The sequence below is a fragment of the Pelmatolapia mariae genome, linkage group LG22, assembly GCF_036321145.2.
Source record: "Pelmatolapia mariae isolate MD_Pm_ZW linkage group LG22, Pm_UMD_F_2, whole genome shotgun sequence".
NCBI lineage: Eukaryota > Metazoa > Chordata > Actinopteri > Cichliformes > Cichlidae > Pelmatolapia > Pelmatolapia mariae.
Genome location: NC_086245.2, coordinates 21,708 through 93,796, shown reverse-complemented (window position 1 = coordinate 93,796; position 72,089 = coordinate 21,708). Strand labels below are relative to the sequence as shown.

Sequence of the window (72,089 nt, the reverse complement as noted above, 5' to 3'; positions counted from 1 at the left end):
TAAGAGAAATACATTTTTTGTGTAACTGGAGCCCATTTGGAGTTTGAATCCCAGAGATCTGAAATGTTTTCATAAAGCTTAAAAAATAAATTTTGCCAACACCTGCTCTGGAGTTTATAGCTTTTGTAACGTGTTCAGACAGAAAAATGTTCTGGATTTTTCTGGATTGATAATACATGGCCAACTTTTTTTTTCTAATAATAAATAGATTGATTAATCTGTCTTGGTGTCCCCCTGGAGCAGCTGAAGGAGGTGGAGGTGATATAGGAGGTGATATAGGGTACAAATCTGGTGGAGGAGTGCTGCTCCCACAACCCAGATCGAGATAAAAAGCAGATGGATGGTCAATATAGAATACATCTATTATTTTTATAATACTTGAAAAATAGTTTTAAACATAGAGAAATCCTGTTGTTTGTTTTCATGCAGTGAGCTCACTGATACCAGTCTTGTGTTCTTTTGTTAGGTAAAGCTGTATCAGTTAAAGTGAAATTGGTGGTTTGCTATTGTGTAGCTGTCTGATACCAGATGTGTTTGAGAAAACAGTTGGCTGTAGTAATTTACCCGAGGGAGAAATGCCACGGTGAATTTGAAGGGGAAAAATGTTTCTCCTGTGAAGCCTGAAGTGGTGGAGCACAATAATAACTCAAATAATTATTAATTATCATCCAGAGGCGACTCTCTGTGTCGTTGGAAAATGTCTGATGCTAGTTTATGATTCTTATAAACATGACGATTCTGCTACAGGAGCTTATCGCACAGTGAACGATGTTTTCTTTGTTACCAGGCAACCTGTGGCCATAGTTGTATTTATTGTAGGGTTTTTACCTTGAAATGTTAAGTGCATTAAGGTGACTGTTGCTGTGATTTGTGGCTAAAAAGATAAAATTGAACTGAATGGAAACTGAATGGTAATGGTACTGAAAATGTCCCTGTGCACAGTAATGTTAGAAAAATCACTTCTGCAAATAATGACTTTGAGTTTAAGAAGGAAAACAAAACAAAAAAACATCAAGTTGACAAGGCTAAGTATTTTCTTTAGTTTATAACCAGATCAGACTTTTACAAACAGGCAGAAAAAAAGAAAAAGAGAGAGTAGTGATGGAGCTCGGATTCAGTTTGAACACGGCTGTTGTGTAGCAAACAACTGAAAAACTTGATTGTTTTTCCCTTTTGGGTTCACCAGGATCATGAGGTGGGGAAAAAGTACAGACTTTAAAGTGTTGTTAGGTTGGGCATAATGATTAGTTGCACAAATTTGAGCCAAGTGCCTAAATGTGTGCCCAGGAGGCCCAAATATAGGTCATCCAGCTAATGCTGTGAAGCTGGAGGTGTTTAATAAACTCACATCAGTGGGAATTCTCACTAAAGCCTAATTTTCATATTACTGGTGTTACCTGGAGACTTCTACTAATTTGCAATAATTTCCAAAATTGCCTGTAATATTAATCTTGGGTGAATCTGCCATTTCAGTCATTTGCGGAATAAAAATTCCACTTCGACTAACCAACCATAATCTACCAAACAGAGAGTTTACTGATGATTTTAGTCCAGTGTGAATCAGCAGCTCTCAGAGTTTGGTCTCATTTTCTTTACTTTTTATATTTTTTGTGTTATTTGCAGCTTTTTCTGTCTCTTTCCTGTTTAATATCTTCCTCCTTCCTGATTTCTTTCTTCTTATTCTTCTTTTTGTGCATATTATAACCTGAGAAAATACAAAATGCAGTTTTTTAAATGATGATTTAATTTATAAAGAGGGAAAAAAAAGCTATCCCAACCCACCTGGCCCTCAGTGGAAAAAAAATAATTGTTATCCACTAATTTAGAAAACTGCCCAGTGTGGCTGGCATATTAAAATTTGTCCAGAGCTCATCAAAAATAGAAGAACCCAGACCAACATCTAAAGAACTGCGGACCTCACCGTCATCATTATGATTTTATAATTCATGCAAGAAAAACCTCTTTGCAGCTGATAGCTAGCAGGTTGCTGACCTGGAAGATGTTGACTTGCTACTAAACGTCAGATTGTGTATCGCGTAAGTTTCTGCTCGGCAAGTTGTTGACAAATATTTGCAGATAAGTTGGCGTCTTTCATGAAAACTATGGGCGTCTGTGGCAATCTGGTGATGACCAAAGCAACCACACAGAGGGTTTTGATGCAGGACCCTGTGACCTAGCAATAGCCAGCAACCACTTGCCAACTGGTTGGGGAATAATGGAAGTGGTTGCCACTGAGTCACCAACCACTCTCTAGGCCTGCATGACTGAGGCCTAAGAAGACCTACTGCATAAATTTGAACAGGGTTTCAGGGAGTAAATCTCAGAGGATTTTTCTTTACTGTTTTTTTTAATGTAAATTCACATTTTATGAGACTACAATGTTCAATTACATAATAAAAATACAAATTAAAAAATGTGCCGCATTAGATGTACCAGCTATAGTGACATATGGTTGCATGCACACAGCTCACCACTCATATTATGTTCCTCACACACACACGACTGCTTGCACACACTCAAATCCTTTCACACACAAGCTTCAGAAAAAAAAAAGCACTCGAGACATCACAACTTGTAAAGAGAAACGTTCAAAAAAACAGGAAACACATCTGCAGGCTTTGACCTCGGTTAAGTCGTGTTAAATTGTAGCGCACATGGGGCCAAGGAAGAAGAAGGAGATAGCGAGTCTCTGCAGCCGTCACGCTGGCAAACTGCAAAACACAGACATATGGAGGCACATCTCCATATGTCGTGCTGCGGTTTGCACCGTGTGAGGAGTAAACAAACATCGCTCAGGCACATGAAAGCACAGAGAGTGTAAATAAGTGGGGCAGCGGTTGCCCAGAGGTGACGGACAGGATGGGGGCAATGGGTGTGGGTGGGTGGGTGTATGTGTGGGTGGAACCAACGTACTGCCGAGGTGCACTTTAGGAACACTCTACGTACCTGTGTAGGGTTTGCCTTACAATGTAAAGTGTCTTGAGGCGACTGTTGTTGTGATTTAGCGCTGTACAAATAAAACTGAATTGAATTAATTAATGAATTTGATGAAAAACGACAGCTTTATACATTTTTGGACACATATTTAAAAAAGAGAGAGAAGCTTTAGATGGGGAAGAAAACACAGCAAAGATCCTGAGTCACATTTGGAAATGAGAATGTTTGGTGTTATTGTCTTGACTTCTCAAACACCAGGATGTCACGTCGTTGGGCCTTTTCAGTTTTATGTCTTCTAACTTGTTTGAGCTTCAGAAATGACAGATTTGAATGTGCAGTAAAGGTTCTTGAGGAATCGGGGTGTGTTAGGATGTGTTTAAATGTTTAACAGTTAAATGTTGAAGAAAAGAATCAGATATTTTAATCACCCAGCAGTTTAACGAAGTAACAGGATAATTTTGTGGGGTAAAATTGAATGATTTTAAATTTAATCTTTGCTGTTTTTTTCTTGTTTTCTATCTGGCTCTTAAATGACTTTATCTCATTGTCTTTATGAGTTAACGTTTTCAGCATTTTATAATATCATTGTCAATCACTTCCTGTTTTATTTTGACGGATGGTTTATAATTGTTGTTTGTGTTTGTACTTATTCTCCTCTTTCCCCTTTCCTCTCCTCCTGACTGAGTTCGCTTGTTCCTTATTATCGTTCCCTCCCTGACGTGTATTTAATCAGTGTCTGTGCTGGTCATCATTTCTCCCTCCAGTTCCTGTTCCTCTTTTGTTGGCTTCCTGCTTGTATTTGTCCTGTTTGCCCTTTTTAGATTTTTCCTGTCATCAATGTGCAGCGCCTAATGCACTTTAGTGACTAAAGTGCCCTTTGAAGTCCGACCTGGTTTTTGTCTGCATTTGGGTTTTCCCTTTGAACATTATTCTCAGTGTGGGATCAAATGCTTCATTACTTTGGCCAGTCTAAAACCAGTTCCATGTGTTTCCACTGATAATAGATCAGGACCACATAAATCTATCGTTACTTTCCTCACATGGAAATGAATTTAAACTAGTCACACTTCATAATGTTTGGCACTCAAACTGTTTAAACGTGTACTTGTTGTTGTTTTTTTAAAAAACAACAACAAAAAAAACATCATGGATGCCATCATCAGTCCACCAGTCAGAGGACACAAGGCAGCTTGTGCTCATTAAGTAGAGAATTAGGCATATTTATAATAACAGTTTAAATGCTGCAGAGTTGGTTCTCAAAAGTTTGGGGACCCACTGGTTTCCACCACACAATGACTAGTGGTCACCCAGTCACCCAGGTAGAGACTGGTTGGTGACGAACAGATAACCAGTGGATTCTAGAGAAAAATGTGAATTCCCTGATTGGTTAGAAGCAGTTGTTGAAGCCTGCGGACAGTTGCTTGGAAATTGATTGCTAACTTCCACTCATGCAACCCTAGAGACTGCTAAGTGAGCTCCCAGTTACAGCCAATTGCTAGGGAAAATTGTGTATTCCTTGATCAGTTGGCAAGTGGTTGTGAGGTTGCTGCCAGTTGCCAGGGGAAATAGCAGGGATATGATATGGGGTACAAATCTGCCTCTTCTGTGCAAATGCTGGTGACTCTTTCAATCGGCTAATGATCAAAGTGATGACAAGGAGACTCAAAATCAAATCAAATCAAATCACTTTTATTGTCACATCACATGTGCAGGTACACTGGTACAGTACATGAGAGTGAAATTCTTGTGTGCGAGCTTCACAAGCAACAGAGTTGTGCAAAAATACAATAACGTAAAAAAAGCAAAATATAAGAATGGCTAAATCTGAAAGTAATAAATATATGTACAATATATAAGAGTATATGCATTACTGGATGTGTATACTAAATATGTTTCTCTACGTGTGTGTGTGTGTATGTGAGTGTGTGTGTGTATGTGTGTGTGTATATACATATTTTACAAATGGAATAGAGTAAACAATAAAATAAGATATATAAAATATACAGAGGTTGGTAGTTGACATGTGCAAAACAGTGGCATTAATGTACAGTATGGAGTGCATAATGTTGAAGTTCCAGTAGTGAGGGTGAGGTGTCTATGAAGTGTTCAGCAGTCTGATGGCCTGATGGAAAAAGCTGTCTCTCAGTCTGCTGGTACGGGACCGGATGCTGCAGAACCTCCTTCCTGATGGAAGTAGTCTGAACAGTTTATGGCTGGGGTGACTGGAGTCCTTGATGATCCTCCCCGCTTTCCTCAGGCACCGCTTCCTGTAGATGTCTTGGAGGGAGGGAAGCTCACCTCCAATTATCCGTTCAGCACACCGCACTACTCTCTGGAGAGCTTTGCGGTTGTGAGCGGTGCTGTTGCCGTACCAGGTGGTGATGCATCCAGTGAGGATGCTCTCAATGGCACAGCGATAGAAGGTCCTGAGGATGCGGGGGCTCATGCCGAATCTTTTCAGTCTCCTGAGAAAGAAGAGGCGCTGCTGCGCCTTCTTCACTGTTTTTTTTATGTGTACTGACCACGTAAGATCCTCAGCCAGATGTACACCAAGGAAGCGGAAGCTGCTCACTCTCTCCACAGCAGCGCCGTTGATGGTGATGGGGGTGTGTACTCCTCTGCACCTCCGGAAGTCCACTATCAACTCCTTTGTCTTTGCGACGTTGAGGGTGAGATGGTTGTCTTGACACCAGTGGGTCAGGGCGCTGATCTCCTCCCTGTAGGCCGTCTCATCCCCGTTGGTAATAAGACCCACCACTGTAGTGTCGTCCGCAAACTTCACAATGATGTTGGAGTTTCTAGTGGCCGTGCAGTCGTAGGTGTAGAGTGAGTACAGGAGAGGGCTCAGTACACACCCCTGTGGAGCACCAGTGTTCAGTGTGATGGGGGATGAGGTGGTGCTGCCCAGTCTGACCACTTGGCGTCTGTCAGACAGGAAGTTAAGGATCCAGCTGCAGAGGGAGCTGCTCAGTCCTAGATCCTGCAGTTTCCTGTCCAGCTTCGAGGGAACGATGGTGTTGAATGCTGAGCTGTAATCTACAAACAGCATTCTCACATACGTGTCTCTCTTCTCCAGGTGTGACAGGGCAGCATGGAGTGTCAGGGCTATGGCATCATCAGTGGACCTGTTGTGGCGGTATGCGAACTGTAGAGGGTCCAGTGAGTCGGGTAGTGCAGAGCAGATGAAGTCCCTGACCAGCTTCTCGAAGCATTTGCTCACGATGGGGGTCAGGGCTACGGGTCGCCAGTCGTTCAATGAGGAGATGGTGGAGGATTTGGGTACAGGGACGATGGTGGCCATTTTGAAGCAGGCTGGGACTACAGACAGGGAGAGGGAAAGGTTGAAGATGTGTGTAAACACTCCAGCCAGCTGAGCCGCGCATGACTTGAGGACGCGGCCGGGAATCCCGTCCGGACCAGTAGCTTTGCGTGCGTTCACCCTCCTGAAGCACTTCCGCACATCCTCCTCAGACACAGTGTGCGCACTGACGTCATCCGCGGTGCGCGCACTGTCCGGTCTCATGGTGTTCGCTGTGTCGAATCTAGCGTAGAATACGTTTAGATCCTCACACAGAGAGGCCGTGGTCTGCGGTGTGCTGGTTTTCCCTTCAAAGTCTGTGATTGTGTTTAGTCCCTGCCACATACTCCGAGGGTTGTCAAACTGTTGCTCCACCCTGTCCCTGTACTCACGTACTCAGGAACCAGTCAGGAAATATACATTTTTCCTGCATGTCCAGACTTTGCCAGGGTGTGGCCAATCTAGATGGTCTCTATGTGACTGAAGGCAGAAACATGACTGAAGCGGTCCTGGCTTATGGACAGCTTTGGAGAGCATTTTTTACATATTGTCACCAGGGGGCAGTGTCGCAAGCAGCCAGTGTATGGGCTACTGCTGTGTGTCCATTAACCAGCTGTGAAGAAGAACAAAGCGAAACTGGCTGTTAAAAACTATGAAAAGTGTCCACAGCAGTGACTGTCACAGATTTTTGATCTCTGAATTATTATTATTTTTGCATACTTTCAGTATCGAACTGCATACTGTGAGGTTTTGGAGGATAAGAAGTACGTTTGAGTCCGATGCTCATGGAAAAATATGAATATGATCAACAGTTCAGCTCAGTATTGAAAATAGTTAAGCCACAGCCACAGTTAGACTGTTATCTGAATCCAGACCCTTCCTATTCCCAGGATATCAAATGATGTGTCACTGCCGCTGGTATATGGCAGTTAAGCCAAAGGTGTCTTTTGGAGCATGGGGTTATGGGAATAGTGAGCTATTCATCACATATAAACCCATTACAGTTGTGCCAGGGTTACATTACCCATTACAATGCCCAGGGTTACTGTTGGAAAACGGTGCCATTAAATCCAAAACACAATTTTTTACCTAAAGCTAACCAAGTTAAAGAAGAAAGTGAATGAATCAACTCAGGAAGTGAAAAACCCAAAGGTCCAAATGGGACATCAAGGATAGTCTCCTGGTTGATAATCCTGTGACTCATGTTGCCTCCACCCCTCCAACCTCTATGACTCTCTTTGATCTGCAGGACCATTATTTGCTGGCGTCACCTTGTCACAGAGTGTCACCAAAGGGTGCTTTGTGCATACTGGTGAGGTGTAGATGACATCTGACGAATCCACAGCGTTTCACACTTTATAATAAGAACGTGTTGAAGCATCAGTAAAATAAAATGAACCCAAAGATGTGAGGACTTATAGCTGAGCTCCTGTTAAACTCTGAGTGTCTAGTTCATGAAGTTCGGTTTTATATTTTGTAGAAATGAGCTGTTGCTAGCATGAAGTAGTGGTCATGGCTGCAGCTGGTGCACAATGTAAAAAGTCTCCATCACAAACGCTCGGGATGAGTCAGTTTCTTATTAAAGTGGTGGGTGATGATAATGATGAGGCTGCTTTAAGTGCAGATGATTCTGTTGAAGGATGATGGCTGGATGTGCTCCAGGTTTTATGTTCTGCACTCTTTGCGTGAACCCTGTTCCGTGTGAGCGTGTGTGGTAGGCTTTTGGATTTCTTTTGTATATTTCAAAACCAGATTTTTATACCTGTTATTCTGTTGAATATCCAGAGAAATTAAAGGAAAAACAACTGGAACAGAAGAGCAGGAAAACAATAAACACAGTTGCTTGTGGACAGCTGAGCAGCACGATACGATTCAACGGTAATAATCTGATCATGCTTGTAGGAAAAAACGCTGAGTGGTTTCTGATTTTGTACGAGGATGAAAAGAGGCAAAGATCTTAATGACTTTGAGGAGGAGGGCTTAATGTCTGAACACAGATGGTCTGTGCTCAGTCAGACTGCTCAGCTGGCTCAAGTCTGGAGAGGAACAGAGACTTCAGTGACATCTGCATTTGGATCTGTGGGGAAAATGTCAGTAAACAGAGTTGTAGAAACACAGTCAGCCTTCCTAACACAACTTCAAGAGGTCAAAACTCAGCAACACACAGTATAAACAAAAACCTTTATCGTTTTATTGCCTGCTACTTGTGTCCTTCGTCACCCCCCCCCCCCCCCCCCCCCAAAAAAAGCATAATAGTGTAGAGTAGAAAGTACAAAACAACCAATCAGATACATGTCAAGCATACCTACTAGTGAGGTACCTACAATGATGAGGTAGAGAGGAGCATCCAATAGAAAATATCTGGTCCCTGAAATGGACAAGGCGTGGTGTTATAATTATTTATTCTAAATTATAAAGCTGGTAATATATGCGGTTTTCTTTTTTTTTTATAGATAAAGCTCAGCAGCACTGTAGAAGTACATAAAATTATCTACAGCTGCAACATTAAAGTGACATATATGGCTCTACATACTAAGTAGTTCAGGTATTATTTTTTAATGCTAACTAACTAAGTATTACTATGTAGTATCGTTATATTACTTGCTTAAGGAATCTAAATACTTGTTTCATCACTTTACAAACTACTTCTTAAACTCCATGAACTCACAGAGTTCACATGAGATGATAAACACACAGTATTTATTTCTGATCAATATTCTGAGCAATATTTTAAAAAATCAGTTCACTAAGTTCACTAAAAGGTTTGTGCATAAACATGATGTGAATCATTGTAATCACCTTCAGATCCACCATATCTGAATCCTGCGGTCGAGTTTAACCAACGACAGTCAGCTCTCAGTCATCTTCATCAAAACACTGAAAGAAAGAAGATCATTTGGATGAATGTTGATGTCGCCAGATTTGATAGATTAAAGACCTGGCAGCACGTGGTAGCTCAGTGCATTACCAGCATATATTACAGTGGTTTTTTTTCCTTTAATCTGTCACCTGTTGGGAAGTTGACAAATTGCTGCTAAAAGATGAAAAACAAAACAGTGTAGCTCAATAACATACATAGAAAAACAGCAAAAAAACGAGAAGAGCTCAGATAAACAGATTTTAAATAGAAATATAGAAGCAGCTGCTGACTTTGTGTGGGCCTCAAGCTCGTCATGGCACACAAGAAGGCACTACAAAGGGTCATTAACATTGCCCAGAAAATGATTGGCCGCCCCCCTTCCCTCTCTGAAGGACCTCTACATCACCCGCTGTCTCAAAAGGGCACGCAGCATCTCAAGGGGCTGCACACACCCGGGACACCGGCTGTTTAAGCTGCCGCCGTCTGTCAGGGGACTCGGGGCGCTGAAGTCAGGGGCAAATCAAGGACGGCTCTTACAACAGGCAAAATGCCTAATCAGTGCAAATACCTGACTGCTCTTTTTTAAATATCTGTACATATGATTCACATTGTTTTCTTCTTTATGTTATCTGTGATTACTGCCTTTGTTTTAGGACTGATGTGGGAGAGTACTTTTGTACAAAGTATGACAATAAAGAGTTAAAGTTTTCACCTGGCTTCCAGGTGAAGCTGAAAGCGGTGGAGTCATGTGATGTTCGTGTTTGATATTCTACACTCAGTACTTCAAGAAAAATGAATTGACTTAATGCTAAAAAGAAATCCGAGTGTAAAACAGTCTTTAACATACAGCATCTGGAGATTTTAATGCTGCAGCAGGTCTGAGTGGAAGTGATTATAAATACTTTATACAGTATATAGTAGATACATTTTTTATGGATGCATCTATGAAATAAGCAGTGCCTACATCCATTTAACAAAGGGAACAAAGTAAAAGAACAGAACAGAATAATCCACATAAAAACCATCCATAAATGTAGAGAAATGCCATTTATGAGTAAAAGTGTTGCACAAAATGGAAAAAGCTTCTCCTAACTGTACATGAATGTAAATGAAAAAGTAAAGAGCTTTTTCCCCGTGCTGACAAAAGACCTCTGGGTGCAGAAACAGAACAATGAGCAACAAATAACATGAATAAAGGATTTTAACATCCTTGAAACAAATGCAGAGAACAAGCAGCACGTGCAGCTTTTTTATTCCATACAGCACCACATTATACAGTCACACTCAGAAATGGTAAAGCGTGATGCTCTTCTCACATAAGCCTGCCATGAAAGGTCCTGGCAGATGATGTGATGCACTGCCGTTTATCACCTGTCGGGTCCCAGAAGTAACAAGAGCACAGCTCTGGAGTGACAACGATGGAGTTGATTCCTGTTGTTCAGATTTGGTAGCTGCTCACAGGATCTGTCAATATGAGGTTCAAACAGATGCTGATGGAAGCAGAGGAGGCCAAAAACCAAAAACAAAACCAAAATGGAAACATAAAAGATGACTAACGTGCATGAGGACAGAATTACTTGCATGGTTCAAAGAAACAAGTTCACAGCATCAAACCAAGACAAGAACAGGTTTGAGGACATCTGGGTCTACAATCAAGAGATGCCTTCATGATTTGAAACGGGGTTTTCATCCAAATGCAAACCACTGGTTACAGTCAGGAAGACGACCAGATTAGATTTGCTTAAAGAGCCTGCCTGGAAGAAAAAACCCTAAAATCTTCAGACAGATGAAACCAAAATGAATGAAGAGAACAGTGGAGGAGAAAAGAAACCGCTCATGATCCAAAGCATGTACATTACCTCCACCATGTTTGACAGGTAATATGACACAGGGATGAGTGGCTGTCAGTGCAACAGAGCCACTAGTGTTTACTGATGTGACCACTGATAGAAGCAGCAAGATGGATTATACTGACTCAGATGAGCAGACTCATTGGACTGCAGTGAAAATGGACAATGACCCAAATCATACTACCAAAGTAACCTGAGACAGTTATCAGGTCAGTCTCCTGATCTCAACCTGCAAAATACTGGCTGCTACCCTCAGCCGCCTCGCAGATACACAGATGGTATCAATTTCAAAATCCTCAGCGACTTTGCTCCTCAGTTAACGCAGTCACACCTCATCCAAGTATTAGAAACATCCAGATAATTAAAATCTGTTAGATTATCCACTTTAATTAAAGCTTAGATGCTAAAACTTAAGAGTTTAAAATGTTTTTGCATTAACAGCCATTTTTATACATGGATCTGAAATCAAACTTTTGTTAGATTTAACACACACACACACACACACACACACACACGTTACTGTCCAAATACTTGTGGAGCTGACTGTCTGTTCACATCAGCTCTAATCACCCCCGTCATCAATCATGTTTGAAGCTTCAAATGTTCCCAAACTCCCAGAAAAACCAAAACACAAGTGCAGATTTCTGAAAAGTAATTCTTTTATTAATATTTTACAATCCTTTATTCATGGTTATGTCATTATTTACTTTTTCAGCGCCACTTTGCAAGTGTCATTATTCCATGCTGTCTGATGACAACAACTGAAGGAAAAAAAAAAAAAAAAAATAAGAGGAAGTTTGAAGGATGAGAAGTCTATACAACACTTTTTTGCCAAGGGGCAGAGAGAGATTCACATTTCAGCTCTCGGATTGACCTCTCATCCCTCCCGCTTGTCAAAAAACAAACAAACAAAAAAACGTAAACCCCCCAAAAAAGTTAAAAGCACGACTGTCAGTCAAGTGAATAAGTGTAGAGTTGTGTGTCTGGTTATAAAAACACTCCTTTTTGAGAAGTCGCTGATCTTTAAAAAGAACAGTCCCCGTTCTCCTCTGGCTTTTAAAATGATCTCCCCCATTTCTGGAACAAAAAAAGAAAAGAAAAAGCACAACCTATCACAAATAACTTGATACAAAATATAAAGATGGTCTCTCTTCCAGGTGCTGCTCCAAACATTGGAGGATATTTTTATAAAAAAAAGAAAAAAGAAAAGAAAAAAAAAGAAAAGTGAAATGAAAAGGGCCGCTGTGGTGTAAAGAGAAGAAAGGATGGAAATTAAACCTGCGGTGAGTCTGTCCTGGAGGGGAAGATATACTGTAGTTGTGCTGTGGCGATGGGAGCTGCTGGCGGATACATTTCCTCATAAAATGGTCTATCAAATACTTCCTGAGAAATAAAGGAAATATCTACCTGGCATGAAGAGGAGGAGGAGGAGGAGGAGGCGGCGGCTAAGAGAGAGAGGAAGAGACAGAAACTGAAGTGTTTTGTGTCAAAAACAGGAAAAACAAAAAACAAGAAAAAATGAGCTGCTGTCGAGTTTTGCTGGCAGCTGTGGAAGAAGCTCGGGCAGTGTGAGAACGAGTGTGTTTGTGTGTGTTTGGTGTGGGCCCAGTCGGCTCAGTCGAACCCTTCAGTGTGTAAACATGGAGCAGAGAGCTGGAGGACAGAGGAGATGTGGGCAGCAGTGCTGGTGTTGCTCTGTTTGTGCTCGAGCACAGAGAGGAGGAGGAGGACGAGGGAGGGAGGAAGGAAAAAAGGAAGGAAAGAAGAGGCTGGTGGTTGACGAACAAACTGTCCATCCAGCTGCCGGCAGCATCCAACACCCACCATGATAACTGCTGGAGCTGCTCTGTGTTAGAGGATCACGTCCCCTGGCTTTAACCTGCTGCTCAGTTTTAGACGTCCAGGGTGTGAGACGCTCCGAGAGTGTCCGGCTGTAGCATGAGCCCGGTCTCATACCGACGCAGTCAAAGAGAAATTTTGTCAAAGCTGCTGGTGTCACAGAGGCTGATTTCACAAACAGAGCAGGTCAGGAGCTTTTTGTTTTCTAACACTTGTCAGTTCTCACATGTGGCACAAAATAGGAAGTGGCCCACACGCCGTCCTGAAAATATTTGGCTTGGTTTATGTGAGGGAGCTGCGCTGATAGATCACCAATGCACCACACAGATTTTGCACTAAGGGGCTGGCAGATTAAAGACCGGCCAAGGTCTGAGCTGAATGCGGAGGACTCTAGCGTTCTCACATGTTAACTAAAAGTGTGCTTTACCCCCCCCTTGGGTGCAGCAACAGTAAGATTAATAGCGAGGTCCAGCTGTCATAAACAAGACAGAGCATGACACAAAGCTCCCAAACGGAGCTCTATGGCCTCTCTGATCTTTGTGTCCACTGTTGCTCTGGTCAGAGATGCAAAAACGACCCCGTCTGTACTGCTGAAAACAAAACGCCAGTATCTGACGTCTTGGGATGAAAACATTTTGGCGTATTTTCAGGCATAAAGCTTCAAACCTAAATAAAGTTGTAGCTTAGCTTGTTGAAAGCTATCAGAAGCACCTGGTTAGCATCTTTCTGCTGCGTGCAGAGACTGACATGAGCAGCTGATCGTCTATTTATCTGGCAGCTGGATGGGAAAACTTCTGCCGACAACCCAGTGCAGCAAAGGTGGACACAATTTGATCTGTGCACAAAGTATTAAAACAAACAAAAACTCTATAGAGCAACATCTGTGGACTAACTGAGCTTTCAGCAGGTATTCATAAGTGCCATTATTGTAGTCGTGAGAGGATCCCCGTGCACCTCTGCTGCGTTTGAGTGAACGCAGAAAAATTAAAACTGTGCATGACGAGAAAACTGGGAAAGGAGAAGATTTAATTACAACTTGAATTGTCCAAGCTTCTCCCAGTTTGAAGCCATTTTTGTGAAACTATGACATAACGCTGCCCACCAGGTAAAAGACAGTTACTACCAACACCTCGCCGGCTGCGTTGTCACACTCCTCCTCTGCGGATAGACGGGAGTAGGCAGGGCGGGATATTTTTAGACCAGCGGACAAAAAGCATGAACCACCTCACAAGTAAACAAACACCGACAACAACAATAACAACAAACGGGACCTCTGGAGTGCGAGCGAGGCCTGCGGTGCCACCTACGACCAGCGTTTACCTGTTCGGCTGCTTGTTTTCCCCAAACAGACCAGAAGAGAGAAGCTACCTCTGCTGAGCTCCGGCTTCACCTTCACAGAGCTGTAAAAGGACGCCTCATCGTCACAGCAGCAGGGCAGGTGACCTCATTAATCAGCTGTTTTACACAGAAATCAACACTTTTGCACCTCAGGAACTTGACACCTGTGATTCCAATGATAACCGCCACACTGGGGGAAGAGATGCTCGGTCTAAATATCAGCTTCTACTTCTTCTTGTTGAGGCGGATGAATTCATTCATTAATAGCCTCACCTACAGCATCTGATATCTGCTGCTCTATTTCAGCTCCTTCCCCGTCTGATGATATAACGAGTTAGAAAAATAGGTCAGAAAATGCAGAACAGCAAATAATTTTAAATCTCATGATTAGGTTTTCATTAGTTCTGCTTACTTTCTTTTTTTTTTTTTTTTTTACTTTAAATTTTTGTAGTTCATTTTTTAAAAACAGATTCATTCATTGTAAATGACTTCCTGTTACCCCGACAGGACCCCAATCAGCTCTTGTTGTTGTGGAGATGAGCTTTACTTTTACATATATAAGGGTGCAGGTGAGCCTGGTTAGCACCATCTCTAACCAATACTTCACTGTTAACACCTCAATAACGGAGACAACAACACTGATCATGAAGGTCGACTTTACGGAAGAGCAATTTGAGTGCACAGCTGTACCTAATAATCTGGTCACCAACTGCATTTCACTGTAGATTCAATGCGGCTGTTCAAGTTTTCCACCTAATTTTTACTGAAGCAGAAAGACTGACGCATTAACGGACACGAAAATCATGTGTGTCCACGGATATGAAGCCCTGCTATCATTTTATTCCACTACTCCAAATCCAAATTAATCTGGATTATAAACCAGTGGAAAACAAGGCAGAAGCTCAGCATCATTATGTCTCAGGTTATGTGAAGCGTCACATTAGCAGGTGTCAAGTTCATGAAGCAGAAAAGAGCTGGCTGCTCATCCTCTTTGACGCGTCCTCGTTTGCTTCTCACTTGATTTTAAAATTCATTTCTCTCAGCTGATTCCTGCCCTGATGCAAGTCTGAGAAGTGTTGCAGCACTGATGGAGTTCACATCTCCAGGTTTTCATTGGTCTGTTTAAAGAAGACAGAGCCTGCGCTGAGAGTATAACTGACCAATAATCTTTGGCCTTTAAAGGGCGGGGCTAACAGAAGCAACAGTTTTAAAGCCAAATTAACAGGATAACTCCGAGTGGAGGGCAGGGGATAGTCGGAATATTACACGCGTGATTATTTTGTGTGTGTGTGTTTGTGTGATTTGTCTAAGCCAGGAAATTTTTTTTTTTGAAAAATTCCTGCTGATGAAGGGATAGAAAGAAGAAAGGAGGAGATGATGGGAGTGGGAGGGGTTATCACTGCCGGGGTGAGGATGGTAAGGCGGGATTTGGAGGGTCAGGAGGAGGGACGAAACCCGCCCGCCCCCCTCCGGCCCGCATGTCTCCTTTCCCCAGCGAGCTGAGGTCAAATCCAGGAATGTCAGCAGGTGGATCAACCTTCATGCGTTTGTTTGTTCTGTCCATCTCTCACTTTCTCAGCTGTCCGTCCGTCCTGTTGCGTCTCTCTGCACGTCACTGGAGGTCTCGGTCTTCGAGGTACCGGTACTCAAACGTGAAGCCCTCCTTCTTCCGCTGGCCCCATTTCTCATAGTCGAAGTAAATGTATGTTCCCTAAAACAAGCAAAGAAAACACTTGAAGTTTGAAGACAAAGAGGAAGGCGGTCAACGCACGACTAAACGTTTGCAGAAACGTCCAGATCGTTAAAGTTTTTAAACTCTGCGGCTGAACACAGATGTGATTCTCACCTGCTCAAACTCATCAGTGATGGTCTTGGGTTCTTCGTGCCTCTGAAACCACATCATGTACTTGGTGTGGAACCTCCACGACTGCTTCTTCAGGGCTTTGGCTGCCAGATACTGGGCCTTAGTGCCCTGCAGAGAGGGGGAGAGGAGAAGACGAGTGCTGAGAAATGAGACTTAATTAGGAGCAAGTTTTGGCTCTGAGGAGAAAGAAATCCTCAATTTTACTTGTAATACGATTCATAAATGCCTCATGAGCCTAAATTAAATCCGACTTTAGTGTAATCAATTTAGTCTTGACCCTGGCCTCCCTAACAGGCCCTTCTTTCATTTAAACTAATCATCTTCATCCTTCAAATTCCGATTCAGCAGATCCAATTATAACCTACAACCGTCTCACAGAAAGTTTGCTGTAAACAACATTTAAGCAGAAACGGACAAACACAGCTTACCTCCAGGTAGTAAAAGATGAAGAAGAGGGTCTCTGTGGAAAGCCTCTGGTAAAACTCTACAGTGTCTGAGTGGGGCGGTGGCACCTGGTGGTGGAAAGGCAGGGTGGGGCAGGGGTTCCTCATCAGGTACTGCCTGTAATACACAGAGACAGAGGGAGGGGAGTTAATGGTTTATAAATGAAGAAAATGGCAAGAATTTAGCATAACTTTGTAGATAACACGCTGCATTCCTAAAGTCTTATCTTCAGTATGGAAGGGGGGAGAAAAAGAAGATGAAAAAATTTTTGTCTTGATCTCATTTTTTTATACATCTTTACCTAAAAATCAGTTTTTCATCTCAACTATATTAGATGTTTAAGAAAATCCACAGTTAAAACTTATGTGCTGTCAGAAAAAGGCCAGACAGCTGTAAGTACTGAAGCACCTCACTTTAAAACCTTCCATTTGTCAGGGGCAGCCAATCAGAAGACAGGTGGCTTAAAGAGAGGGTGGCCTTAAAAAGCAGATGAACTGATGGGCTGTACGAAAGCTCAGATGGATTTTTGTTGAGCCGTGAATCACGTTAAGCTACTCTAGTAGAGCTTGAGAATAAAAATATGGGTCGGAAAATAAGCAGAACAAAATAACCAATTAGGATTTCTTCCATAACCTAAACAACCCTCATCGACAGAGACTTCACCCATCGTCTCTGCACAGTTAAAAGTGAAGAAGTTCTGTTTTAAGGCTTTTTTAAAAATATATATAAAGAAATGCAAACACTAAGTGCAAAAATAAAGTAAACCAACAGGTCAAGATGGCCAATCAGAACCACTGACATCAGAAACTACAAACTGGTTGAAATGTAAGAAAAATCATAGCCTAACATTTATAATGTGTTTAATTGTGGGAATCAGAGTTATTCTCATGGCAGACTCGCATTTTACCAACATGTGATCTGAAGACCGAGATGTCACATGTTGAGGAACATGTGGGTCGTACGTACACAATGGATCTATATAAAGATTTTCCTTCCCTGATGGATTCACAGAAAGTAGGAAAATTCAGCAGTGGGTCACTCTCTCTACCTAAATGCACTTTTCCGAGTATTTTTAGAATGGTGACAAACCCAGTTTGTTTCCATGAAGCTGTGTGCACCGAGGGTGCGCCTAAAATAACAGAGTCCCACAAACGGGGCAGAACAGAAAGAGTGTGAGTGTCTGACTAATGTGAGCACTTCAACTCAAACGTGGAGGAAATTAGCTCTGTGCGCGTAGGAGAAACAAGTGTGTGCGTGTAAGCTGAAGGTAAATTATACTTTAAGAAACAGGTGGAACAAACACGTCTGTCACGCTTTTATTACAGAGTCATGTTTTAATCACGACAAGACAAATCCACGCTCTGCATGTGTGTGTATGTACTCTCATCTGTAAAGCACAACAGGTACTGTGGGACAAGAGGGTTTGAGTGTTTGATTTAAATGTCAATTGTATCTGTGTGGGCTGACTGCATTGTAGATACTGTACCAGTATAATCACTTCTGCAATTATGACTGTGTGTGTACAGGTGGGCTACATTACTGAACACTCCAGTATCAGACGGTACTACACACAAATCGAATAAAGTGGTGGGATTTTTATTCCCTGTGCTGCAGTTTCTCCCACTGACTTCAGTTGACTGAATTTTGCTCTTTTAAATATTTTTACTATTGTTTACACAAAGAGCTGAGGCGCTTTTGTCCAATCTGATCTGTAGATGTCTTGATAGATTCACTGTGAGGAGATCTTTTAACAACTGTAGTGTATAGTGCTGGTCAAAAGTCAAGTCACTTGTAAATGGGTAAATACGGAATAGATTTTTTGTTTGGAAAGTGTACACACACGAATTTCCACAGTTTTGTTGTGCATGTACAATAACAATAAAGGGTCATTTCATTCTATGCTATGAGTGGAAAACAGTATATGAGGGAAGAAAAATGCAGTACTAATGAGCCTGAAAGTCAGTATTTGGTATGACCACCTTTATTCAACACAGTCTGAACTGAATATACTGCACTAGGACTGTGTTTGGGATCATTGACATGCTGCAGAATTAAGACATTATCAGTGAGTAACCTTCCAGGTTATATTGCATAGTGGATGCAAATCTGACTTTCTGTATGTATGACTTCCTCAGTTTTGAGAAACATTTTAAACACCACTGGCTGAAGTGCAGCCAAAGGCATGACAGAGTCTCCACCATGTTTTACAGATGACTGTAGACACTCACTGTTGTACCGCAGTGAACTACTGAGTTTTCTTAGATTCAGCTAAAGAAATGGGAGCAAAAGTTTTTATTTTTTATTCTTTTACAGCTGACTGTGTCTGAATTTAAACAATTGTTTGTTTGTGAAGCTCTCTGTAGTGTGTTGTGTGTATATTACCCCCCAAAAACTTCTAATACTGCCGAGAATAACGAGGCACAAAGTGATTTCACTCTGCTTTTTCTGACTGCAGAAAAGGTGGGAGGAGGAAGAAAAATTTCACTGCACCTGATTCTCTCGGAGTCGGATGGGTGTGGCATATGCGTCCACGCCTGCTCCTGCATGGCCTGTTGGTAGCCCTGGTCTTTGGACAGGGGAACCGGCCCCAGCGGGCACACCCCCAACGATGGGGGGATGCTGACCTCTGACAGCGAGGGCTGAGGTGCTGATGGGGGGCCTGAAGGGGCCGTAGTGCTGCTGGGGAATATTTCTGAATAGGAAAGAGTGAGGGGGAAGTGACGATGAGAGGGATTCGGGTTTTGGAGATGGAGAGAAAGAAAAGTGGAGTTGAGTCAGGGATGATAATATCATCAGCAGTTTTTGTTCAGAGGCAGCTGAGAGTGGGAGGTGAGATGACATTTTGTTCTATTAAAATAAAGCTTTTCTATTTCTGCTCTATGGTAACCCTCCATCTCCTTTTATCAAGGTGTGTGTGTCTTACCTGAGGTGAGGTGCAGGGAGGTCACATCTCCCTCGATCCCTGAGCTCATTGCTGCTCGCTCGGCCATGGACTTGAGGCTGCTCAGAGGCTCTTGGGGCTGATGAGGACAGACAAGGAGACTCTTGGGAAAAAAGATTCTCCAGGACGTGTGCACAGAGTTATCATACCTGCTTGAACACAGGAACTCGAGTTCCCGCACCACTGATAATGTTGTCATGGAAATCACTTTGACTTCAGTTTTCGGGCTGTTTGGTTTCTTTGCTCCTGTGCCCTCTAAGATGCATGTGACGTAGCGTCAGGCAGCTTGAGGAGTGATTTCAAGATGACGGGACGAAACAACAACAAAAATAATGCACTATATGTTCGCAAGTATGTGGATAGCCTGGAGAGTGTCCTTCAACATCATATTGCAATAATGTGATTTACTTCAACTCTTAGATTTTTGTTACCATGAGAAACAAAATCGACTAAAACCACGTCCATAAAGAAATTATTGTTCTCGTTTGGTGTGTTGACTGCGGTCAGGTTTTATGTGGTGGATCTAAAGTTGTGTGTACTCGTGTCTGCAGGCACATCCAGGGGGTTCAAAGATACTTTAGATTGGTCTGTAGTGCAGTCACAGATTAGTTCAGCCATTCAGACTGTTTATGGAGTGCCAAATCATGAAGAATATAAAAAGATCGAAGACGAGTTTTAGTGAAGGAGGTCAGCACTCTAGAATCAAAAACCCTCTTGTTTCTGTACATCCCCTACAAAATCCGACTTTTCTCTCCATATTTTCTCAGATCATCCAAAATCAGTTGGAGAACCACTGGGTTAGTCTAACATATTCCATAAAAATAAAGTTGAACTTAAAGCCAAAGTATTAGAAAGTTTAGTCACCGGCTAACTCGAGCCCAATTGTGCGTATGCAAAGATACGAAATGGAACAAATTCACATTGAGCAAATTAAACATTTCAATTTTGGTAAAATATTCACTTCACACTGAGTCTCGAATACCTACCAGCTAAAATTATCCCACAGACTTTTCTCCTGATACTGATAAATATTAAATATTGTCGCCATGGTTCAACTTCACTTTTATGTAAAGACGGGGAATTGGAGAGAAGCGAAATCGCAGGACTTCTTAAGTTCTAAAAATGTGTTTCTCTAAATTGATTCCACATATCAGTTGCACTCCAGTTGGCTGTATTATGAGCGAACATTTGCAGATTTATTAAAAAACTTCAACAACTGTATTTGCACAAGTAAAAGGGAGGCGAAATGTTACTCTGCACTGGGTCTAAACGCACCACTGATATGGTCTTATCACCACAGACCGAACAAAAATATGGTTTATAATTGACTCATAATTTGTGGTTTGTGAACAGTTTTTAGAGACTAGAGTAATTTACTGCAATTATACAACTGATATTACATCGTCAGGCTTCTCTTTTGTTGTCCAAGGACACTATCCAAAAGTACTGAGCTGTGCAACACTAAGCTCTGTTACAGATTTACACCGCCTTGAAATTTTATACAACAAGAAGTTTGTATGAAATTCACAGGGCTGCAGAATCTCCAGCAAAACTGTTGTTTTTGCAAGTTTTCAGTAATTCAGATTTTGCAGCTTTAACATTTCATTCATCAAGAATCAAATGATCTTACTTTTTGTTTTATATCCCCATGGAAACCCTGTATAATTGGAGATCACTTTTGAGCTTACAATGATCTGGCACAACATTATGACCACCTCTAATATTCTGTTTGCCCCCCTTCTGCTGCACTGATCCGTCAAAGCACAGACTCAACCCCACCCCTGATAGTGTGCTGTGGTATCGGCACCAAAATGTTAGCGTCAGTTCCTTTAAGTCCTATGAGTTGCGAGGTCAGGGATCCATGCATCAGACTTGTTTATCCAGCACATCTCACAATTGTGCAACTGGATTGAGATCTGGGGAATTTGGAGACCAAGTCAAGACCTCAAACTTATTGTTCTGCTCTTCAAATCATTCCTGAACCATTTTTTGCTTTGTGGGCGGATGCATTACCCTGCTGAAGATGCCATAGCCATCAGGGAATACAGTTTCCATGAAAGGGTGTGCATGGCCTGCAGAAATGCTTAGTTAGGTGGTAAATGTCAAAGTAACATCCACATGGATGGCAGGAACCAAAGTTTCTCAGCAGAACATTTCTCAGAGCATCATACTGCCTCTGCTGGCTTGCCTTCTTTCAAATAGTACATCCTGGTGCCAGATGGTCCCCAGGTAAGCACGGCACAAACACTCAGCAATCACATGATTTAAAAGAAAGCTATTTCATCATACCAGGCCACCTCCTCCTGTTGCTCTGTGGTCCAGTTCTGATGCTCAAATCTTTACTTTTACCCAATTTTCCTGCTTTTAACACATCAACTCTGAGCACATAGTGTTCCCTTGGTCCCTGATAGCCCCACTCACTAACAGGTGCCATGATGAAGAGGTAATCAGAGTCATTCACTTCACCTGTCAGGGGTCATTATGCTATGTGTGATCGGTGTATATTCATACATCTTTAAAACATTACTGTACCAACCTAACTTGGCAGGTATTTGGTTCCTCCCTGTCGACATTTTTTGATTTTTGGCACTGTTCTCTCAGTGTTTTTCTGAAATTTGCTTTAAACAGCTCTGTTAATCAACAAACAGCAGTAATGAGACTGTAATCATCTCCCCTTTGGATTTAACTGTTGGCAGAATGAATTAATTAAAGCAGAGGCCATTCTTATTGTGTCTGCATGCAAATTAATAGTCTGTGGAGATTTGGGAGATTAAGTTGCTCTCTTAGCAAACAACATTCAAATCCCCAAACTCCCATATCCCCCCAAAAACGATTAAAAACATAGCTGTTCACCTTCGTATGTTCAAATGTGTCTCACCTTGATGCTGTCGGAGGACTGCTGTGAGTAGGACATTGGCCCATTCAACAGGTTGCTGCCGCTCACCGTTTTGGCCTCGCTGTAAGAGGCCGGGGATGGAGAGCTGGACGACAAACTCATAGAGCCCAGTAGACTGGGACCAGTGTCCTTACTGGAAATAGGAAACATGGATTAGTTTAGGCTGGAGTCACCGTCAAAAAGGAGCACAAATCTAAAGAGGTTACAGAAAGTCTTGTTTTCCACAAGCAGCAGAAGTTTCACAATAAAATCCCCTTTGACAAATACTCCTGTGTAGGCCGAAGGTTAAAAGGCTTTTAATTAGAAGTAGATATAGGAAGACTTTAATGCAGTCATTTTAGCTATGGAATCTGAGCGTATCTGAGGATGCTTTGTACACGTATTTTTAATCAGACAAATAAGAAATAAAGTCTCTAACCAAAAAGCAGAGTATAGTGGTGACAGTCAATTTAATTAAAATGCTACTATAAAAACAATCATGTCCTCTAACCAGCTGCTTTGGCTACTTACGGCTGATTGGCTGTGGAGGTCAAAGATGAGGGTTGGCTGCTTTGCGATTGGCTGGCACTGTTGAGGGCGGAGTCTGTTGTGCTGTCTGCTACCACAGCACTGTAACCTGTAATAAAAACATCAATACATAAATGCACTTAGAAATCATCCTCAGGTGTAATTTCAGATACTCAGATACTCACTAGTGCTACCGTTCTGCTTCTGTCGGCTCGGAGGTCGGACAGGGAGCGAGTTTCCTCCTACTACTCCACTCCCTGCTGATCCCGAGCTGCCTCCATTGCTCCCGATGATTCCTACTCCGCTACCTGGGGCTAAACCTCCCACCGAGCTCGGTGACACCAAGGATGAGCCCTGCACCCCTGACTGACTAGAGCCCAAACCCAGAATCCCAGAGCCAACCACGCCCGGCGCTGCACCCAGCAGACCTCCTGTCGAGGATGTCGGCCCGCCGACTGTCATGTTCCCGCTGCCGATGGAGCCTACAGCGCTGTTGGTCGTTGCTGTGCTGACTCCACCCAAAGAGCCTGGTAAGCTGGAGCCGACCGCCTGAGCGTAGGGTGCAGGGGTGTTACTGGACAGAAGGCCTGCCATGGTGCCCGTCAGGGATGCCGGCATCCCCGACAGGCCGAGGCCTCCGGACATGGGGCTGGTGGTGACGACACCCGAAATGCCTTTCCCCAAAGAGAGGCCCAGGCTAAGGCCCAGGCTGTTGGAGGTTGGCGTGGACCCTGAAGGAGCCTGCGGCTGCGAATTTGAAGCACGGAGCTCCTGTGTGCTGGCATTGGGTGGAGAGGCGGCCAGTGAGGCAGGGTGGCTGTTGGTGGAGGTGCTGGAGTTGGAGATGGGAGCTGAGGAGGAGGAAGAGGAGCTAACGGAGTTTTTGGCCTGTTGCTGCTGCGCTGACGGGTGCGGCGGCTGCTGGGTGGCGTTGCTGTAGCTGCCAGCTGAAGTGTTGGGGAGGTGACCTGCTGAGTTGCTGTGATGACTGTTGCCCCCAGAGCTACTGCTTCCTCCCCCAGCGATGGTCGCCATAGAGACCATTGAAGATGAGGTCAGTCCCGAGACGGAAGAGGAAGCAGAGGACGAGGAAGAAGAGGACAACGAAGAGGAGGGATTTCCATTCTTCACAGGCGACTGAAAAAAATAAAAATACATGAATTAAAAATTAACCTGATGTCTTAATCGATGACTTTTCAAAGCACTGCTCTTGTTGCTCCATTCTCTGATGGACAACAATTGTTTTTTGCCCTATAACACATTATTGTTTAATAACAGTACAATGAACACTGCTCATTTATCACTGAGGACAAATCATAAACCAAAGTCAAAGATTCGATTCAACATAAGGGACTGACCCACACAACAATATATTTTAAAGCAGATGAGTTAAGTATGTTGTTTGGGGATTTCAGGGAAAAATCTCCATGAAAATTTCAGGCTCATTTGTGGACTTAAAACAGGAAAAGGATAGTGCTTTGTTTTCCCTGCTAGTCATCGATGAAGGAGATAGCAAAGATAGAGACTGTGCAACATTTATATATAAATGTCACCATTGGCTGTATTTAAAAGGTGTAGCCATTATAAAGAATCCTGTTGTCAAGTCTCAACCTAAGTGTTTTTGCCATTGCCATGAAGGCTTTTTTTTACCATGTACAACTAGATGTCTATTTGCAACCAGAGGGATCGCCCCCTACAGGACATTGGAGAGATTGCAGGTTTAAGCAGACACTTCATGTAAGGAGGAGACTCAAAGAATCCTGAATAGAAATCTTTGCAGTAGCAAAGAAGGTGGTTGTTCCACCTCTGGCTCCAAAAGGCCATTAAGTAGTAAAAACAGGCAACATATTAGTACATACTATAATTAATGTTGTTGCCCCGGTGCATGACCATAGATGTTTATGACGGTTTCAGTTATGTTGTAGCAAACCTCTCTAATCTGTGTTTTATAGAAATTTTACACTTTTTGTTTGTGGTGTGTTGAGCAGTGTTGGTGCTCTGGATACTGTGGTTTGAGGTTCTGGCTCTTTCCCAGTTTGTTTAGGATCAGACTGGTTCCAAGATGACTCCAGAGTTGTTAGACCAGAGTCCAGATGGACTTTGGTTTAAGGCATGCACTTACATGCGGTCTATGACGTTCACACTCGTCTGACTCTGTTTACTTAACAAAAATTAACTGATAACTGCAGCACTTTATGATAATCTCAGAAGGTAATGATGTTCCTGGAGCTTTCGGCACTCCTGCTTGTTTACTGGGAGAGGTTTCGGCATCTTCACACTAACCTGACTAACTTCACTGTCTGTCGAACGTCCCCTCTTCTTATCATCTTCTGAGTTCTCCTGAAAAAACACACATGGCATTAGGGCCACAGAGACAAACACCATGGTTGTCATCCTCATACGCGCCAATGCAAATGTGGGTGTGAAGTAATAGAAGAAAAAGGGGAGGGGGGGGGGGGGGGGGAGCAGGCAGTAGCAGATTTAAGCTTTGCAGAGCTTTTTGGGTCTCATGTTTTAATTCTTCTGGTTAAAGTATCCATAGTTGTCCATGGCAGTTAAGTAATTAATGCACTTTATATTTAATTTGCATTTACATTCATTTACCATCAACAACTTTATACGAGCACATTTTTTCTTCTCAGTCTTGCCTAATTCTTATGCTGCTTATGTGTATGGGAAAAGGGAGATCATCTTTCATTTCAGCTTTTTGCACTGTGTGCAGAAACATGCAAAGTAAACCTCAATTTAAGAAGCGTGCACTTACATTAACATTACTCTGTGTACATGTTAGTACATCAGAATCAACCCAGACCGACATGTTTTTACCCACTATCTGCAATCTGCATCCTGCCACATTCCTATTCCTGCGTGCATGTTAACACAAAGGTGTGTCATGGAAAAAGCTGTGGAGTTTTTCTAAAAACTGGCTGCAGAGCGAGTAACCCTACAAAGACAATCAAACCACAACGCAAAAATAAAACAAAGTGAACACATACTACAGGTTGAAAGCAACACAACAGCTACAGCCAAAGTAGAGCGAGTGTATGTATGAGAAGAAGAAAAAACACTGTATGAATATATATATTGTAAGTGCTTTGGCAGAACATAAAAGAGGCAGACTATGTAAGTGAACAGACTTATCAGTATCACAGCTCTATCATTGCTTAGACGTGTTTATGGTAAAGACAATGTAAGCTGTATTTTATAAGCTGCAGCCGTGACAGTGTTTAACAGGGCAAGTACAGATTTAATGTTTGAATGAAAGAAAAAAAAAATCAAACTGAGGCTCAGACTATGTGCAAAAGGTCAGCAAGTACAAGAGGTGCCCTATTTTAGGATTATATGTTTAGGCTTACAGATCAATAAAATTGTTTAAAAATTGCAGCCACTGAAGGGAAAAAAACAAAACAAAACAGGAATAAAGTTTCATCTTTGAATCTACTTTTTTTTTTTTTTTTTACTGGAGATCAGTATCAACTCAGGGAAATTAAAAAAACCTTTTGATGTTATTTAAAAACTTTATACCCTCCATGCATCAAGTTCAACAAGTTCTACAATGAATGCTGATGCAATTTTCTGGAGCACTGATTGGTCAGTAGGGGGTGGTTATCCACGCGTTGATCTTTTATCTTGCATGAGATCTGCTCTGGAACAGATTAGCTCTGCAGCTTAAGTGAGTGCTAATAAAATTAACTACCTCTGGAACACTAAAACTTCCAGATTCTGCTTCGAAGAACAGCCGTCTGTAGTTTGGAACTCCCAGAAGTTTTGTTACATTTGACTTTTTCTGCAAACTCTAAAGTAAAGCAAACATCCAAACTTATACTGCGTCTAACAAACTCAACAACTTCTAGAAACCTTCTCTGGACGCTTTAAAGTTCACAGCCGAGTCAGAGCAGCCTACTGAAGACCTTCCTTATCCTTTACATTCCCTTTAATGCCACAGTGTAACGTCTCATCAGCAGCGCGGAACAATACCACGCCTTCTATTCAGACAAACGAGCCCTATAATAACTGCTCTCACTACATACTGTGTGTGGGCGGATAGGAAGAACAGATGATATAAAGGCAACGCAACAGAACAATGAGAGCAGATGGCAGGGCACTACAATAGCTACAAAGGCAATTATCTTTCATTTATATTTTAGATATTGACTCAACTTGAGTGTAACAATCGACTTAATTTCCCTCGATTACCAGTATTACTTCAATAGAACCATTAGTGACAGGTTCAGCAGTCAGTGATGAGATAACAACAAAACTGGATGATTATTTTTGGCTGAAAAGCAGCAGGTTAATTTATTAATTTGGATTTTTAAAGTAATTTTAATTGTCATATCACTGGGGACGGGAACATCAAGGATGCAAATAATATGCAGAAAAGCTTGAATGATTGTGAGCAACAAGTAGGGTCCAAATTACTCTTAATCCTTTTTAAATGATTTTAAAAAGCCCTCAGTGTTTTATTTATTAGTGAACAGCTTGCACAGACAAAAGCGCACACATAACAGAAGCTTTAGCTAACTCTGGGGAAAGTTCTCTTACTGTAGTGCAAGTAGCAGGCGACGGGGGGATGGGTGAAGATGAGGTGGTAGAGGTGGGTGTGCTGCTGGACTGCTGGAAGAGCTCGTCCTCCAAGTGCGAGTGCCCCGGCGGTGAAGTGGCGACCAGCGACTGAGCTGGAGAGAGCAGAGGCAGAGAGGGGGTCAGTGAAAGTCAAAAGGCCTTTAATACTTTGGTAGGTTTAAATGTTTAAAGCTGAGTATACAAAAAACTGTGGTTTGGGCCATTTTAATAAGATATGATGTATATATGATATAGTCGAAAATGTTAAGATTTTCCATTGGAAGTGACCGGGATTAGAAATGAGAATATAAAAGAAAGAGGATAAGCTTGGACATGTGCAGAATAGAGACGTTGGATTTACTGGAAGAAGAAAAGAATGCTGAATATGGAGCAGACAGGCAGAAGGAAAAGAGAAAGACCACAGAAGATTCATGGATGTAGTGACGGAAAACATGGTTGGTGTGACAGAGGAGGATGCTGGGGATACAGTAAGGATATTATGTGCAACTAAAAAATGTTGCATTTCCTGCGAAAATGCAGTGTGAATGCCATGTAGTGGAATCTGAAAAAGCAGAACTATCTGCTGAAAAGAGGTGTAGAAGCTTATCTCTTTGGTGAAAACTGCTTTATTTGAAAGGGTGGAGTGAGTGCAAGAGGAGAAGATGTGGGGTAGCAGCCACAGGTAGGATTCGAACCTGCACCACCTGGTCTCAAGGCGGCTACTCATCTCACTAAGCCAAACTGGAGCAGAAGAAACTGAAATTTGTGCTGAAAACAGGTGGAAAAGCTGAACTTTCTGCTAAAAGGAGGTGAACTTGTTGAACTTTCTTCTGAAAAGAGGTGAAGAAACTGAAATTTGTGCTGAAAACAAGTGAAAAAGCTGAACCTTCAGCTGAAAAGCTGAAATTTTTGCTGAAAATAGGTGAAGAAACTGAAATTTGTGTTGAAAAAAAGTAAAAAGTTGAACCGTTAACTGAAGAAATTGTTGCCATAAGCAGGATTCGAACTCCCGCTCTGAGAACGGCTGCTCATCTCACTGAGCTAAAACACAGCCCACCCCGGGGAGCTAAATCAGCGAAGACACTTGTAATGTGGTCCCAATCATCTCAAGGGGCCAAAAAAATGGCATAAAAAGCTTAATATTTCAAAAAGTATAAATGTTACGAGCGCCAAAAGATATAGCTGGCATTAGCAGAAAGAGCAGAACAGTTTAAAATTTGAATGGTGAAAATCGGCTGAAAACTGAGGGAGTTTTCAGCCTCACGGCATTCACACAATTACACAATCATTATGTGTAAAGAACAAATAAAAAGTGTGAATTCAGAAACCAAACCCCGGTTCCTTCTCTACTTACGAATGTCCTCCAAATCCAGATCGTCATAAAGAAATTCGTTCTCCTCAAAGTCGGGATCCTGCGACGAGTCTATATAGTACTCTACGTCATCCTGAGGAAAGTGCAGATAGAAGGGAAAGTTACAAGAAAGCTTTGTATACGACATTTCTTAAATTTTTCGTGTGGCAGTATATAATAAATTAATCTGATGAAGGTTTACACTTTTTGTATAAATATCATTTCATTTAGTTGATGGAAAAACAAAGAAAAAGGCCGTAAAACTAATTTTTAGGAAAAGTTTGGCACACTAAATAACTTAGACTAAGTTATTTCTGCAAGTAACACCCGAAGAAGATCTTGTGGACACAAACTGTGCCTTTGTACAAACATTTAGTTGCTGATTTTATGTTTAAAACTGAGAAAAGGACAGAAAACACCAATCACTCTAGCCTCTGACCTTGATCTTCCTGATGGCTTCCACCTGCACAGAGTCGTTGTCCAGCATCCTCAGTATCGTCTCCAGCATCCGGATATGGTACCGATGCCTCTCAATGAATTTCTTCAGCTCTTCGATCCGGTCCTGCTTCTGTACAACCAGAAATAGGCAAGGGGAGAAGAAGAAAAACAAAACAGCATTGTAAGTAATGTAAGGGAGGCAACACAGGCCCACAATCAAACTACTTTTTAATTTGCTTAAGTCCAAACATTCATTCTTTGTTATGAAAATCTCTTAACATGCTAGAGCATGCCAATTCTCTACATAAATTATTTACTGTTGGACTAAATGGAAAAAAAAAAAAAAAAAGTCCAAATGCATATCTACCATTGTTGCAAAAAGAAGAAGAAGAAGACAGGGAAAAAAAATAAATAAATCATGTTACATATTTAAAAATTCAAACTCGGAGTCGGAGCATTTGACAGCTATAAGGCTGTGTGAGCGTAACATGCTGCTACATGTGCACTTTATGGCTTAATGTATCATATAGGCTAGCTCACGCATAACTGCACCTCTTACTTCAATATTTAATATTTCTAAAGCCTCATACATATTCTGGAGCTCTCAGACATGTATTGTGTTTCTTTGTCCAGAGGTAAGTTCAGATAAAACTAACACACCCAGATACCTCTGAGGAATAAAAGAAAAGAGTGCACGAGCAAGCTGGGCTGATGTGATTATAACAACACAGCAGCTGTTAAAACAGACGGTCAGGACTCTTATGGAAATGTTTGGTGTGGCTGCTGGTGCAGGCAGCCAAGTGTGGCATGTTAATGTTTCACCTTAGTGCAATTTAATGCTGCACCAGAACACGTCAGGAGCATGAACAAGCCTCCAACATACACCTGAACTCTTTGGCCTCCTGTGCCACAGCTACAGTTGTAGTCAGAAATTTACATGTACTTAGAAGCATGAATTTAATGAGATCATCTTTGTACTGTTCTTTTCCAGGGTGGAATCATGGTGCAGCACACATCTTTAATGAGTTTAACAACAATCGGCTGCACAAGTTTGTTTTCTCTAATCCACACAGCCTCAAAGATATGAAGGATTTGTTTGACAGCACTTACTGCATTGAGCAATACTCAGAACGGGAAAATCCAAAACTACCCCATGACATTCATGTCCACGATGAGTATGCAGACCACAAGTGTAATTAAGAAATGGTCCAAGCCTGGTTCCCCCTGTACAAGTGTATTTGGCTCTCACATTAATAAAACAAATTTTTTGTTTCCCTATTTTGATCCCAATAAATCCTTAAAAGACTCAAAATATAATGTATTGTAATGTTAATCTAAAAAACAAAAAAAAAAAAAAAAAAAAAAAATAAGTCGTGAGTTTTGTGTGAATTCTTCTGTCCGGCTACAGCAGTCTGCAGCAAATGTTACTCAAACAGGGGAAAAGTGCATTTGTTACAGAGTATTTTCAATTGCCGATTAAAACACATTTGGTGCTCTAGTAACTATTTGGGGCAGCAGAACAAAATAAACAGTGTGTGTGTGTCTGATGTTAATGCAGCAGTATGTATCGGAGCACTCGAGTTTTTAATAGTTTCTGGACAACAAAAGAGCCGGAAGAACACAACACCCTCACAGTGAGAGAGGAAAAAAGACATCAACAGAGGTATCCTGTAAATTATAAAATAAAAAAAACATGTTAAAATTTTAGTCATGAGCTTCTTTCATCCAAAGAGAACAATAAGAAATATTTATACTGCCGGTACTTCCTCTTTGTGCAGAGTAGCCTGAAATGTTTCTGAGCCTGCTGCTTGAGCACATGCTGCCAAAACACTTAAACCCAGAATGACAAAGATGATTTAAAAAAAAAAAAAAAAAAAAAGCAGATGCAAAGCTCTGGCTTCTATTGCTCTTCGCTTTCAAGGGTCCAAATCCTGCAGTCTGATTCCTGCATTGTGCCTCTGATGTTCAGACCAGTTTAACTTAACTTAGAAATCTTATGTGATAACTTGGTAAGATAAAATGCTCAGGCAGTTCACACTGAGATCATCTTTATTGCCAATTGTATTTAGGTATTATTATAGATTATGTGGCAAACTCTAGGACTAGAAATCAAATTTGCAATTTTAACGTGGCATGGAAACCAATTAAGGTTATGAAAAACTGCAGAGTCAGTTTTTGAATTGTGCTTTATGTGCATATTGTCGTCACACTAGCAGGATGACTCTAGGGTGGAAATTTAAACCTTCCATAACGTAACGTAATAATTTGTCCTTCTCCAGATTGTGGCTTAAAATAAATAAATAAAATAATACAAAAAAAATTTTTTTGTCCAAACTGAAATTTGAATCTGCTCTTTATGACTGTACCTGAAGAAGCTGGGTACTATTGTGCCTTATTACCGGCTGGAAAAGGCCACTGTTCTCTATTCTATGTGCTGCTGTTAAGTGGCCATCCACAGACATATGTTGCCACATGTTTGTCCACAGATGTTCTCATTGGTTGATTCTTAATTTTTGTTGTTGTTGCTGTAGTAAATCCTGCCAGTCCTGCGCTCAGTTTCACATCTTCTCAGCCACTAAATCTTTGTTATTGGGAATTTACTTTTACCTGAGAATTAAATATAAATATATAATAATATATATATATAAAAAAAAGTATATAAATAAACATTCACTGGCCAATTCATAGGTACACCAGTTCATATCTAATCAGCCAATCACATGGCAACAACTCAATGCTTTTAGACATGTAAACAAGGTCAAGATGACCCGCTGAAGTGCAAAGTAAGCATCAGAATGGTGAAGAGAGGTGATTTAGGTGACTTTGAATGTAGCATGGATGTTGGTGGCAAACGGGCTGGTCTGAATATTTCAGAAGACACTGCTCTGCAGGGATTTACCCACATGAGTATTTACAGATAATGGTTTGAAAATGCCTCATTGACCCCAGAGGTCAGAGGACACTGCTTCAAGGTGACAGGAAGGTAACAGTAACTTAAATAGCCACTCGTTACAACCAAGGTATGCAGAAGAGCATCTCTGAGTGCACAACTCCTCGAACCTTGAAGCAGATGGGCGACAGCAGCAGAGGAACTCACCAGGTGCCTCTCCTGTGAGTTAAGAACAGGAAACACCACAGTGCACACAGCCTCACCAAAATATGTGTTCCTCCATCTGACGGGTCTCAATTTCTGCTGGAATATTTGGACGGTGAGGGTCAGAGTTTGGCATAAATGACATGAAAGCACAGATCCATTCTGCGTTGTGTCAACAGTTCATGATGGTGGTGCAATGGCGGGGGGCTGTTTTCTTGACACACTTTGTAGTGTTAAATTGTTTACAGTCAGAGTATTGCTGCTGACTATGTCGATCCCTTTACGACTACAGCGTGCCAGTCTTCTGATGGCCTCTTCCAGCAGGATAACACGTCATTTCACAAAGTTCAAATCATCTCAAACTGATTTTCTGAACATGTCACTGTCCTCAGATGGCCACCAATCACCAGATCTCAATCCAATGGAGCTCCCTTCTGGGATGCGGTGGAACGGCAGATTTATATCGGGGAGCTGCAGCCAACAAATCTGCAGCAACTGTGTGACGCAGTCAATATATGAATCTATGCCATGAAGAATTAGGGCAGTTCTGAAGGCAAAAGAAGGTCCAGTTCAGTATTAGTAAGGACCTATTAAAGTGGCCAGTGCAACATGCAACATGTCCTAATAGGAGCCAACGTTGTGGCCTATAAACGTAAGATTTAACCAGAACCCCTCTTTATCTCTGCACACACTTTGTAGTTTTTTTTTTTTTTTTTTAAATTCATCCTTTTTGCATCTTGAACATTTAAAAATCAAAGTACAAAGCATAACAGCAAGAGACCCTGTGTGAAGATTTTCATACCAAAAGAAATTTTAAGCCTTAAACTTTTTGGTCTGAAAACCAGAATCTTACAGCAGCAGTACAGTGCAACACTGTAACTCTGAAGATCTCTGCTGAGAGAGACGGTCCTACGCTTTTGGCCAGCTAAACTAACCGCACAAGATACAGATAAAAATAAACTCCTCTGGGTCTCATTTATGAAACGTCCACGGCGAAAAATTCGTGCTCACAACTAAATGTGAGGCGAACAAAGTCTGCTGCAAACACTTTCTGTGACATAACAAAAGTATTTTCTTCAGCATGAGCTATAAACTCAAACATGGAATCTCAAAGTTTTCATGCTTTTTGCAATATCTGCACTCTGCCATCTAGAGGTTTCTCTATAAATGAGATCCCTGAAGAGGACTTTAAACGAAAGCCAAAAGAAAGAAGAAGTCAGGAGAGTTGCCCTTGTCTGGACAGAGACAGAAGATGAATGGAGGACACACTATCTGACCTCTGTAGCAGAGAGGGAGATAAAAGAGGAGAGAGAAAGGCTGCAAGGCTAAGGCCGGCTGACCGAGCGATCTGTGTCAGCTGTAAACAGACGAGGGAGAGGGCTGAGAGAAAAAGAACCTCGACAGAAGCAAGTAGAGAAGAAAATAATGAATGAATCAGAGATGAGAGCACACACTGACCTCCTTGTCTCCTTTCTTTTTTCTCGTCTGGACTGAGAGAGACTCCACTTCGCTCTCAAACTGGTCCACCTGCATGTTCAGAGTGTCTATCGTATTCTGTGCAAGAAAAGACATTAAAAGTTGACAACATGGCAGAGGTGTGACAAAACTCAGCTGGTTATTAGACCTTTAACTAGATAGGCTCTTGAAGTAATTTATCATTAAAATCTTTATAATATTATTTATAATATTTGCTGCCATTGTAAACCTTGCATGACATTAAAAATCAACTCTTTGGCGTTTGGAATTATCGGCTGACGAAACAAACCATGTTTAGATGCAGAAGTGGCTTTTTAATAGTGGAAAAACGTGACTTTCTTTCACTTGCTTATTAAGTAGGTTTGGATAAGTTTAGAAAACTCAGGCTTAACATGTAAAAAAACACCAAGTATTAAACTAAAAAGCCTCATTCTGCTGTTAAGATTACAAAAGGCAAAACAAAAGCAGGAAGTCATTGAGTGTTTAAAATCGTGCAGCATAAGTTTTTCCATAATGGAGGAATTTTTTGGCAGCCACACCTGAAAATGAGCCACAGCCAGAGCTGAAGGATTTCCCCAAGCATGTACTAAAATTAAATTAAGCAGGTTTATTAAATTAGATTTCATTTATTCAATCAAAATTGATATTTTTGTTCATAAAATGCACAGAAAAAATTTAAAAAGATTTCTGTGAACACAAAACAAAGACAAAAAACCAACACACACTGTTGGACACCAGTCTTATTCCTCAGCCTCCTAGTAGATAAACCTATAGTCTCAATTTCAAACTCCTGCATCTCATTCTTGAGTTACCGCATTTACAAACTTGTGTCCACACTGCCCGCCCACCCGGCAGGGTAACAACAATACCCCAAACAGTGTTTGACAACTGAGGGGTAAAAAAAATAAAAATAAAGGCAACATTGATTTACTGCCTTTATTATAGAGGGGCTAATATACATACAAGTTTAGTCCCACCATTCTGAGACTTGGGGGAAACCCCCATTAAGTCTAAGATGAAATAAACAAGTTTATAATTTGTTGACCCAATGAATGCCAAAGAGTTGATTTAAAAAACAAAAACAAACCCATCAAATGTTGACATTTTCAACCTGACAAATAAGATAAATTATTCATTAACTATGTGATTCGCCGTTTTAACAGCTCTGCTCAAAATCAGCCTTTTTACTCTGATGATCAGAATGACGACACATTTTATAGAGCGCCAAACACAAGTACGGTCATGTTTAGAAATGGCTGTCGGTTAATGGGAGTCTGTTCTTGTCGAAAGCCGAGACGGCGTTTTGTTTTAATTTTGGTTTTAGTTCCACCTGATCTCACTTTCAGTTCCAGGTTTCGCTGCAAAAGAAAATTAAAAACAATTCAAGCAGAAAACTTCCTCATGAGAGACCCAACCTGTGACACATGAACTGAGCCGCTGACTCAAATTAGTTTCTGCTTTTGAGAATAAAAACAGATTTCACCACGGTGTGATTCGACTCGCCTGTTCTGCTTTACAGCAGTGGTTAAATTAAATGGGTGATTAGACTTACAGGATTAGAAAGTACTTCTCTACACAAATTAATGTGACGCTTGACAGCATTTAGATGACACTAATCTGGAAGAAATACTACTCTTCCTGTCACAAACCATTTCCCATCTTTCGTATGACAATATTTGATTATGAAGCTCACCGTTAGCCACGTGCCGACCTCCTCCTTCTCCCTCTGGGCTGGGTCCACCTTCTGTGCCAGACCGAGCCCTTCTTTAGAGTATGCTTTCGTCTTGGTTTCTCTTTCCACTACCTTGAATCGCTCCATTTGCTGCAAGTAAACAAAGAAACAAATAAGAAGCTGATCAGCTTCAGTTTTTGGGGATATATTGATCTTCACAAACATCTAATTGTGCCCCTAATTGTGTCTTATTGTGCCCCTTTATTTAAACATTATTCCAACTTCAGTTAGATTTTACTTGATTATCATAAAAAAGGTTTAATTGCAGGAAAAAATTTCAAGAATTCAGATTTAAGACATTTAAAACAATACAAAAATCTGCCATCATATTATCACATAAATGTGGAGTCGAGTCAACCTTCTGCCCTAATTTTGTTTATCTTTTGTGTTTTAAGGTTAACTCAGGCAAATCATTTACAAAAATTAGGTGACTAAACAGATATGAAGAAATGCCACTGATGCATTCATCACTCAGTCTGTACACAAAATGTCATGCAGCTAATATAGAGCACAAAACTGCAGTGACTCAATCAGACCAGCCATGATCTAAAGAAACGCCTGCAAGTCCAGATGCAGGGCAAAACAGCACAGACTCACTGAGGAGCTTAAATGCAGCACCTGGGTGAGTAACTGAGTCTAACTTAGAGGGTTTATCCTAGAAGCAAGAAGCTGCTGCTGTGACAGGATTGTTAGTTCAGCACTGTCACCTTATTACAATCATCCATAAAATGTGTAGATGAGCTGTCGAGCTCAGATAAACTGCACAGCAAGTCTTTAACATTACGCTGCTGCTACTCGGCCGTTTTTAAATATCTTTGTTTGTGTTTACACCTCCAGCCACCGGATGGCGCTTCTTTATATATGCTGCTTAAATGAGTGCAGATAAAAGGTGTGCAGCACAGTGGTGACAGGTGCTGACTATTAGAGGAAAACACTTTGACTGTGACACACTACAGAGATGAGACAACCAGTGGATAGATTTATGCACGTGGAGTAATGTGGTTCTCTTTTGTTTCATTTCACAACTTCATATGGACACAGTGCCTGAACAAATGGAAATAAATGGAGCTCTGGAACTTTAAACCAGTTTAAATACATGATCATTTGAACTAGACATGAATATTTCATTTTTAAATATGAATTATTATTGCTACTCCCTAATACAAACCAAAGGTTTGTTCTTATAATTTGTTTAACCCTTTTTCAGGGTTTAGAGTAATCCTCTATAAAAATGCAGGGTTCATAATTCTCTAAACACCTGACATTATAAAGCACCCCAGTTCACCATCACCACAACAGTGAAAACCATCTAAAAATGGCATTACAGTTGTACCTAATAAAGTGACCACTGAGTGTGTAGAACTGCAGAAAATTTCATTTATTCCACTGATTTCTTAAATAATCTGAACACCAACAAAAGCGTTGCTTTAATAAATGTAGTTCTTGAACTCAAAGAGCTCTTGAACACCTCATAAATGGGACATATTGTCTGTGACTGAATGTTGTTAAAGTCTCTTCTCTGCCTGCAGCGGTTTCAACACCAACCCTGCATTCAAGGCTCTAAACTGCAAGTTCATCTTGGTCACATTTCTGTGTAAACACCCAGTAGGTTGCGAATGATCTTTTGCTGTTGAGGCAACATGTTTCTAACAAGCTCCCTCCGCTTCCTGCAGGACTGTAATTTCAGGTCAACCAACAAAACCGCAGGAAAACTCGAAAAACGTCTAAAAGGGACCTCTGCTGAGTTGCAGAGGTCCCTCATTGTGCAGGCAGGTGGCTCACATTCAGTCCATCTCAAAAGCTCTCATCAAAGGCTCACGTGGCTCCGAGGCCTGAAGGACAGGTGTTAGATAGCCGAGCAGATGAAAATGGGCGCAGCTCTTTAATCTGAGCCAGTAATCTAGGGAATTATTTTGGCAACACATTCACACCATTTGTTTGTTGTTGAGCTTCTAAAGGCGGCACCGTCTGTGTGCATTTGAAGGTGCAGTGAGAATTTTTACAGCAATAAAAAGGAACATTTAAGACCTTTTCAAAACTATTTTAAACAGAAATGTAAGATTAAAAAAAGAAACTTCTAGCTCAGCTGGCATTTTAAGCACTTGAAGGCAATGACTAATGAAAAAAAACAACAAAAAAAAAAAACAACACAATCACTAAACTCAAAAAATTTGCAACTTTCCATTTCCACAAACTAACAGGCAATCTGCTATCTGGGAAAACTTTCCTTATCTTCCTCAGTTACAGCCACTGTACTGCAAACAATAAACGGACACTCGGTTAGGACTGAGCCTCGGGGAATTCTGTTTCTGGACATTGTCTCTATTTTTTTTTCCAAGACATAAGTTTTAAGCACTCCGTAACAGCAGCTGCCTCCTCCAGCAGGAAGACACAAAAACAGATCAAAGTGAATTACAAACTCACTGATCCTAATCTGACTGAATATCCTTGGGATACACCACAAGCCTGATCTATAGAGAGACCATCTTGTGACTTACTGGACCCAAAGGATCCATTTCTAAAGAGCTGGTGCAGCTTGTGGCATGTGCTGCATTGTCCTCAATGAGAACTTCAAGCAGCATTATTCAGCAAAGACCCAGTAAAGACTGATATCAGTGATTAGGTTATAGTAAGTGGTCATTTCTGCTCCATCCATCTTTTAGAAGGATAAAAATTTACTGACAGAGCTGGAAAAATATAAAAAAGCAAAAATAACTGAAAACAATTAACTGTTTTCTTTAATCCACCCCAAAAAAATATAAACAGGTAAAAATAAAGATCAACAGTAACTAAAAACATGCACTGTTTTTCCATTAGCTCTTACTTGTAAATATTACTGGGGCCAAATATTAGTGGATAACTGCAGGTAAATGGCTCCATAAACACCTCCAACCTTACACAACTTTCAATTATTTGGAAAAAAAAGAAAAAAAATCTCATAAAACTGGTTTATCTGACTTTTTTTTCCAGATTTCAAAACAAATAGTCCTCCAGAGTGTAAACAGGCCCTGGAGGACATGTCATAATGACCTTCATCCTCAGTTTCTACTTACCGTTTCTATGAGTTTGCGGTTTTCTACTAGCTGCCTTTTGTCTTTGATCTCGTTTGATGCCACCCACGTCTTGATCTGGTCTCGAAGACGCTGAGGGACCAGAAGAAGAAGGAAAAAGAGGGGGGGACATAGCAGGAGAGGAGGGAGAAAGAGACAGAGAGATACATCAGTGAAGTCTGTGATAGGAGCGCAGCCTCCTCTCCAGCAGTCATGGGTGGTGAACATGATGTCTGCATGCAGCAAACAGGCTTGGCGTGAAGTTTGGTCCTCATGACAACACTGAACATTTCAGGCTGAGCGAGATGATATTCAATACTACGCACAAACACACACACACACCTTTATGTGTGGCAGGTTAAATGATTCAAGTCAGCAAACATCTCAGCCTTCACAGTCCATTTTCAGAGACGTCAGGTTAAGATCAGCAGCTTCTGTCTCACCTGCTCACTGCTGATTGGCCACAAATTGAACCCAGTCACACCTGGTGCTAAAAGGAGTCAGGATCTGAGTAACGATAGCCCCGCCTTAAACTCAGTGTGACTTCACAGAAGTCACAAAAAAAGAAAAGAAAATCAACTCAATCATTCCCAGAGGCCTGTCTCTCCAGAAAACCTGTGGAAAGGTCACCATGCTGTTATCTAATTTTAAAAGATAATTCTACTTTACTTCTATCTGCTGTTTTTTCCCATTATTGTGGCAGCTGCAGCCCTATCAGTCATGCAAACTTAGAAACGAGGATATCAGGGTAACAAGTCCAAGCTGAATCAGTTTTTACAAAAATCCTTTGAAAATGTGAGTCTGACTGAAAATAAAAAGAGAAATTAGCTGTCCTTATGCTCCCTGCATTGGAAATAGCCACCTGAACATTGGTGCCATCTAATAATGATCTCCTCCTTTCAAGAAATCTATACAAAGAAAGTGAAGAGAGCAAAGGAAATATGGCCCACGGAGTGACAACAAGAGGACAAAATACACTGAATAGTTAATTACAACCCAGAACAAGTGAAAACAGGAGGATATTCCTACGTGCTCTTTGTATTTTTAAGCTTTTCCTTATTTTTTGTTTGTGTGCTTGTAAGTGAAAAACTTGAAAGCATGATGAAGCGAGGAGAAGAAACAAGAGAAGTATGCACATACAAAACCAGACTGAAGAGGCCAAAAGAGCAAAAAGGTTCCAGCCAATTAGTAATTAGTTATTGTTATGCTAAAACAGTCATTGCTATATGTGACTGAGATGCTCTTGTTGCTATAACCTGTGTTCTTGTCTTCAGGCTGGAAATGAAGCACACAGAGTGGCATTTTCCTACTTTCACTGCCGAGAATAGAAAGTGAACAACATCTTTTCATGTTAAGGCACAATAAACTCAGAAATTCCATTGGAACAAAACAGGTTATGGTGTGTCGCTAAGTGTGAACTGAGGATTTGAAGAGCAGAGAATTGTTACTTTCAGATTTGATTTTCACAGTGTGCATAAAATGCTTACACAGCTTTCTCCACGCCTCCAGAAGTTATTTGAAGTTTCTGTGATTCCATTTTTTGTTGTACATTTTAGCAGCATTACAGGACTTTAACATTACCCCGGTCTGCTTAAAATACACCTCGTTAATCAGTTATCAATAAAGGGAGGGTCTGCGTGGGTAATCTCATCAGTGGTCCAACCCTTTTGCACCATTTTGATTCAGTGATGTCAAAACTTGTGCGACCTGTGGGCGGTTCAGAAAGCAGAGTCGGTTGCAGAGGTGGAGGAGTTTCAGTGGAGGAGTCTCTTGCTCCTGCAAACGTGGTGCTGATTACAGGATGCATGAAAATAAAAGCTATGAAAAAAACAACTCTAATCAGGCTCAAGTGTTTTCTGGCGGCGCCTGACGTGTTTTGAGTTGTTACAGTTTTGGGTGTATTCCCAGCTTCTTCATTCAGTAATGTCACTGAACCTGTGAATTCAACTCAAGTTAAAGGTTTGCTGACTCAGGAAGGCAAACACCTACGTCACACCAGCGTTTCAGTGCATTTTTAATAACCGAATGGCTGTTTTCCTGGTTAAAATCTGCAGACTTAAGAGACACTGTCCTGTTGATTCAAAAGATATACTGATTTGTGTCATAATATAGACTACGGAGAACCATCATTTAACAAATCTCAGGAGGTCTCGAAGGATTGACCAGATTAAAACACTCTTTAAACACCAACTTCCCATAATCCAGCAGTGGCTTGGTGACAATCACTGGATCTTCCAGCTTGATGTAGCACCATGACACTAAGCAAAAGTTATAACTGGCTTTCAGATAATCAAATTAACATTTCAGACCCACTGCCAGAATACTGCACAGATCTTACAGCTTTTGGTCAAACTGTAGGTGAAAAACCTCTAGAAAAAACAATGGTTGCTTCCAGGAAATCTGTTTACCCTTGCTGATGACGGCTTGCATGCTGGAGGGGTTTTATTGTTTGTTTTTTAAGTTCAACATGACAATGATATGTCTGTCTTTTAATGGAGATTGCTTTTTGACTTCTCTGACTTTTTAAACTTTGGAATTATTTAAAGTCAGACACATCTACCCTGAAGTTATACTAATTTAATCAGCTTTGTGGGAGCACAGAACACCTCAAACAACCTGTCAGTGGAAAAACTTTTATTTTCTGGTTTCCTTTGTTCCTTACCTGTAGCTTTTTAATCTCTTTCTTGAGGTCTGCTTCATATTTCTCCTTCTGGTTTGTGTTGGCTGCATTGTGAAGCTGCAAAAAAAGAGAAAGAGAGAGACAGAGACAAAGGGTCAAAGCTGAAGCGCAGCAGTACACGCCTTCATTTTCAAAATGTATCATACTAAAAATCATCCAGTCTGTTGAAAGCTTTACAGCCTGCAAATAAAGCATGTGATCATACTCTTAAAATCACAATTATCCTGTTTAATTAGATTAGTGCTACTAACTGATTACATTTGTTTCAATAGCAAAAACAACAGGATTAAGTAGGAAAAAAAACATAAACCTAAGAACTAAATGAGTAATAAAGTGAGACATAAAACTGGTCATCCAAACAAACATGAGTATTTATGAAGAACACATGCTTCTGGAAGGTCATAAGGAAATGCAGCAACTGCCAACAGCACAATAAAAAGTGTATGCAATGAAGGGAAAAAAGGCAACTGGGATCTTTGTTAACTGATGCGCTAATGACTTTGTGCCTCTTTATTAGCAAAGCCGATGTTCACTGTGGGCCTTTGCGCTGCTGTGCGCTCTGGGCAAAGCATCTTTTTAAAAACAGCTGTATTCACTTTGTTTATTATAAGTATCGTGAGTATTGGACATCCTGTTGTGGTAATGGCAGCATTTATTAACTACTAAGGTTAATAAATGCAGGAGTCTGATGAAACTAATGCAGCACAGACACATTAGCAACAAATAGCCTGAGAGGGAGAAAGTGTACCCGCAGAGCCTGAATGATAACAGATGGAACGAACAGTCAATAATAATTGATTACTTGGTTGGCAGAGAATCTGTGAACAATAATTTAACGATTAATATATTTTTAAGACCTTTTTACAAACATGCTTCTTGAATTCTTCTTTAAAACTGCAAACAGAATATTGTCAGGACTGTGAACACTGATCACAGAGAACATCACGGACCTCATGTGGAGAATTTGCACTTTTTCTGAACATTTTCTAATATTAGACATTTCTTGTTTTTTTTATACCTTTGTAGACTACGCAAAATAAATACATTCAGTAAATATGGGATAGAACTTGACATCGCCTTACCCCAGATATATACTAATATGATGCATGCATGTTTTTAGATAGGCACTGATAGGTAACAGAATATAATTTAGAACCTTTTGGGGTAATTTAGAAAGTGTCATCACACAGTGTGTCCAGCCATACCAGCTTTAACTGTAGCATATGTTGGTCACGTGGGTTAAGCAAAAGGGTTTATAAAATCTATTTATTTTTAAAAAGTATGAACATATTATTTTCTGTTTAATGTATTTTCAATATAGATAATACATTGGTATGTATGCATAAATTAAAATATCTCTCTTAATTGCCTATGAAACTGTGTTTGAGACAAAAATCCAGGTTCTCAGATTCTAGTGGTAACATCTGAAGCTGTGTAACTTAGAAATGCACGTTGCTAACCTACTGATAACTTAGCACACCACCCTCTCATTCAAATATGGTCGCACATGCTTCCAGAACCAGCATGGCAGCATCCAACATGCTATAGCGAAAGCTTCCAAATGCAGAGTACAAAACTAGTAGGTGATGTCACAGTTGTCACCTCTATATTTATTAGATACAGTCTATGACATGCAGTAATATCAGCCTTCTTTTTTAAGTGGCAACTCGATTTACAGTTATAACAGCTAAGTTGTTTAATGTGTCTTACTGGCATAATGTTAATGTTAACCATTTCATTGCTGTAAGTAAACTAAATTAAATATCATTTGGTGCTTTCCAGTCGTTATAGTTTCACTTTAGTTCCTCTTCATTTGAAAGTAAAGCGTAAACTCCTCGTCTCCTCATGCATGCAAACCTCCACATACACTCTGCTGTGCTGTGAAAAAGCTGCCAGACAATCACTGTGCCACAACACCAATTGATTGCAGCATTAAAATGCAATTATCCCCTCATCCCTACCATGACTCCATTGCAGGATATCTTTGAGTCGAAATGAAAAACAGAAAGTTGCAGTCCCAATAATATGATGATTGTTTCTTACCTTTTGCCAAATATCCTCAAACTGCTCCACTCCCTCCGCTACTTTTTTCAGACATCGATCTATTTCACCTGAAGGAGACCAAAAAACAGAGCAAAAAGTTCATATAAAGCATGTCAGACATGTATCTCAGGTCTAATTCAAAGAAGCTGTTATAAGCAGGTCAAAGCCAAAACACATGATTTCTTCATCAAAGTCATTTCATAAGAGGTGGGAAGAACAGCTCAAAAGCACAAGTATAAATAATAACGGATTCATCACGTCAGAGCATCACTGACCTCTTTTTTTAGTTAAACTGACTTGTGTTTAAACATGTATGAGATGTAGTCATTAGCACAGAATAATAAAAAGAAATGTGTCATGTTTGGGAAATTATTTAGTATATGAGCACTGACGCTGCCGATCATGGCTCTAGCTGTACTGGTTATTTGATTAAAACCAGAGTTTTTTCTACCATCATTATATTCCTGCTTCCAAGTTTGAGGCGTTTTGCTCAGCAAAGTGGCTCCTGCTTAAAAACAGGCCACTGGAGCGCTGTTTTGTGTCGGGCACAAAGAGAAGCGATAAATGCACCATATAACAACAGGGCACTTAAAACTGTGGCTGGCATCTCATGAAATATGCATATTGTAAAAGGCACATTATGCTCCTGAGCAAGTGGTGGCACATATACAGCAGCTAATTCCCAATATCTTAGAAATGCAGCTCCATGAATAGCGTGTGGTGGATGTTTAAAGAGTCAAAAGCGATTAGGGAGTGACAGAAAGAGACAAACACGTCTAGATTTAGGCTCAACAGATTTACGTCTCCCTTCCGTGGTCGCACGGATTAGCTCGTGGCTATCAAATGTAAACAGGAAAATGCTTGCAGTCTAATTTTAACATTTCTGACCTGGACCACATCAGCCTAGTCATTCGGCTTTTTACATACCGCAGAGGAATGTCAATGTAAGTCCTGGAGTGGAAAATCATGATATGCTCACCCGTATCTCATCCAATTACTGCTTTATGTCATAAAAATCACATGGTTTACTTGGTCAGGGAAAATCAAAATCATCATAAATGTACAGTCCAGTCTCATAGTAGAATTTTAAATACTATTAAATATTTCCTGAACCTAACCATTTATGTTTTTAAAGTTTCTAATGACAATGAACAACATAAAATATCACAGGCCAAGTGTAGAAACTGGTCCCGTGAGAGACTCAAACTGTGGTCGCTGATGTGAGTGGTGAGATTCTTCACACCACCACCAACCCCTTCAGCCTCCAGCCCCATCATGCACCTTTTTCCCATTTAAAAGTGGAAAATATTCATTTAGTGTACACATGACACCAGCCAGACAAACGGTTGTGTTCAGGAAAACAAAAATAAGGATGGGAAAATTTGTTTCCAGAAACAAAAATCAGCAGATCAAGGGTGTGACTATTTCACAGACTGTAATAAAATGCATGCACATGTGAAGTGAGGGAAAAAGGTCTGCCAAAAACCACCACACCTCCTAAACAGATATTCCCAACTTGTCATGTTTCACATGTATTTCCAGCAGCACCATGAACACACCATGATGCTCATTTGGTAAAGTGGTAGTTTGTACACAGCCATTGAGGTTTCAAAATGCAGAGTACAGAAACCAGCGGGTGACATGACAGTGACTACAACCATGTTTTATGGACAGTGTTTGAGCTCGGTACTCTCTGTGTCGGTTAAATTCTTTGCATAGATCTGCAAAACAGGGGGACTGTAAATCCCACATAAGACCGATGATAAAGCAGGTTATGCATTGGGTATGTAACCTTGATAAGTTACTACTGCATGAGTGTGTAGCATCCTCACTTTTTCTGCCTGTCAACTGTGACATCTGATTTCTAAAACCCAAGGCAGAGATGGAAAATGCCCAACTTTAAGAAAGAAAGTGAGATTTCACAAGCAAGGGTGACGACTTGGAGTCTCTAGGATTCAGCTTGCAACTTTAGCTTTTTACCTTCATAGTATTTTCAGAGTTATAGACCCAAAATACATAAGAATGGAGGTGAAATTTGTCCAGTCCAAAGCCCAGATACACATGAGTGGTCGCGTGAGAGAAAGCACCCAGCACTGCCAAGTCAAACATCCAGGGAGCAACTGAAAGTACCTTCCTCCTATTCTCCCTCGTGTTTTTGATCCTTCATAAGCTCATAAGTACAGGGCATATCAGCGTGAAATTTTGCAAGCTAAAAATATGTTTACACTAACTCCAAATGCTACAATCACATTTTTGTTTAGCAGGATCTTTTACTATAACCAGCTTGGGACATATCAATATTATGGGAAATAGCAGATTTCCATTAGCACGGCTGCATGCTTAACTCAGGATATGAATGGAGCTCTGTGCTGGGTCCACCCCGCCTCTCGCCCTACGACAGCTGGGAAAGGCTCAGGCACACCCACCACCCTGAACTAAATAAACAACAACTGCACTAATTTAATGTCTATGATGCAGAGTAACAGAAATAAGCACTGGTACCCTGGATATTTGATCTGTTTTCTGATAAGTCACAAGAGAAAGCTATGAAAGGTCTCCTTTCGCCTACATTTTTATACCAGGCTCACATATTAGCCATAACTGCCTGAGAAATGAGTCAAAATGATTGTATAACAGAGTGATGTTTAAATATTTAAAAATTCCATAATTTAGACATATTTTCATAGTACGAAAGTATGAAGGCAACATTTTGATTTCATACCCTCGTATTTCTAATCTCTTAAAAACATCAGACTTTTATTTGATCCACTGTGTGTTTGCTAATGAAGATAACAGGAGTGATGAGGAAATAAGCAGCAACCAGTGAGGTCGAGAGAACCCTGCTGCTGTAGCCAAGTTGTGTGAACAAACTCCAGCTTGAGTCTGGCCTTAAACAGCCTTGATGTTAAGATACTGCCGTGCCTGTGTTATTTTTAGATGAAAGTCTACCTCCTCTGTAATAATACATTACAATTTGACAGAGCCGGGGCCGTGCTGGTGCTTGATCTTTTCTTACTCGTGACAACATTTTAGGTGGATACGTATGTGGGTTTTTGTTTTTAATGTGACAGCTGTTCAGCCGGAGAACTCACGGGAATCTCATGTGATAGGATGAGTGATGCTGAATCCTGTCAAAAAAGTGTTTTTTAGCCTGCGGCGACAAGCGTCGGCTGGAAAAAACCATCAAAGTTAAAGACATCGACGGGGAGGAGAAAAAAAGCCTCGAGGTTTTTTGGTATTCACACAAAGGTCTGGGTTCAGGTTACAAGACTTGTTGTGGTGAGTGTCAGAATTTTATCCCAGCATTATCATCCAAGAGCTGTGAGTGTGGTAGTACTTGTTTAAATTTTCAAAATAAAAGTATAGAACAAAGAGCTTGATACATGCTCTAGTTTCTGTGAAAGTGTGTCAGAGCAGTGAGCGGACTTTTGCACAGATGTCTGCCGGCGTGCACGGATGCAATGTCACCCTGTGCACAAAAACAGGCAGAAACATTTTCACTAGACCAAAACAGGAACTGCAAAGAGACAGAAAAATATATGAGGGAAATAAAAATGATTATACTGTGTGTATACACAGTTCACTCAAAAATTTAACAACAGCACTTTGACCCTGCATGTCAACATCAAGCCTGAAAATTTCCTTGCACACCAAAGTCAGTTCCTGGATCCAGAAAAAATATCTATTACATATTAGTTTTTTGATTTTTTTCCTAAAACATCAAAACAGCGTCTCCAATAATGTCTTATTTCAGTTTCTATGGTTATTTACGAAGATTTGATGCGAAATGGATTTCTGACTCCAGATCCAAATCTTAAATACATAAAAATTCAATTTTTTTTATTTTTATTTATTCAAATAACAAACCAATCACGCAACTTTCCACACAACCTTCCTGGTGGAGGTAAAAATAGATAAAATATGCAGTCAGGAAGGATGTGGAACTTTTAAAACAACCCCGTTCACCCCAAAATCAAATTTACATATCTTCCCTCTGGCTTGTAGTGTAATTTATCCATTCAAATTACTTTGATGCGAGTTACCAAGCTTTGAAGATATCAGCTGTAGAAATGCCTGCCTTCCTTTGAATAGAATCAAAATAGATGGCACTTAGCTTTTAAAAAACAAAACAAAATCTTTGAGGTGAAAATAAATCATCATGACCTGGTTATTCAGAAAACTCCACAAGTTTCATGTAGGAACCTTCTTCTACCTGCAGTCTAGACGCGCCAAAATAAAAAGCTGCCTGACAACAAGCTTACATGGCAGTTCACGCTATCAGTGTTTAGACCTTGGTAAAATCTAATCACTGATGGATACACACTTCCTCCTGCAAAGTAATAATGTGCATAAATGTAATTTTCAACTGTCCTTTTAAATTTCAACTCTGCCCAAGACAAACTTGTACAGGCCGAATTAACTGTGAGAAACCTCGGCAGCTTTATAAAATGATCCACTAAGGATCTTTCTATCCTATCCTATCCTGCTCATTCTATTACATCTAATAGACAGAGACAGCAGGTAGAGAACAGTTCCTACATGAAACTGCCCACAACAGGTTTTGTTTTCTGAGTAACTGGGTCGTGAGTTTTTCATATTCATTTTTTGGCACACTGAACTAACACCAAAAAGCTAAGCACTATCTAGTTTGATTTTATTTAAAAAGAAGTGTTGGTAACGCGCATCAAAAATCATTTGAATTTTTACCCAGTGACTCTGTTTCTTACCCACGAACTCCTCTTGAGTAGATCTGGATAACTCACAGATCAAAATATTACCTATTTATCTTATGTGCAGATTTTTGCTCCCAGGAATACATGTCAAATATAAGTACCTACCAACGTAATGGTACATATATAAGAGAAAATAAAGTAAAGCAGAATGAAGCCCTATTTAAGAAGATCGATATCAATGTGCTTGAAGGTTTTCTGTCCTTATCATCAAGTTATGTTTGGAATCCATGTTCAGATTACACAAACTCAACAGAAGATGTGCATACACACTTCTAAGAGACCCTACTTTGTAAAGTGGTTAGTTCTGATGTACAGTGGAGGGCAATCTGAAACTTTCAGGCCATCTGATTTAAGCAGGCAAACAGGTAAGCAGGTAATTATGTTATTGGCATCGATGAGACACTGTCAATATGTGACATATTGAAATCATGTTTGAATTTGCGCTTGTTTTTTGCTTCACTTTCACTTTGCGATCACGCAAACTGTGAATAGAGAGCGGCAGCACTGATTGGTGAGTGACAGATTAATTGCGCACCAATTCCTCTGACATCGTCTTATCACTCATTAGCTTACTATTCAAACGTGACAAGTGAAATCTCCTGCAGCAAGCTTAAACATGTGATAGAGGTTGATTGCGCAGAAAACCGCTGATCATTATGCAAGTGCCTGTGTAAAAGCAGATGGATTTACGCAGGAATTTTAGTTCTGCTGAGCCAAATAAGACAGGTCAGGGTGAAGAAGGGACAGCCAAAGAAAAGCCTACCACAAAACGGAAAAGATCTGACAAATCAGACTATGAGGCAAAAATAAAAGCGCAGCTTTTTTGGTTTCATGGACAAAACAATTTCTGCGGCTGGAATATGACAAGCTAAATAACATAATGTTCTGCCGGGTGTGTCTTGAGTTTCCCTTGATTTCTGAGTCGACAAGCGCCTTTGTTACTGGGACCAGTAATTTTAAGAAAGACCCCCATTAGAACCCATGAGAAATGCAAGAAATGCGTTATTGCTCAGTCTGCAGTATCTTTCCCAGAACAAACGCCAATTGCAAAAAAACATACTAAAAATAAACCAAGCACAACAAGAAGTCCAGAAGAAACGCAGAGGAAAAAGCTGTTTAGAACAGCGTGCTATGTTGCAAAGAGTGAACTACCTTTGGCAAAATGTAGCAGTCTTTGCAAACAAAGCAAATGGCCTAGATCTTGGTTCCACTTACCTCTTACCCGTGACTTCAGTGGAAATTTCAGATTCAGGATCTGACACAGACTGATTCATGTTCTACACAGTTCTTACAAGTTCATAGAAATTTCTGATCAATTAGAACCAAATATTTGAGTTGATGACTGTAATTTTTATACAGTTGTTGTAATTTGTGTTTTAACTATTTCTTTAAGGATGTTTTATTACAAAACAAAACATCCATCAAAAAATTGTCCTCTTTTTTTTCAGGCTACTTAAATTTATTTTGGGCTACCAAAAACTGAAGAGTGTCTGCCCGAAGGGCTACCAGGGATTTTGAAATTTTGCGAGCCCTGTGCACATTAAACTAATCATCTGATGCTCCCGTACGTATTTTCTTCTGTGCTTTTATTTGACACAGAACACATAAAAATGTGGTAAAACAGGTAAATCCCCCATGCTTTAGTTAAAGCTAGAAAACCAAACCCAGATTTATTTTAGCTTGCATGTGAAGCCAAACATTTCTAACCTGGCAGGATGAACGCTTACGTAACTCCACAAACAAGCTGCTTGTGAGCACATGTGACTTTTGTTTACAAGCCCTGGCTCTCTTTTAACCAAGCACTGTGATGTAATTAAGGAAATAAACCAAAGAAGATTTTCCACTTTTGGTCACAAAACAAACTGCTTGCCAACGAAGCAGGTATAGGTGTGCTCGTACACTATTTATCTTTTTCCGGTCAGAGTGACACATCGGTGGAGTTTATCACAGACAAAACATCAGGGGACTTTCCAACAGCAACACACATAACACAAACTCAGAGATCTTCATTGTAATTTGTGGTTAACCTAATCCACCTGGCACCTGATCATCTCACTAATGCCCTTTTACACACGCACATGCATGCACACACACACTCAGGCAGAAATCTCACCTTGAAGTTTCCTTTTATCGGCCATGACTGATGACTAGGATGATGTCTTCATGCCTTCTTTCACTGCAGGGAAAAAAACAGGAGTCTGCATTAATAAATCCCAGGATAGGTGTCACAGAGAAAGACTAAGAATATAAAAATGAAAGGAAGCAGGATGCAGAGCGATGATGACTTGTGGAAAGATGGATGGATTGAGGACAGAGGGAGAAATGTGGACACAACTGTCCTCATTAGCTGCTAAAACTCAGTTTGGTTCTCCAGTGAGAACCTTTGGTGAAGAAGCCTCTTTAAAGGATGCAAAAGTCGAAATGTTTCTGTGGGTGAACCTGTGGAAGGATCATTAAAAGTTCCCGGTGCCTTTGTTTGTGATTTTTGAGGGCGTCTCACCCAGTGACTGAGGTGTTGACTTACATCTGGCTCTGGCTCTATGCTGTTGTAATTATGACTACTGTACAGGTCTCCTGCTGGGAAGCATCACTCCAATCCTGACTCAAAAAGCTGAATTGAGTATCAGTAAAAATGTGCCAATCTATTCAAATCAGTTCTATGTTGTTCTGCGTTTGCCTCACCGTGTGTCAGCAGCAGTGCACCAGTTGTTAGCACGAGAGCAAAAGGAGCACGGAGGAAACTGCAAGCAAAGGGTCGACAGTCTCGAGGTATTTCACACCTGTGATGCCAACAGCTTCTCTTTGTATGTTTGTAATAGTTTGTGACTTTACTGTAAATTGTGGTTCTCTTCTTCTTATGTTGCCCTGCTGAAAAACAGTGTTTTTGTTGGCAGCACACTGAAATCCCGCCACTTTTCTGCAGCTGAAAATCGAAAAAAGCAACAACAAAGTTGACAGCCGCCATTCCAGGGCAGACCTTTTGATTCAATCTGACTCAGCAGTGATACCTAACACTGCTGTGCTGAGCAGATCAGATAGAGGTGAGCAGGTACGACAGGTATGGCAGAAGAGCCGTTTATGAATATAAGTGGCTTCATCAAAAACTTGGCACGCTTGCTTTGAGCATGTGGCCTCCAAGGTTTTCATAGCAGAGAGACACCAAAGTCATTCCTCACATTTCTTCTTCCTAAACTCAACTGATGAACTTCATTAAAACATACAGCGATTAAAACAAAAATCTCTAATATCTCCAATGATAAAACAATTAGTTTTATAATGAACGGTTGCTACAAAGCTCTCCTTTTATCTTATATTATGAATCAAAGGTACCCATTGCCTTTACAGCAATGCTGTAAACAGTGGATTATCCAGTCCCCACCGCCTCCACCTCTGAAATAAATTAAATTAAATAAATAAATAATACAGATTACAATTACTGGAAAAACTAAACCATAAGATGTGGACTTTTGCCATAACCGAGCAGCCCTAAAGCCCTTCTGCATGCAGTTACAGTTGCAGGTGGCCTCTGTAGATAAAAATGTTTGGAAAGTAGAGCTCATCAGTCAGCACAAGAATAAATATAATACCAGCTGCAGGCCTTCAGAGACAGTTTACTGTAAATATAAACCTGGCATTAAGGTATTTTGTAATTTCATACTGTCATAGTACTATGGAAGGTCATTTAGGGTTCCAGGTGCCTCGAGGTACAACTGACTGCAGATAAATGATAAGAATGCCTCCAGGTGGATAGCACTTACTTGAAATGCCAATACAATGTAATAACTGCACATTTGTTTTTATGAATTTCTTTTTCTTTCTGTCAGATAAATACAACCTTAATCAGCTCAGCACTGAGGTTTTATTCATGCTGTGGGATCATAATTTAACTCTACTTCTGCCCCTTGATAACATAATATTGTGTGATAACCTGTTTTGACTACAGCTGCACTAAAACACTAAAAGCAACTCAAAGCATAATGCAGGAACAGAGGTCTGATTAAGAACCTCATCTCAGTGCCTCTCTCTGGTTACAAACACTAACAATTAAGTTTGCTTTAAGGGTTTATATATGACAAAGTCATTAAGTCAACTGTCAGTAATTAAAGGCGTTTATATACATTCACAAGTGAGTGAACAGTGAGTGAGTTGCTTTAAGCTCATTAAAGCAATCAACACCATCATTGTTCGTTAATATCGGCAGGGGAAAATGCAATCAGTGAGAACTAATTTGACTGCAAATTGGCACAAGCCAGAGGAGCACTTAATCAGCTGCAGAAGTTCAGATTTGATACCCAATCTGTCGATGAAGGACGAGCATTATGTGCTATTATTCATCATTACTGATCGCACAACAGGTCAGCCTCACGGTCACTACCAAAACAATGCTGTTTTCTGTTACGGATTCACCAGCACCAGTGGCCAGTGTTTACCTGTTTTTTTAACAACAATTTCATTAGATGGCTCAGTGTTCAATGATTTATCATCATGCAGATTTATTTTTGTCCCTGCAAAACAACCAACGGTCCTGTCCATGAGCTCTCCTCACGTAACAGTCCTTCTCCTGGCATCTCCACACGGTCGGATATCCCCGTGCTGGTACTGTTCCCAGATCGCCAAAACTAATGTCCCAGGTTCAACACTGCAAGTGACCAAGCGCATTGTTGTGATGTCATAGTTTTGCAACAGAGACACCATCACACCACATACCAAACCGCAACTCCATAACTGTAACTACAAACACAATTTAAACCCAAATGCCTGCTTTCTCTGAATTTTGTGGACACTGGCAGATTTTTTTTCCAGGTCCCAAAACTATGACATTATAGCAATATGATTGATCATTTGCAATGTTAAACCTGGACAAATATAGTCCAGGTTATATAGTCAGGAACAGCACCAACACGGGAACATCAGACACAGCAAAGCTTCCTGTGATGCCGTGTCTCGCTGGAGGAGCTGGACAACCTGCACACACCTGAATGGGCTGCAGGTACTGCCTCATGCTACCAGCAGTAACAAAGACCCTAAAAAGTTGGGAGGGCTAAGCAGAGAGCAATGGTCTGCCATCACCACCTGCTTAAACCATTCTCTTTTTGGGGGTCGTCTTGTTGTTGATGCTCCAGTGCACCTGTTGTCACTTAGATTTGTACCAAAGCAGCTGAAATGGATTCCCGGTGGTGTATGCTTCCTAATTGGACGGACTGACATCACTGAAGTTTAACTTACTTTATGTAAAGCCGGGCTGATCAAGTTTTCCCTCGATTTTATAAGCAGCCAGCGAGAACAATAATGTATTCAATGCTGATTGTAAATTTTCTTGATTTATTAATTAATTATTATAAGCCAATCGATAGACAACTGTAAGTCTGAGATATTGGAACCATTTAAGTACTAAAGTAACACAGTGAATCAAACTCCAAGAGCCAAAAATGTTATAATTATGATAATAAATGTTTAGCTTTGGAATGAAACAGAAAACAAAAAATTTTCTTTTCTATTTTCTAGCAGGTTAAGAAGTCAAAACCTTATGATAAGCAGCATAATCGAAAAAAGCCACACACAGATGAATATAACTTCAAAGACATAAGAGCTGCTTCGTTGATTGGACACCCATCAAATTGAGAAGATGATCCTCATGCCTCAGAAAGCGACCAAAAGTACACTTAACAAAGTCAAGTAAGGACAGGCGGTGCAGACATGTTATTAATGAGCAGTCTGAGGTGAGGCTGAGAAGATGCTGTGTCAGCTTTAAGGCACAAACTAGCAGCACGCCACTTGTCAGGTTCGGACACGGGCCATTAAACAAAGGCATATGTGACGACGCCGGCGCTGCGCAGAGCTACTGTTTGTGATGCTGTTTTGACACATAAGCTGAGTGAAACTAAGAGCTACAGAAAAAAACATTTAAATTTTTATTTGTGTTGCAGGATGTGTGTCCGAGACAAGAAGTGAAGGCTCTTGTGGCAGCAGGTTTGACCCCACTGTTCTTAAAATGCAGATTAGGAGGAGATGAACATTTCATCAAAATCAAAACCAAAAATGACTCCTTTGCATTGGATCTTGTTTTAATTTACTTTTTAAAGGTGCACCACACAAGATTTTTTTTTCTCTTTGCATGTTTCTACCATCTGACACGTTTTACTGTTCTGTCAGGTAGGTAGTAGTGCATTCTTCTAACTTTTTGGTTAATGACGACTAGCAAACGTTCCCTGGTAGTAGCATTGCATGGTAAAAATGCATGCAGCCTAACTTTTTCCATTTTCAGTAGGCTTCAAACACCTTGCCTGTGGCTATCTGCTGATACAGGGTACTGATCCAGTAGCAGAGTTATATTAATAAGCTCAATCTCAGAGGAAGAGACTGCAAGTCATTCTTTTTGTTCAAGACAACAGCTGAAGTGAAAGAATTCTAATCGAGTTGAGGCGCTTTATGTTACCCTAAGTGTAATAAAAGCTTTCTAACCAGTGTGAAACCAAACCAACATCATTCTAGTTTCTACATCATATAATGACCAAACATAAGAGTGAAAGAGTGAAGCCAATGCATCGACTCATCTGAACTTTTCAGTCACACTCTGCAGTTAAATAAAAAAGGTTTTGCAAACATACAAAGAAAAGCTGCGGTGTACCAGCCATGAAACACCCCCGAACTGCTGCTGCTTTGTTAGCCTCCTCCATGCTATGTAAGCTCTGTCAATAGCAGCTACTGTCATGCACTGAAGTAAATACAGAACCACACAGAACTGAGGTGAATGCGTCAGCCCATAGCATGCCATCACTGACATCAGATCCAGCTGTTATAGTCAGGATCAGATCGATATCCATCCCTAACTCCAACCCCACCAACTGGTGACAGTATCGTTCTTTTGCTCTGGAGATCCACCGCGAGCTGAAGCATCACTAATCAGAACCCGAAGCAAGTGAACAACTGGTGCTCCTACTCTGAGCTCACAGAAGCTATAGAGCAGAACATGATCAACCGCTACCAGCTGCAGTCCAAGTCCATCCACAGGATGAGGAACATTGAAGAGGCAGCAAATATCACTATTTATTGTCTCAAAGGACACATTAGTAATCAACTGACATGACCTTTTCAGGGACGATAAAGATAATTAACAACCAAGATTGGCCACCAGTATTTGGTACATTATTACATTTGCAGTACAAAACATAAACATTTGGATATTTGGAAAATATAATTTTTTTTTAAAGATGGCTGACTATTGTTGCCAAATGATGACAGAAGACATCTTACAGCTGTTTTAGCCTTCTGCAATGACAGCCTATAACGTAACCTATGCTGACGCGCCTGCCAGCATTCATGCTTGTACGTGGTGCATTACACGTTAATTACCTTGTGGTTGTGTCCTGGTATTTTAGAAGCGGTGCCAGCCATGATAGAAAAAAATGCTGGGACTTTTGTGACGGGTTTTTTTTTCTACAGGCAAACATATTTGACCCTCAACTTTTTCAACTTCTTTGTACATTCCCTCACATCCCTCCCTCCTGAAACGGCTAACATCTGAGAGTCCTTACATTGAGGCTATGATTATTATAATCTCACCGATTTATTTAAAAACTGCAGCACTAAAGTAGCTGAAATGCAAAGGAGGAGTCCAAGGTACTGAACAGGCCAATCACAGTAGCTGTGGGCTGTGTCAACATGATATGTAATTATGTTTCTAAGTAGGTGCACATATAGGTTATAGAGGTCTCTGCAGCATAGGTTTACTACAGATGCACTGATCCCCAGTTACAAGGGAGAAATCTATGGATTCACAAAGGCCACACTTTGTTTCATCATTGTTCACTCGTTCAAGGCATGGAGCACATGTCCTATACAACTGTATTTTATGTTCCTCTCCTGTGGCTAAAGTGAGACCGTCAAAGAGATTTGCACACCTTTAGTTTTACTTTGAGTTTAGACACTGAGTGATACAAGGCACATAGAGGTAAACGCCAAGAAAAAAAACAAACGGCACTGTCATCACCTTTTACATCCCAATAAACTTCCTGAGTGGAAAAAAAGTATTTCTCCAGAGGTTTTATTATCCATGTGTGGACCCAAAGGCCATTTTATGTGAAGAAGGCCTTTAGCTTTAAGAATGACTGGTACACACAGTACCTTATTTGAACCACTGATTTCGATTCCCACCCGGTATCCAGTAAGGGCCCTGGCTAGACCCCCCATGCTAAAAACCAAGCCCTGGAATGGCGCGGCTATGTCTGCAGCCTGTCCGCAGCTCGGACACAAGAATTTCACTACATGTTGTACTCTGTATAATTGTGTATGTGACAAATAAAGGTTGTTTGTTTGATTTAAAAACAAAAAATGTCTGATATTCTTTACTAGCTGCAAAACAAACGAACCAAATCATTTTGTTGCAGCAGTGGAAGGAGGGAATTTCCATTGGAGGTGGATGAAACCTCTTTGAGAAACCGCCAAACGCTTGTCAGTGTATAAACAAAAATTTTAAAAAAGGACTCCAGGTGACTCCGGCATGCAAAGCCAAGGATTTTCCTGCATAAAACAAATTTTGCCAACCCCTCAAAAAGAGACCCCCCCCAACTGCATAAAGTACACTATTGCCTATGAAATGGCCAAAAAACAAGTGAAAAAACGCTTGTGTGATTTGTGACTTTGTGACCTGTGTTAATCAAAGTAACACAGGCTTCCATGCTTTAAAATGCAGAGCAATGCTGCTATATGTGTTCCATGATGAGCCTTGAAAATCCCTGAAAAAGCTCCAGTTCCCAGAGTGCAGTATCAGTGGTTTCAGAAAAAAAAAATGCCAGCACTGATAAAAAGAACAGATAAACTTGGCGGCTGTCTTCCTAAAACACGTTTTTATAAGACAAGTTTACCTGGACAGCCTTTTACCATCTGGTTATCAGCTTTCCCTTGTTTTGTTTATCATGTATGCTGCCTATTTTTAGTTTAATCTACACTTTGATCATTCCACTTTTGTATATCTGCCAAAGCATTTTGTAAACTGTGTTTTTTAAAAAGTGCTACATAAGTAAAATTGTGTTGTATTTCTGTGATGACATGTTATGTAGGAAGTCCAACTTTCAGGGTTTGGGATTAAAAGGTGATTGAAGCCTTTGTGGTGCTGTTGAACTTTGTATGCTTGCTAAAGGTAATCTCACATCAAACCACCTTAGCTAACTAAACTCCCAGCTGTGTGTGCTTATTTGCTAACTCTTTGTCCTCTACTCGGTTTCTGAGATCAAAACTTTTGCGGGAAACCTGGACTCCGACTTAAAAGAGCCTCACCTGTTTCGTAACTGAGTCCTAGTCTGAATAACAGAACTACAATAAAGAAACACTGTCACATAAGCTCCAGCATTAGTTTTACACACATCTGCACACATCTGGAGACAGCCCCTTCCTGTCCACACTGAACTAAGTTTGGACCAACTGAGGACGCTTAGCCTTTTATGACCGTGTCTGACAGCTGGGCTGCTCTTTGAGAGGCTTTAAGCAAACACCCAGGTGGCGTTTGTGGACCGAGGGAGTAGTATTTGTTAGCCCGGGATGTTTACAAACAATGCGGGCATCATTACTCTGAGAGCAGCTCCAGCCCAGCACATACACTTCAAAACAAACTCAACTTCGCGTTACACACCGCGGCTCGGCAGAGGAAGTTCCGACTCTAATACAAACGCGCACACTTGAAGTTGTTGTCAGTACCGAGAGCTGCAGCTTCCCACTGGCTGCGCTATTTGATGTGGGAGACACAATTTGGAGAGGGGGAGAGAGAAAATAGGGGGAAGGCACACAAATTCATCACTTCTGGCTCGGCCGTCACTTTACCTGGATTTTTCCGAGGTGCGAGTGCTTTCCTCAGTCGCCACACTCCGCTAAATCTTCAGCGATTCACCACGAAGGGTTATTTCCTTTTAAAAAAAATGTCAATTCTTCTCGCTAAACAATCACTCCGCACATCCAAGATGGCTACCAGGAACACCTCCTCCTCCGATGCCCTGTTGGACAGGAGTTCCGCCTAGCTCGACTGTGATTGGGCACCGAAGCAGCTCCCGCGCTTCTATTCGGTGAAACCGGTTGTCAGTCCAAACAGGCTGGTTTTACTACTTCCAGCGTAGCTCCCGCTCTGATTCGCCCGCTTGGAAAGGTTAAAGGGTAAACTGAGTTTTATTTTACGTCCTCCCCCCGCCCCCTCAGTCACTAAACGCACCCCCCCCCATGTGTCGCAATGTCTTGTGGGAAATGAAGTTTGTGCAGTTGTTATTTATTTTATATTTTTCTATTTTGAACGCCATGACAGTAAACGTTTATCATAATGTTGTTTTTCTGCTAAAAACTAAAAAAAAGTAGCTTATAATCTAAATGGGACTCTACAAATAAATAGATAAATACATAAAAATAAACGTATACAAGCTGTTTATTTTAGTGGGTACAAGTTTGAATATTTTGCATAATTCAATGCTTAGTCAATGATTAGTCAAAAAACTGAGACCTCTTTACATATTCTAAAGCATCATGAAGTTGAAATAAACAGTATTTGTGTTTTATATTGTGAACTTATTTGCAAATAACAATGTAATGGATGGCATTATTATATAGAGTACTGTGCAAAAGTCTTGAGCCACCCTTTATGCTCCAGGTATGCTTTTACTGCAGTGGCAGTGTGTTTGGGATAACTGTCATGCTGAAAATGAAGCTGTTCCCAGCTGTTTTTACGGTTTTTATAATATCATCAGTTTTGATAGGATCTCCAACAAACCAGCTGAAATGAAGCTTCAAACCACCAGAGCCTCCACCATGTTGCACAGATGGCCACTCACTGTTGTAACTCTCCCGTGACCCCCCATGTACTCCTGCAAATATTGATAACAAACTGTAGCCAAACCTTCAAAATTGGATTCAGCACTACTTCAGACCAGTTGCCTGTAATGTGCATTCGAGTTATTGTGTAATTTGGCATACCTCAGCCTTTTTTTTAAAAAAATCTATTTTCCTTCGCTAAGAATGGCTTTCTGACAACCATCTTTCCACTGAGACCATTCCTTATAGGCTTTAGTGAACAGTAGATATAACTGAAGAGTCAGATGCATCTCTCAGGTCTTTGCTGGATGTTTGCTGTCATTTTGGAAGGATTCAAGTAAGGAAATGGGAACAAATTGTGTGTTTTTGCAACAGGGTGCAAGTTACAAAGTGTCTAAAGACACAATTTAAAATGGGATCTTTGCTAAGTTGTGACGTGTAGACAAAACGGAACCATTTCTTGAGTTTGGTGCCGTTTTATGCTTGAATGGCTCATAGATCAGTGTAACATTAAACAACAGTCTCAAACATTTTTGTCCAGTTCCATCTGAGCAAACTGACCTGTATCTATTGATCCTGACATTTTAAGCACAAACCTGTTTATCTTATTTAATGCATTATGATGTCATTGTTGCTTTAAGGCCACTAGTGTGTAAGTGTTACTTTAAAACATCGGCCACAGGCAGTCCAGTTCTCAAGAGGTCTCGACCATTAATAACAACCTTTGAAAATGACCTCAAAATATTCCTCTATCTACTACGTTAAATGACAAATTCAGTTTGAATTTAGTGAACAGATGATGAACAGTATAAATTCAACAATATGTCTTTCACATACAGTTTCAGTCATAAATCAGATAAGCATGTTTGCACAGTGCTTTGGATTAACCATGATTGTGATACAGCAGCCTGTGAGCTATAGGCTCTATAACTAACTGTTAATTAGATCTTCGAGTCAGATGAATTTCAGACGACCAGTCTCATGATGTGATCTGTGCTCAACAGCTTCCAACAAAATGCTTTCACATACAGTGAAAATGCTATTTTTTTTTCAATATTTCATTTTTACTGGTTGACATGATCACCTTACTTTATATTTATATCCCAGAGAGCAACAGTAACTCAACAAAACACTTGTTACAAATAAGGAACACCTCAATCTGAAAGCATAGCTTTAATCTGCTGCCGTGAAGCATCCAGATGTTGGAAACTGTCAGCCGCAGTATTAAGATTTTATTTTGACCCTGACAAGCCTCGACCAATCAGGATTAACAAACCCAGGTTTCAGTGTTCACAAAAGAATTATAACTAATGTATCTACAGGTTTAGAATTGAAAAAAATGTATTTCAAACATTTTCCTGGAGTTTCATTAAAGATAAAAATCCATGTTGGATTAAAACGACTCATATAAATTTAGTATTAGTGTTGTCTTCAGTTTCATATAAGACATATCAAACATCTAAAACTGCTTTTTTGTGTCAGGTATGTTTTGATGCATGCTCAATCATCCAGGCAAGGAAATCCCAAAAAAATTGATTCTGTTCATCTGGACGTAGCGTTTTCTGTGGGAGAAACATTTCGTCACTCATCCAAGTGACGTCTTCAGTCTCAGCTGACTGCAGGTTTCACCAACCTTATAAACAGTACATTTGCATAATGACTGAAACCAGCCCACTGGTGAACAATGGGCTGTGAGGTCAGTTTCTTCATTAGATTAGTGGAAAAAAAAATTACAAGCAAATCCCAAATGATGTGGAGCATAAAATAGACCTATAATATACCTATATTTAATATATACATTTAGATGTACATGAGAAAAAAAACTGGAAAAAGATTTTTATGTTTTGAGCCCTGATCAATATTAAATTTTTTGGATCCTATTGATCCCTAATAACTATTTCTCTTCATTAATGAACTAAATCGCCAAATTCTTCCACTGGAGGGCGCTAGAGTCCGCAAGTCTAATTTTTCTTATTTATTTTTTATTAGAAAACATCTTTTTAGCAAAACACTTCAGGCTAATTTGATTTCTTTAGCTCTTGATGGCTTTATTTGTAAACCCTGAGCTCAGCACGTTGTCACTTTGTCAGCCTCATTACATCAAATGAGTCAGAGTGGCAGGCAGTGCCTGAGGCTCTGGCAGGAGTACTGCATGTGTTAAATGCTTTTACTGTAAACCAGAGTTAGCGTAAGTCATGGCTGAGCTCTTCACACTGATCACATGTTATGATTCTAGAAAGAGGAAAACAATACATTTAAGGTTATTTAATCTACTGCACAGTATTATATTTTACATCTGATGTTATCAGAATTGAAAAAAGAAAAAGAAAATTCATATCACCGTCAATACATTCACATTTAACTTACTTTTGTATGAAACACATCGATGAATAAAGTTTTTTTTATGAAACATCAAAAATCCCTGTTCATCATTTCAGTGCACAAAGGAAAAATCAAACACTGAGCCAAAAATAAAGAAAATAAATATTTCTCTCTTATATAACAAAAATTCAAGGCACATTTACTCGAACTTCTGTCTCTTATACCTGCTCTATAAAATATCTGCAGGCACTGATGAATCAGACAGTTCCCTCTGAAAAGAAAACTCATCTCTGAGGCATTATAATTAACAACATATGCGCTCTCTCTTTTTAATTCTTCAGTTAATTTTTGAGGTAAAGCAAAAAAACAAAACAAAACAAAAAACAAGTACTTCAGTCTTCAGTGTGAAACACTGTCATAGCTCAGAGGAGTAAAAACTACTCAACTGTAATAGGTGCACAAGGAAAAACAAACAAAAACAAGAAAAAAAAACATAAATAAAGCAGTTCAATGAAAATAAATAAATAAATAAATAAATCGGAATATGCCTTGTAATTTGGCATTTAATCTTCTTACATCCTATTATATATTCTGACTTTAAGAAAAATGAGAACAAAGTGCAGAAAGCTCCCACCAGCTGGCCCTGCTGCCTGCCTCGCTCCGCTCTCAGTTTCTGAACCTGTAGGAGATGGGCAGCAGCTTGTGAGTCTTCTTCATGGTCTGGACTTTGGCGTGCGTCTCGTCATCCATCGTCTTGTAGCACCTCCGGGCGTAATCCAACAGCTTCTCCTTCGACGCCTCAAACTCTCCGACTTCTGACACCTGCAGGAAATGTCGGGACTGTTCACGGATTCTAAAATAATTTCAGTTTTATAATATGCAAAAAGAAGCTCTATGCAATCATTCATCTGAAGTTTTCCTATTTTTAGAGAATCCTATATGTAAAGAATTATTTCAAAACTAGAAACTTTAATGGAAACGTCCCCTTGAGTCTAAGCTCTTTACTTGGAAAGTGTGATAAACTTAGGGTGAATCATTGGAGTTCCTTAAAATGTAGACTTTAAAAAAGAAATAGTGCAAATTCACAGATACAATTACTTAGTTGAAAGAACACTTTCATAAAACAGAAAATCAGAGGAGTCCTCACCTTCTCTGGAGCCACCAGCAGCAGCTCGGCGATGGGGGAGGTGGAGGCCATGGTGTTTCGGTCGACTCCGTGGATCTGGAAGGCTCTGGACATGCTCCTCACCCGCTGGTAGGTGGACAGGATCTTCTTGTAACGGATCAAAACCCCGTCTGGGTCTTTAACTGATGGAAGGAACATAAAATGCTGAGTGAAGTAAGTGTGTCGTAGACAGGAGGCTGAGGCTCCAGCACAGTGTTGTTGTAGCGTTTTTGTTTCCTGCTGATTCAGAATGGTGAGTTTCTAATAACCATTTCTTAGCTGGGGTTAAAAATGCAAGTCGAGCCCATATTATGTATATTTGAGAACATGGGGGGTTTTGGATAAGAATGTTTTTGGGATTAAAAACAGAGTTCTGGATTTTAACACGACTTTTGTTTTTTAAACTTTTCACATCAGAACAAAAACAGGATTCATGTGAATTATAGTTATATTTACATCATGTCTTCTGTCACATGACTCTCACCTCTCTGTCGTTCCCTCCCGTGTGTGATCCTGAAGACCCTCCTCATCTTCATCCTTGGCTCTCCACTGACCCGCCCTCTGCCCTTCTTCCTAATCCCCTTCTCTACTGAAGAGTCCACATCTTCCTCCTCCTCCTCCTCTTCTTCTTCCTCTTCCTCCACATACTCGTCCTCGGTGTAGTATTTGTCTTCTTCCACGTGAAACTCCTGCTTGGTTATGGCTAAAAAAACCCCAACAAAACAAAAACATGACAAAAAGACTTCTCTACTTTAAAGTTAAGCATTTAGAACATGTTCATTTACATACGTGTGTCAGCATCTTCCTCACCAGCGTTGCGGCGGCTCCGAGATCCTGATCCCTGGATGCGTTTGAGGGTCATCCCGGACCTGGTGGTCATGGGGGACGGAGGGGAAGGAGAGCTGGCAGGCTGGACCTTCACACCACGCTGGGCGTCCCCGCTCCACTCTATAATTGGGAAAACACAAAATCAAATGCTTTTTTATTTCTGAAAACTTTAAATGGGGTGAGACTCAACGAGCCTGACCCTCAGGACTCCTCATGCTGACGATGAAGCGGTCTAGCTGGCAGCGCAGGAAGTTGCGTTCCTCCTCAAGCTCCTCGATGCGCTTCTGCAGCCAGGCGTTCTTCTCCAGGGTGACGTAGAGGTGAGCGCGCAGGTTAGAGATCAGGATGAAGGTGCTGTACTGAGAGTGAGGAGGCTCCTGCACCACTGGCTCTGCAGGAGGAAGAAGACGAGGGAAAAGACGGGAAGAATGAACATAAAATAAAAATTTAAAAAACCCAAACATATAAGTTAACAGTTTATGAATACGTATTATAACAGGAAGCCAAAAATTCTGACCAACCTAGCAGAGATTTAAACAGGGTGTCAAAAAAATACATGTTTTGTCGAAATGTTTTTGGACAGTGACATGTTTGTAGTTTTGCTTCTATAAACCAGCACCATGGGTTTAAAATCAAACAATCAGGATGTGGCTGTTCATTTTAGTTTTCAATCAAAGAATTTAACAAAAACATCAACTGTTTGGGAATTACAGACATTTTCAGTGACATACCATCCATCATCTGCTGGCCTTGGTTCAGGTGATAGGGAGGAGGTCGTTCTATATTCTCCTCCAGGGGAAAGGAGACCTCGTAGGCATTTAGATATAAACCTCCTCCTCCTCCTCCTCCTGCTGCTGATGAAGATGAGGCTGCAGCTGCTAATGATGACTGGGGCGCGTAGTGCTCTGACATAAAAAAAGAAAAGAGGAAAATGATGTCAAGACTCTCAAAAATAGTAACTAATAAATCTGAAGTCTGTGAAAAATGTTTCCATCTTGCCTTTAATACATATTATCAGTATGAACATTTTAATATGTTAGGTGATATTCCACACAACCAATGTGTGTCTCTCTGTCCACCATTTACTGTTTCATATACACACACTAAGTTCACACTGGAGGCCTTAGAGCTTATGTAATTAATTTAGCTGTGTGTGCATTAATTTTTATGGCCAACCTCAGATGTAAAAAAAATAAATCATACACAGAAATATCTGATTTCTGGGACACAAAACTTTGCTGTGGCTCTGGGCTACACCATGGACAGGTCACAAGTCTGACACAGACACTCACATTCACACCTATGGCCAATTTAGAATCACCAATTAACCAAACCCCCTTAACTACATGTCTTTGAACGTACAGTCATATATATATATACACACACACATATATATATATATTTATTCACAATTATTGTTATTATTGGGCCACATTAGTAGTAATTCTCTGGTTTCAACGTGCAGCCACAACTTTCTTTTCTTTTGCTCATCCCCAAAGGTTGTGACTTATTTAGGAAATGCTCTTAATTAAAAAGTCATTTTTATAGAGATTAATAAATTCAGTTTTTCAAAATCCCTTTCAAAGCATAATACAAAAAAGTAGCAGTGACAGAATTTTGCTGTAATTGATAAAGCCATACCTTTTCCCTTTAGCTTTACTAGCTTAACGTCCTACCCAAACTCAAAGACATGATATTTATATAAAAAAATAAAATAAATAATAATATGAAACAAAATAACGAAGCGAAAGTTTTACATTTTAAAAAGAGGCTCGTATGGTTGACGAATGCAGATTAATTACTGCTTATCAGTCGCTTGTTAAGGTTAATAAACCTACAACTCACCGAGGTTACTCGCATAGCCTGGTAGCCCGCTTACGCTTTAGAAAAACGGAGTGAAAGCCCAAAGAGTGAAATGAAAAGAAGAACGCAGAGCATCAATAAAACAGTCATTACAGAAAACTAGCAAACAAACAAGAACCGTGTATTTAAAACTAAAAGTGATGTCAGGGCACCAAAGGGCAGCCAGCACTGCTTCTCAGGAATGTTTGTGATCAGGTTTTAGCGGCGTTAAAGCTAAAGGCGAGTCCACTTTTCATTCTTTTAACATGTGCAGGAAAGAAAAGGAAAGAGTGCGTTTGGAGAAGGTGTAAAAGTTTAAATGTCTGACTCCTGGAGCTCGTACGCCTGCTGTGGGCAGGTAGATGGGCCGCATGTTGTTACCTGGTGGGCTTGCATCCTCTCTGCTGGTGGAAGGATTCATAGCTGAGAGGTCTGCCGGGCAGCAGCTACAGAGCGGTAATAAACCGCGTGTTTGGATAAACCTGTTATTATTTGTCTCCAGTAGTTCTGTGCGCAGTTATACTTCAGTAATATGACCTGAAACCAGCCACACCTGCGGCCCTACAGTCCGCCTCTCACACTCCCCGTAGCAATTACCTGATTATACTGGCGGGAACAGGTGTACCGCGCGCAGATTTAGTTGTTTCACACATGCGCACAGGGGCGGTGTTTTTGTTTTTTTGTTTGTTTTTTTTTACCCCCTAAAAGATTTCCATTCAAATTAAAAGAAATATCTAAAAAGTGTTAAAAGGGACCCTTATTATTCTTTATTAAGAGACTCAATAAAAACACTGACATTAAATAAATACAGTGAAACGATAACAGTAAAAATTGCGTTTTAAAAATGAATTTCTTTGCGTTTATGAAGCTGTAAAACGCCAGGAAGCAAAGGAAAAGAAAAAGAAGAAGAGGGTGAAATCCAGACCGGAAACGTGTCACCAGAAGGGCGTGGTGGCTGCAGGTGAGTAAGAGCGCAGATCAAGGCGGAAGTGAAGAACACGGTGGAGTGAAAAACCCGTCTACTGAGGCGTTGTTTTTTTTATAACTTAACGGACAACAGCAGCACGTGAGTCAAAGTTTATGTGTGAAAGAAAGTCTTTAAATTAACTTTAGTTCATAATCCGACTGACCTAACCACTAAAATAAGCTCTCCGCACTGCTGGTAGGTCCTCTCCAAAGTCAAGAAAAAAAACCGTGAAAATTAATGAACAACATCAAATACAGATTTTACGGATTTAGCGTTGAACACAGAAGACGAACGTAATTTTTATGGATCAGTTTGTAAAATTTACTTTGGAAATGTCTTTGAAGCCAAAAATCATACTCCAGGTAAATCTGATTCTTTAAAAATTATTCGTGAGCGCAAATCCAGGCATGATTTACTGTTTTGTTTGCCTGAGTCCACCTGTATGAGTTCACACAGAGGTTCTGTCTGATATCCGGATGCTTTTCTGGCTTTTGTTTGGGAAAGTAACCTCTTTAAATGTGCAACTCTTAATTTATTAATTAGAGCATATATTTTAATAGGTCTGATGTATTATTTATTTATTAGCAAGATTTTTGCTCATAGGACTGTAACTTAAAAAAAACAACAGCACTATTACTTTTTTTAGCTTTACAAAACCGTGGTTCATGAGTCATTGCTCATGTCTTTACACTTATGTTCTCCTGTTACAAACCAGGCAGAAACAGCTCTGGGTCTAGTTGACCGGTTGCAAAAAGATTGAATCCTCCTGTCAAACACAGTGAAGCCGTACTCCTTTGTGTACAGTGTACTCTTTACCGGCTTCAGTTAGTTCAAAATGCAGCTGCGCGTCTGCGTTACTGACTGTGAAGCACTATGGTCAACTTTGTTGTTTTTAATATGTGCAATATAAATTCATTTTGGTTTGATTTGATATGTTTGGTATAGTTTTATAAGGGTCTCACACAGGCAGCTTTCACATAAATCAACCCTCTTATGATGAGCAGGCAATTCAAATTTGGGATAAGAAGCCAATAACATTACACTGTTTCCATAGTCTTAAGAAATTAAACATGTAAAGTTTTGTATTTTATTACATTTGCCGATCTTAGATTACTTTACAGATGCTCACACAATCAGTGACTAACACAGTAACCTTGTGGTTACTCTCAAAGCTTTTGGTTCAGTAACACATGGAGCATCTATGGAAGCTGCAGGTTGCCATTGGAGACGTGAATCTTCTTACCTTCTTTTTAAAGCAGACTCAGTCACAAATCATGTATGACCTGCTGCTTCTGGTTCTGTGGTACATTATTATACTGCAGCTAGTGTCGTCTTTCTGGCTGAAAGACGCTGTTCTAGTAGAAATTTTGCAAAGTTTCAGGTCCCTACTGTCGCTAGCTTTCTAATGAAAAGGAAAATATTTTTTTTATTTTATTTTGGAAATCATCTTTGGAAGGCTATCTTAAAATGTAATTATGTAGTTAACCACTTGAGCTAGAGCCTTCATATTATCTGGTACCATTATTTGGTACTCTATGATTATGCACGCTCAGGAGTGGTGTTCAGTTTAACACAGAATCACTGATGCTCAAAATCCCTAAAATATTTGAATGTCTCATCTTTGTCAGCAGGTTTTGGAGGCCAGTTTTGCAGGTAGGAGACTGATATTGTATTTACAGCTTCTCATAGACCAGGACCATAAATTTCTTTCAGAGACCAAATCAGGAAAGCAGTCCCCCCCCCCCCCCCCCCCCCCCCCACCCCCCAAAAAAAAACCCTCCAAAAAGACACGTCTTCATCCAAGTTCAGTGTGATATTACAAAATGAGCTAAATCAAATTAACTTTTCTAGAAAGAGAAAGTTTGCTTTAGTAAATATCCAAAATCTGTGACGATGCTCGTCTCATTTTCTCAGTATATGTTTACGACAGATCATCATCAGAGTTGCAGGCTTTTGAACTGAGCACTGATAACAAGCTGGATGGTCTCTCTCCCCTGTAATGTTTTATGTATATATGTATGTAGATGTTTGTATGATATTGATGTTTTAAAAGTCCAAACATTGCAAACGAGCTTAGGCTTTAAATGCTGTCAGAGTTCATGAAAAGTATGCGTCCCTATAAACCTGGCAGGAGTTACCTGTGCTGACATTAACCAGTTATAATGTGTTTGTCTGTGATGTGTTTCCACAGTCTGTATATGAGTTAAACTAAGAGCTGATTTCCAATCTTCTTTGGACATTCCAGATTCTAGGCCTCTGTCCCATGTATTTAGCTTTAATCTAAACTCTGATCAGAATGTAAATGTCTGAATTCTGTGTATTAACAACATTTAATTTAAACATTTAATATGTTTAATTTTGTCAGTGTTAACGTGAATCATTCTTCAACTAGTGCATGTGGAAGCATCAGTCTAACACTAACTGATCCTGTAGCGGGTTTAGTTCATCTGTGGTTCTGTCAGATTGTAACAGTCTTTCCTCTCCTCCTCCCTCCCAGCTCCATAATGGGTGGATATACTGGGTTGTCCCACTGTAAACTGGCTCTGGCCTTTGCCGTGTTTATGGATGTAGTGGGTGGAGCCGCTCTGCTGGTGGGGGTCTTCGCCAATCTGAAGATCCAAGACAGGGACTTTGGAGACGTGTTGGTCTACTCTGGTATGATTGTGTGGCTTAATCAAAAACAGAAGTGGGTTGACATTAAACAGAAGTGACGAGTCAACTGGAGCCTGAATTAATGCAAACTCACAGTCATATATACATTAATTCACAAGCAGAGGAAGGAATTTCACATCTCTGTGAACTTTAAAGCATCAAAATTAGCTCTCTGCAAAAGTTATTATAACTTCAGGTACTCAGTGAATAGCTGTCTGCATATTTGTAGCTGTACACCAACACACACACACACACACACGCACCTCCTCTGCACCCGCTAGCTAAAAAGCTAGTACTCTGACAATGGTGCCAAACAGGGAGCTGATACTGGAGGCAGACAATTTCAAGAGAGGTGGGAGAGAGACAGCCATGTCTCCATTTACCTTCAGGGAACAGACAAAATGTGATTCTCTGAGCCAAATCTCAAAGTGATGGAGCTTCAAAAGCAGATTTCTCACGGCAGTGAAAATAGTCGAGTCAGCTGTTTTCAGAATAACTGCAAAGTTTATTTGCAGATTCTTTCCTGGCTGGAAGCTGGGCTGTAACATCCACCCATCCATTCATGCATCCATCGAAATGTGCCAGCAAACTACATTTATGACTCCAATGATGTAATTACCATTTCCTGGTGATTGGTGATTTTATCCAGCTGGTCTAAAACATGCAAACTAAAATATAAATATCAGTTATGTGGAATATCAGACAATATCAAAAGCTAAACTACAACAAAGTCAAACAAATGCCGGACTCTACAAATATGAAACAGCATTTGAACTTTTACTACTTTGCAGTAGAAGTACAGAGCACAAGAAAGCAGTAGAATGACCTTTATGATATTTTGATAGAACTGCAACAAAATAGATGAGGAGATAAAATGTTACACAAAAACTTGTGGGTGGAAATCAACTATTACAGAAAAAGGCTTAAGGTTTTCAATGTAAATAAAATAATTAAAATGACACGTGCTCTACATCTTTTTTATTATTTTTATTAAGGAGATAATCTTTGCTTCTTTCTCAAAACTAGATCATTAAATGGGCTGGGGTTGTAATTTTTCTGTTTAGATGAATTTCTATGACCTAGTAATAAATAAATGAGGAATCTGTGTCCTCCGCTCAGGAGCCCTGTTTTTACTCGTGTCTCTGGCCGGATGGGTGTTGTGGTACAGCGGAAACATCGAGGGCCTGTCACTTGCAGATGACAAGAAGCAGGGACACATCAGCTACGCCGTCGACCGCATCGCCCGAACCCTCAGCCGCAAGATACGCTCGCACAGATACCACAGCTGAGCAGGAAGTCCCTTTCATTTTAAAAGCCTTTTGATGGTTTTCAGTGTTAATGAAAAAACAGATGCTGAATCAAACTGTTTGTGTGTGAAAGTGTTACAGACCTCTCCAAAAGATTTCAGAGTGTTACAAAGCTGAACCGTTTGCCTTATTATGACCAGTATTCTTCTTTTTTTATATCATCTGACTGTTGTTTAACAGAGCAGTGGTGTCCCATTGGATTTCAATAAAAAAAAGCTCTTTATATAATTATGAAAATGTGTTTTTTGTTTTATTTGATTATCAAGTTTATTTAAAAGTGACTTAAATATTTTGTTTGAAACAAAAATAAATGTCATGTTAACATTAATACAGCAATCTGTCAATAGAGACACAACAGTAGGCAATAGGACAGGTACTGTGTGCATTATGTCATTAAATGGCCTATTAATGCCATTTTATATATGTTACAATATAACAGTTGTTAGAATTCGCTATTGTATTTATTCATGGCTTTACATATATGTATTATATAGCGAACAATACAAGACTAATATGCACATAAACCTCTGTGCATATTTTAGAAGTGTTTGTAATTAAAATGATTTTTCAGTTGAACAACATGAAGAGGAAATAAAGTTGTAATGAGGTTACAGACAGAAAAGTAGTAAAACAAAGAACAACAGATATTGTAATATATATAAAATATTATAATATCTATTAAGCATTTTACTCAGTGGTGTTTCAGTGTATGGTGTATGACCTCCCCTGTGTCATAATCATACATACAATAAAGGCTCTCTACTGCCCTCTACTGGTGAGCTGTGGGACTTAGAAACACAACAATTTCCATCTATATACTTTACAGTATAAAAAGCTTGTAAGTTAAATCATTTAGAATTTTTAATTTAGATTTAGAAAAAAATCAAACCAAAAAATTTATTTTTTGCATACATATATACAAATGAAATGGTTAAACTGAGAATTATAAGAACAAAATAAAGTCATCTTGAATTTAATGGGACAGGGTCGTGTTTACTGCCATGGAGCTTCCCGTCTTCTTTCTCGGTGTTTGGGAGAGGAATGTTATCCCACTGTTATCTGATGGAGCTGCTCAACAATTGTAAGTTTTCTTTGTTGTATTTTTCATTTCTTGATGATCCAAATGTTTATTTGTTTATTTATTTGTGACCTTTACAGGAGTGATTTCTGGAATTGTTCCTGAGCCCAAGGGCATTCCTGAATCTTTTGGGGATATTATGTGCTGCAGTTGATGATATATTCAAAATCTTCAAAATTTCATGTTGAGGAACATTATTTTGAAGCTGTTCCAGAATTTGTAGATGCAAACGCCTTTTCAGTTTCAGTGTTTTAACCTTAACATCCTCCATCGAAACATTCACAGATCATTAAGATAGTAGATAGACTGGGTTTGATCTAAATATTCAATGATCAATGTTGTATGATATCTCATCAACAAACTATATAATTTCCACTGCTTTATTAAAAAATACAGTACAGCTACTGTTCTTTTTTTTCATAACATCTAGATTTCCATCTCTTTAGGAATCAGTTACTACGAGTATGTATGAGAGTGCATGGGAGAGAATTACTTTACCTTTACTGGTCTCTGCTGGTGGAAAGTGGGAATTCCAACATCAGAAAACATTCAGTAAAGAACACAGCAGCATTAAAGCTACTGAGTGGAATATGCCTAATAATGAATCAAACTCTAGTACAGCGTTTGGCAATGTTTCACAATTCAATATGTGAGTAATATTACTGTAGTATGTACCATCACCCAGCCCCCAAACCTGTCACAAAATATAGATTATAACCAGGACCTTGAGTACAACCCTAAAATCAGCTTTCAATCCGGAGATCAAAATCTTCTTTACCTGCTGTGCAGCTTGGCCCAAGCTGAGGAATGAACTCCACCTAAGCTCACAATTACAGCAGCCCCCATAAAAAGCAAAGAAGAAACTAAAGACAGGAACTGATTCAGAAGCTTGATTCCTTATCTGGCTCACCTTTAACCTTGCTGCAGAAAATGGCAGACGTGTTTGCGCAAGTAATAGATTACTCACTGGCTGCAGTCCCAGTAGCATGTGATTAGATCAATTACAGAGTCTGTAGAGCAGCAGATCAGACAGGCCAGTGACTGACCAATTACTAGTCAGTACTTTCTTAGAAGGTGGAGGCCACATTTAGATATTTAAAACCAGAGCAATCACAGAAATAGTTCAAGTTGTAGATAATAATAAAAAGAAACTCAACAATTTACAAACGTGAAAGCTGGTTTCCTACAGGCCAAGCTGAAAAA

General features: G+C 40.3%; 3 protein-coding genes across 3 annotated transcripts; 1 reads left to right on the top strand and 2 right to left on the bottom strand.

Annotated features, from left to right (window-relative positions):
- Window positions 1-14,534: 14,534 nt before the first annotated feature.
- On the bottom strand, window positions 14,535-57,885 carry LOC134619749 (CCR4-NOT transcription complex subunit 3-like). The gene is made up of 19 exons (XM_063465579.1): window positions 57,754-57,885; window positions 50,051-50,113; window positions 43,205-43,272; window positions 41,144-41,218; window positions 38,485-38,574; window positions 35,393-35,521; window positions 33,682-33,777; window positions 29,131-29,259; window positions 28,695-28,785; window positions 27,320-27,453; window positions 25,058-25,114; window positions 22,960-23,911; window positions 22,778-22,883; window positions 22,250-22,400; window positions 19,354-19,450; window positions 18,921-19,122; window positions 16,415-16,547; window positions 15,969-16,094; window positions 14,535-15,833 (listed from the first exon to the last, which is right to left on the bottom strand). Exons 2-19 carry the CDS (start codon window positions 50,073-50,075, stop codon window positions 15,735-15,737), a joined length of 2,760 nt encoding a protein of 919 aa, XP_063321649.1. The 5' UTR covers window positions 50,076-50,113; window positions 57,754-57,885; the 3' UTR covers window positions 14,535-15,734.
- Window positions 57,886-61,713: 3,828 nt separating this feature from the next.
- Window positions 61,714-65,303, bottom strand: LOC134619837 (coiled-coil domain-containing protein 106-like). Its single transcript, XM_065470028.1, has 7 exons — window positions 65,264-65,303; window positions 63,772-63,945; window positions 63,235-63,431; window positions 63,023-63,140; window positions 62,697-62,915; window positions 62,195-62,355; window positions 61,714-61,869 (listed from the first exon to the last, which is right to left on the bottom strand). The coding sequence occupies exons 1-7, from the start codon at window positions 65,301-65,303 to the stop codon at window positions 61,714-61,716; spliced, it is 1,065 nt and encodes a 354-aa protein (XP_065326100.1).
- A 3,050-nt stretch (window positions 65,304-68,353) lies between these two features.
- tmem238a (transmembrane protein 238a) lies at window positions 68,354-69,790 on the top strand. The gene is made up of 2 exons (XM_063465662.1): window positions 68,354-68,504; window positions 69,621-69,790. Exons 1-2 carry the CDS (start codon window positions 68,354-68,356, stop codon window positions 69,788-69,790), a joined length of 321 nt encoding a protein of 106 aa, XP_063321732.1.
- The last annotated feature ends 2,299 nt before the right edge of the window (window positions 69,791-72,089 follow it).

Coding starts and splice junctions, on each gene's coding strand:
- LOC134619749 (XM_063465579.1), bottom strand. CDS start 50,075: ATGGCCGATAAAAGGAAACTTCAAG. Junction 35,522..38,484: donor ACCGCAAACTCATAGAAACG/GTAAGTAGAAAC, acceptor GTTTACTTGCAG/CAAATGGAGCGATTCAAGGT. Junction 33,778..35,392: donor AGGTCGGCACGTGGCTAACG/GTGAGCTTCATA, acceptor TTTCTTGCACAG/AATACGATAGACACTCTGAA.
- LOC134619837 (XM_065470028.1), bottom strand. CDS start 65,303: ATGAATCCTTCCACCAGCAGAGAGGATGCAAGCCCACCAG. Junction 63,946..65,263: donor AGAGGATGCAAGCCCACCAG/GTAACAACATGC, acceptor TTTTTATGTCAG/AGCACTACGCGCCCCAGTCA. Junction 63,432..63,771: donor AGGCCAGCAGATGATGGATG/GTATGTCACTGA, acceptor TTCCTCCTGCAG/AGCCAGTGGTGCAGGAGCCT.
- tmem238a (XM_063465662.1), top strand. CDS start 68,354: ATGGGTGGATATACTGGGTTGTCCCACTGTAAACTGGCTCTGGCCTTT. Junction 68,505..69,620: donor AGACGTGTTGGTCTACTCTG/GTATGATTGTGT, acceptor TCCTCCGCTCAG/GAGCCCTGTTTTTACTCGTG.